Source organism: Salvelinus fontinalis, chromosome 9 (genome assembly GCF_029448725.1).
Source record: "Salvelinus fontinalis isolate EN_2023a chromosome 9, ASM2944872v1, whole genome shotgun sequence".
In the NCBI taxonomy this organism is placed as follows: domain Eukaryota; kingdom Metazoa; phylum Chordata; class Actinopteri; order Salmoniformes; family Salmonidae; genus Salvelinus; species Salvelinus fontinalis.
The window spans coordinates 21,670,096-21,731,043 of record NC_074673.1 but is presented as its reverse complement, the minus strand read 5'-3'; the positions used below and the strand labels follow the sequence as shown (position 1 = coordinate 21,731,043).

General features: G+C 41.6%; 1 protein-coding gene across 1 annotated transcript; it reads left to right on the top strand.

The window, feature by feature from the left end:
• Positions 1 to 14,157: 14,157 nt before the first annotated feature.
• On the top strand, positions 14,158 to 56,905 carry LOC129862270 (CD44 antigen-like). Its single transcript, XM_055933759.1, has 8 exons — positions 14,158 to 14,559; positions 36,064 to 36,235; positions 37,032 to 37,171; positions 37,378 to 37,476; positions 47,702 to 48,265; positions 51,572 to 51,661; positions 52,508 to 52,586; positions 54,282 to 56,905. The coding sequence occupies exons 1-8, from the start codon at positions 14,493 to 14,495 to the stop codon at positions 54,493 to 54,495; spliced, it is 1,425 nt and encodes a 474-aa protein (XP_055789734.1). The 5' UTR covers positions 14,158 to 14,492; the 3' UTR covers positions 54,496 to 56,905.
• The last annotated feature ends 4,043 nt before the right edge of the window (positions 56,906 to 60,948 follow it).

Here is a 60,948-nt window from a genome sequence, read left to right as displayed (position 1 = left end):
ACAAAGATAACTTAAGGTCAGGGCGTGACACAGGGGCCCACACTAGGTTTATACAAACCTATAATATCAGGATGCCCACGCTAGGTTTATATATACCTCTAATATCAGGAGGTCCACGCTACGTTTATATATACCTATAATATCAGGAAGCCCACGCTACGTTTATATATACCTATAATATCAGGAGGCCCACGCTACGTTTATATATACCTCTAACATCAGGAGGCCCACGCTACGTTTATATATACCTATAACATCAGGAGGCCCACGCTACGTTTATATATACCTCTAATATCAGGATGCCCACGCTACGTTTATATATACCTATAATATCAGGAATCCCACGCTACGTTTATATATACCTATAATATCAGGAAGCACACGCTACGTTTATATATACCTCTAATATCAGGAGGCCCACGCTAGGTTTATATATACCTCTAATATCAGGAGGCCCATGCTAGGTTTATATATACCTCTAATATCAGGAGGCCCACGCTACGTTTATATATACCTATAATATCAGTAGGTCCATGCTACATTTATATCAACGTATAATATCAGGGGCCCACACTAGGTTTATATAACCCTATAATATCAGTATGCCCACGCTACGTTTATATATACCTCTAATATCAGGATGCCCACGCTACGTTTATATATACCTATAATATCAGGAAGCCCACGCTACGTTTATATATACCTATAATATCAGGAAGCCCACGCTACGTTTATATATACCTCTAATATCAGGAGGCCCACGCTAGGTTTATATATACCTCTAATATCAGGAGGCCCACGCTAGGTTTATATATACCTCTAATATCAGGAGGCCCACGCTACGTTTATATATACCTATAATATCAGTAGGTCCATGCTACATTTATATCAACGTATAATATCAGGGGTCCACGCTAGGTTTATGTAAACCTATAATATCAGGGGTCCACGCTAGGTTTATATAACCCTATAATATCCAGAGGTCCACGCTAGGTTTATTTCACCCTATAATATCTGTATGCCCACGCTAGGTTTATGTAAACCTATAAAATCAGGATGCCCACGCTAGGTTTATGTAAACCTATAAAATCAGGATGCCCACGCTAGGTTTATTTAACCCTATAATATCATGAGTCCCACGCTAGGGTTATATAAACCTATAATATCAGGAGTCTCACACTAGGTTTATGTAAACCTATAATATCAGGAGGCTCACGCTAGGTTTATATAAACCTATAATATCAGGATGCCTACGCTACGTTTATATAAACCTATAATATCAGGATGCCTACGCTAGGTTTATATAAACCTATAATATCAGGATGCCTACGCTACGTTTATATAAACCTATAATATCAGGATGCTCACGCTAGGTTTATATAAACCTATAATATCAGGATGCCTACGCTACGTTTATATAAACCTATAATATCAGGATGCTCACGCTAGGTTTATATAAACCTATAATATCAGGATGCCTACGCTACGTTTATACAAACCTACAATAGCAGGATGCCTACGCTACGTTTATATAAACCTATAATATCAGGATGCCTACGCTACGTTTATACAAACCTATAATATCAGGATGCCTACGCTACGTTTATACAAACCTATAATATCAGGATGCCTACGCTACGTTTATACAAACCTATAATATCAGGATGCCTACGCTATGTTTATATAAACCTATAATATCAGGATGCCTACGCTACGTTTATACAAACCTATAATATCAGGATGCCCACGCTAGGTTTATATATACCTCTAATATCAGGAGGCCCACGCTAGGTTTATATATACCTCTAATATCAGGAGGCCCCCGCTAGGTTTATATATACCTCTAATATCAGGAGGCCCACGCTAGGTTTATATATACCTCTAATATCAGGAGGCCCACGCTACGTTTATATATACCTATAATATCAGTAGGTCCATGCTACATTTATATCAACGTATAATATCAGGGGTCCACGCTAGGTTTATGTAAACCTATAATATCAGGGGTCCACGCTAGGTTTATATAACCCTATAATATCCAGAGGTCCACGCTAGGTTTATTTCACCCTATAATATCTGTATGCCCACGCTAGGTTTATGTAAACCTATAAAATCAGGATGCCCACGCTAGGTTTATGTAAACCTATAAAATCAGGATGCCCACGCTAGGTTTATTTAACCCTATAATATCATGAGTCCCACGCTAGGTTTATATATACCTATAATATCAGGAAGCCCACGCTACGTTTATATATACCTATAATATCAGGAGGCCCACGCTACGTTTATATATACCTCTAACATCAGGAGGCCCACGCTACGTTTATATATACCTATAACATCAGGAGGCCCACGCTACGTTTATATATACCTCTAATATCAGGATGCCCACGCTACGTTTATATATACCTATAATATCAGGAATCCCACGCTACGTTTATATATACCTATAATATCAGGAAGCCCACGCTACGTTTATATATACCTCTAATATCAGGAGGCCCACGCTAGGTTTATATATACCTCTAATATCAGGAGGCCCACGCTAGGTTTATATATACCTCTAATATCAGGAGGCCCACGCTACGTTTATATATACCTATAATATCAGTAGGTCCATGCTACATTTATATCAACGTATAATATCAGGGGCCCACACTAGGTTTATATAACCCTATAATATCAGTATGCCCACGCTACGTTTATATATACCTCTAATATCAGGATGCCCACGCTACGTTTATATATACCTATAATATCAGGAAGCCCACGCTACGTTTATATATACCTATAATATCAGGAAGCCCACGCTACGTTTATATATACCTCTAATATCAGGAGGCCCACGCTAGGTTTATATATACCTCTAATATCAGGAGGCCCACGCTAGGTTTATATATACCTCTAATATCAGGAGGCCCACGCTACGTTTATATATACCTATAATATCAGTAGGTCCATGCTACATTTATATCAACGTATAATATCAGGGGTCCACGCTAGGTTTATGTAAACCTATAATATCAGGGGTCCACGCTAGGTTTATATAACCCTATAATATCCAGAGGTCCACGCTAGGTTTATTTCACCCTATAATATCTGTATGCCCACGCTAGGTTTATGTAAACCTATAAAATCAGGATGCCCACGCTAGGTTTATGTAAACCTATAACATCAGGATGCCCACGCTAGGTTTATTTAACCCTATAATATCATGAGTCCCACGCTAGGGTTATATAAACCTATAATATCAGGAGTCTCACACTAGGTTTATGTAAACCTATAATATCAGGAGGCTCACGCTAGGTTTATATAAACCTATAATATCAGGATGCCTACGCTACGTTTATATAAACCTATAATATCAGGATGCCTACGCTAGGTTTATATAAACCTATAATATCAGGATGCCTACGCTACGTTTATATAAACCTATAATATCAGGATGCTCACGCTAGGTTTATATAAACCTATAATATCAGGATGCCTACGCTACGTTTATATAAACCTATAATATCAGGATGCTCACGCTAGGTTTATATAAACCTATAATATCAGGATGCCTACGCTACGTTTATACAAACCTACAATAGCAGGATGCCTACGCTACGTTTATATAAACCTATAATATCAGGATGCCTACGCTACGTTTATACAAACCTATAATATCAGGATGCCTACGCTACGTTTATACAAACCTATAATATCAGGATGCCTACGCTACATTTATACAAACCTATAATATCAGGATGCCTACGCTATGTTTATATAAACCTATAATATCAGGATGCCTACGCTACGTTTATACAAACCTATAATATCAGGATGCCCACGCTAGGTTTATATATACCTCTAATATCAGGAGGCCCACGCTAGGTTTATATATACCTCTAATATCAGGAGGCCCACGCTAGGTTTATATATACCTCTAATATCAGGAGGCCCACGCTAGGTTTATATATACCTCTAATATCAGGAGGCCCACGCTACGTTTATATATACCTATAATATCAGTAGGTCCATGCTACATTTATATCAACGTATAATATCAGGGGTCCACGCTAGGTTTATGTAAACCTATAATATCAGGGGTCCACGCTAGGTTTATATAACCCTATAATATCCAGAGGTCCACGCTAGGTTTATTTCACCCTATAATATCTGTATGCCCACGCTAGGTTTATGTAAACCTATAAAATCAGGATGCCCACGCTAGGTTTATGTAAACCTATAAAATCAGGATGCCCACGCTAGGTTTATTTAACCCTATAATATCATGAGTCCCACGCTAGGGTTATATAAACCTATAATATCAGGAGTCTCACACTAGGTTTATGTAAACCTATAATATCAGGAGGCTCACGCTAGGTTTTTATAAACCTATAATATCAGGATGCCTACGCTACGTTTATATAAACCTATAATATCAGGATGCCTACGCTAGGTTTATATAAACCTATAATATCAGGATGCCTACGCTACGTTTATATAAACCTATAATATCAGGATGCTCACGCTAGGTTTATATAAACCTATAATATCAGGAAGCCTACGCTACGTTTATATAAACCTATAATATCAGGATGCTCACGCTAGGTTTATATAAACCTATAATATCAGGATGCCTACGCTACGTTTATACAAACCTATAATAGCAGGATGCCTACGCTACGTTTATATAAACCTATAATATCAGGATGCCTACGCTACGTTTATACAAACCTATAATATCAGGATGCCTACGCTACGTTTATACAAACCTATAATATCAGGATGCCTACGCTACGTTTATACAAACCTATAATATCAGGATGCCTACGCTACATTTATATAAACCTATAATATCAGGATGCCTACGCTACGTTTATACAAACCTATAATATCAGGATGCCCACGCTAGGTTTATATATACCTCTAATATCAGGAGGCCCACGCTAGGTTTATATATACCTCTAATATCAGGAGGCCCACGCTAGGTTTATATATACCTCTAATATCAGGAGGCCCACGCTAGGTTTATATATACCTCTAATATCAGGAGGCCCACGCTACGTTTATATATACCTATAATATCAGTAGGTCCATGCTACATTTATATCAACGTATAATATCAGGGGTCCACGCTAGGTTTATGTAAACCTATAATATCAGGGGTCCACGCTAGGTTTATATAACCCTATAATATCCAGAGGTCCACGCTAGGTTTATTTCACCCTATAATATCTGTATGCCCACGCTAGGTTTATGTAAACCTATAAAATCAGGATGCCCACGCTAGGTTTATGTAAACCTATAAAATCAGGATGCCCACGCTAGGTTTATTTAACCCTATAATATCATGAGTCCCACGCTAGGGTTATATAAACCTATAATATCAGGAGTCTCACACTAGGTTTATGTAAACCTATAATATCAGGAGGCTCACGCTAGGTTTATATAAACCTATAATATCAGGATGCCTACGCTACGTTTATATAAACCTATAATATCAGGATGCCTACGCTAGGTTTATATAAACCTATAATATCAGGATGCCTACGCTACGTTTATATAAACCTATAATATCAGGATGCTCACGCTAGGTTTATATAAACCTATAATATCAGGATGCCTACGCTACGTTTATATAAACCTATAATATCAGGATGCTCACGCTAGGTTTATATAAACCTATAATATCAGGATGCCTACGCTACGTTTATACAAACCTATAATAGCAGGATGCCTACGCTACGTTTATACAAACCTATAATATCAGGATGCCTACGCTACGTTTATATAAACCTATAATATCAGGATGCCTACGCTACGTTTATACAAACCTATAATATCAGGATGCCTACGCTACGTTTATACAAACCTATAATATCAGGATGCCCACGCTACGTTTATATAAACCTATAATATCAGGATGCCTACGCTACGTTTATACAAACCTATAATATCAGGATGCCTACGCTACGTTTATACAAACCTATAATATCAGGATGCCTACGCTACGTTTATACAAACCTATAATATCAGGATGCCCATGCTACGTTTATATAAACCTATAATATCAGGATGCCTACGCTACGTTTATACAAACCTATAATATCAGGATGCCTACGCTACGTTTATACAAACCTATAATATCAGGATGCCTACGCTACGTTTATACAAACCTATAATATCAGGATGCCTACGCTACGTTTATACAAACCTATAATATCAGGATGCCCACGCTAGGTTTATATAAACCTATAATATCAGGATGCCTACGCTACGTTTATACAAACCTATAATATCAGGAGGCTCACGCTAGGTTTATATAAACCTATAATATCAGGATGCCTACGCTACGTTTATACAAACCTATAATATCAGGATGCCTACGCTACGTTTATATAAACCTATAATATCAGGATGCCTACGCTACGTTTATACAAACCTATAATATCAGGATGCCTACGCTACGTTTATATAAACCTATAATATCAGTGGACATTAAAACCAGACAACGGAACAGTTCGTTGTCATATTGGCAGGTTTGCTAGCAACAAACTATTTAGCTAGATCCTAGCCTAGTGTTTGTTATGCAATTTCCTCGTAATTAATAGTCATTGTTGACGAGTAGGCACATTTTTCAATCTTACATACCACAGTTGCCACGGAAAACAATTTGAAAGAACGCATGTATCAGTAAAAAAACTTGTAATATTTAACATTTGCCAGAGTTGTGACCATACTTAAAGAACTAATCCAACGAGCGATATTGCCTATATTGTTTTTGTTTTCATATTGTTTGCTTAGATGTCTTTTGTGGCCAGCTCCCCCCCCCCCCCCCCCACACACACACACACACTCCTCTGGGTGAGCAGGCTTTGTGAATGATCATCATACTTGGTAAAAGGCCCATTCCCATTCACACTCACGCTCAAGTTTATTTAACCATTGTGGACAGGATTTCCTCTGCCCTCCCCTCATCCCTCACTACTTCTGCTTCATTTTATTGAATCACTCGTTCTAACAGGTACCTACTGAAACTGTATGCTGAAAATCTGTCATCGGTCAAAAACACTTCCCTTTCTATATTGGTGTGTCCCTTCTTAGTAATTTCTTTGAACAGTCCCCTCAACCATACCATTTATTTTGGATGGGAGGGGTTCTGGTTTGGTGGCACCAAAGGTACAGTGGCATTTAAGCGCTATACCACTGCACCTGTGGGCTTACCTGTCATAACTCACTAAGTATGACAAAAGCATATTGTGCACAAATATTGTTGCGATTGGTTCACCTATGCATCAAATAGAAGTGTAACAGTGTGTGACTTTCTTTGTTTTCCTCTGAGTATGTACTGTATGACCTAAAGGTGAATGACACTGGGACATTCCAGCTGGTCATACAGTAGACTCACCTGGCTGCCCGAACCGAACCGTTCCGTCACCAAAACACCAGCCAAGCCCCTCGCTCTCTCTGTTTATTGTAGAGCAAAGCCAGGCCTTTTGAAGCAGCCCAGTCATGCTCCCATGATGCTCGGCCCAGTCGGTTCATTCTGGCTCTGACCCTGCTGCGTCAACTGAGCAGGGGTGAGGTAGGGCTGACCTATCCCATTCTCTAAACACACACAGAGGTACACACACACAGAGACAGAGGGCCGCATGTACACACACACACACACACACACACCATTCTGGCTCATCCTGTAAAACATCACATCATGTTTAAGTGGTTGTAGAGAGAGGTTAACCAATCCCCACAGGAAACTGCACCACTGCAACCAACATGGTTTCATTTCCTCACCATCATCCTTAAAGCTCACATCTTTACCAGAAAGAGAAAATACAGATCAAATGATAAGTTTGCTTTGATGGTTTTTAGATATAACAGAATCCGAGCTCTTGATGGTATTTTCTAAAAAGCTGATCTCACTGAGGCTTGTCTAGGTCATGTCCTCCTTACTTATTCCCTCTAATTGATTAACTGCTACCTGTTTAATCAAACGTATTTATATAGCCCTTCTTACATCAGCTGATATATCAATGTGCTGTACAGAAACTCAGCCTAAAACCCCAAACAGCAAGCAATGCTGGTGTAGAAGCACGGGTATGAGTAGCCTGTTTTAATGACCACAAGGGGTAATATCATCTGCCGATACACTACTGACAATGTGACAGAGGTATAGTCCACTACTCCAACTCTAACTTAACTTACAGTTCATCCTCACCAGAGTCTTTGCCCTCATAGTTTAATGATTGGTGAAACCAGCTTTCTCATCCCTCTGCTCATATATGGACATCTTGCAATCGTGTCAAGCCACATTCCTCTCAATGCGCTGCTCCAAGGGAAAAAGGCACGTTGCTGGAGAAGAATGCTGAGGAAGTGCCATTAGTCGGCCAGGCCGTTACCACAAGCAGTATTGACCACGAGGGTGGGTGTGTGTGTCTGTCTGTGTGTGTGTGCGTGCGTGTGCGTGCTTGTGAGCAAACCCATGAGAGCGGTGGAAACTCTTACTGGATGTGTACTGGCTGACTCAGCCAGTACATTTTGGGGGTTTAGGCTCGCCTGCCACACACCAGTTAACCTTCTGTGCTCCTATTCTACTCATACTTATGTCATGTGGAGAGCCAGAACAGAACCAAGTTGGATTTGTTGGACTTTTGGTTCAATTATTGAGAATGCTCACACTTTCTTCTTTGTCTCTGATTGTTGATTTCTCCCTCCTATATCGCTCTCTGTGTTCTCTCTCTCTAGTTCTATTGACTGGCTGTCTGTCAACCTGTCTCTCATTATTCCTTAAGGGTTTATATCCCAGACATCAATGAAATGAAACTGACCCCTTTTAAAGAAATATTATCCTCTCAGTCAAAGGACATGTTCACTCTTGAGCAAGTTCCTGTGTACTTTTGACTAAGATAAACAGGTGAGCACAGGTGAAATGGTTTGCTGTTTGAGCATCTGAAGTATTCCATTGTGCTACGCTGTTGACATTTTGTCAGACATTTTTGTCTCTGCTACATTTGGCCATGACAGTCGCTGTCTGCCTAAGTGCTTTGAAAGACCTTAGTCGACAACAGCAAATATGACACAAAAGGCCCAGCACGCCCATGAAGGACAGGACCGTCTTTTCCGTGTGGGTCACTGTTGGGAGGATAACTCAACTAGGCTTGGTGGTCTAGAGTTCAGCCTAGCTCGCTCTCCCTCTTTGTCTCTGTTTCTGTCTCTATCTCCGATACATATTCAACACTACATGCTAGTTTATACAGATTGTATATTTAATCTTCATAATTCTTTGTCTTAGCTCCAGTCCTGGGAGTCTTTTCATGTGTGTAAGTGCACTTTCATTACCTCCAGCTCTTTTGATGAGAACACAAATGAGTGTTTTGTGTGGGCATGTGGGCGTCTCGTTATCTGCTTTTGCTTTGTACCCTGTCATTACCAGAGAAAACAAACACAAATGTGTTGCCATGCCAACAGCTGAACAGGAAATAACATGTTGAGGAAGTGTGAGGTAAAGTATGATACAGAGAAAGAAGGAGGGGTGGAGACGGATGGAGACTGCTTTAGTCACTGTGGTTCATGCTAGCTCCTCTTTATCCTACAGCACAGTATGCCTCACTCAAGTTGATCCCATCATTAATCACACTTTATTCACTCTCCCACATCATCTTCTTGTGTATTACATCCAGGGGTTGGAACCGGAATTATTTTCCAATCAATATTTTTTTTCATTCCGTTCCACTGTTCCACTAGCAAAATAAAGTTCTGAATTGGTTCGAACCCCCCAAAAAGTAACGATTGAAATCATTCCTTTCTTGTTCCTTTTTAAATCTCTGAAATCGTAATGTTTTTTAATTTAGTTCGACATTAAATGACTTCAACAATCAGTGCGGATAGAGCATCTTGCTATGGAGCGGGCAAGATTTGTTTCCATACGAGAAGGAAAGACAAGTGTAGGGTGCAAGATGCAACTGAAATTTTGTGGGTGGGGAGGGAGCGAAAGAGGGTCGAGGAAGACTCTTGGCTTGATGCAATTGAAGCACTGAGCATCTAGTGATGACATGCATTATCTGATTTATGCCCACAGAATTATACCTACGGAGGAGTGGCTTCTATGGAGGAACTTGGAATGTGTTTGAACTTCAGAGAGTTGGCTTAACGTTGGACCAGAGCTAGCTAGCTAACAAGCTTGTGTGTGCAGAGCGGCACCAGAATTAAAAACACGTCTTAAGTTTTTGTAGTTAGTAAATGCAGTTGTGAAACGTGATAACTAATAGTATTCCTAACTAGCATTGAAAAAGTAAATCCATTCATCTCAAATTAAAAATCTATCTATTGCTCGTGTTTCTTGGTCCAAGCAAGTCTCTTCTTATTATTGGTGTCCTTTAATAGTGGTTTCTTTGCAGCAATTCGACCATGAAGGCCTGATTTACGCAGTCTCCTCTGAACAGTTGATGTTGAGATGTGTCTGTTACTTGAACTCATTTATTTGGGCTGCAATCTGTGGCTGGTAACTCCTTTTCCAAAATCTGCTTTTTTCTAAACAATTGTGGAATGAACTTATCCTCTGCAGCAGAGGTAACTCTGGGTCTTCCTTTCCTATGGCAGTCCTGATGAGAGCCAGTTTCATCATCGTGCTTGATGGTTTTTGCAACTGCACTTGAAGAAACGTTCAAAGATCCGGATTGACTGAACTTCATGTCATAAAGTAATGATGGACTGTTGTTTCTTTTAGCTTATATGAGCTGTTCTTGCCATAATATGGACTTGCTCTTTTACCATATAGGGCTAACTGCTGTATACCACCCTACCTTGTCACAACACAACTGGTTGGCTCAAACACATTAGGAAAGAAATTCCACAAATTAACTTATAACAAGGCACACCTGTTAATTGAAATGCATTCCAGGTGACTACCTCATGAAGCTGGTTGAGGGAATGCCAAGAGTTTGCAAAGCTGTCATCAAGGCAAAGAGTGGCTACTTTGAAGAATCTAGAATCAAAAATGTATTTTGATTTGTTTAACACTTTTTTGGTTACTACATGATTCCATATGTGTTATTTCATAGTTTTGATAGAAAATAGTAAACATTAAGGAAAAGCCTTGAATTAGTAGGTGCAATACAACCACGACTTTACAAAGACACAGGCGCCCTTCCTAACTCAGATGCCAGAGGGGAAGGAAACCACTCAGGGATTTCACCATGAGGCCAATGGTTACAGTTACAGAGGTTAATAGCCGTCATAGGACAAAACGGAGGATGGATGAACAACATTGCAGTTACTCCAAAATACTAACCTAATTGACAGAATGAAAAGAAGGAAGCACTAAAGTTATAAAGTTATACTGCAAAAAATGTGGCAAAGGGATGAACTTTTTGTCCTGAATAGAAAGTGTTATGTTTAAGGCAAATCCAATATAACACATTACGGAGTAACTCTCTCCATATTTTCAAACATAGTGGTGGCTGCATCATGTTATGGGTATACTTGTAATCGTTAAGGACTGTGGAGTTTTTCAAGATAAAAAAGAAACTGAATGAAGCTAAGCACAGGAAAAATCCTAGAGGAAAACCTGGTTCAGTCGGCTTTCCACCAGACACTGGGAGATTATTTCACTTTTCAGCAGGACAATAACCTAAAACACAAGGCCAAATCTACACTGGAGTTCCTTACCAAGAACACACTGAATGGCCAAGTTACAGTTTTGACTTAAATCTACTTGAAAATCTATTGCAAGACCAGAAAATGGTTGCCTAGCAATGATCAACATTGTACATTCTTTTAAAACAATAATGGGCAACAGCAATCCAGGTGTGGAAAGCTCTTAGAATCTTACCCAGAAAGACTCACAGCTGTAATAGCTGCCAAAGATGCTTCTACAAAGTATTGACTCAGGGGTGTAATTGAGATAGTTCTGTATTTCACTTTCATGAAATTAGCAAAGATTTCTATTAACATGTTTTCAGTTTTCATTATGGGGTATGGTGTGTAGACGGGTGATACATAAAATCAATTTAATCCATGTTGAATTCAGGCTGTAACACAACAAAATGTGGAACAAGTCAAAGGGTATTAACACTTTCTGAAGGCACTGTATTCACTGTGTAATGCAACACCTTGAACACTTTATTTTATTGCCATATTATTGCTTTACACAGTCCTGACTGTTTTACTGTTAGCATGTCAAAACTTTAGCTTTTTACTCAGCAAATACCTAGAGGGCGATTTGCCATTCACAACACTCCCACGCTGTTTCCTCTCACTGTAACATGGCCATTCCTCTAGAGCGGTCATCGAGATGGTACAGAGAAATATGTCTGTAACTCCCACCATCATATTTTATTTGGTGTGATAAAGATAAGCCATAACAATGCTCTCTTTATCTCTCCCCTAATGAACTGAACACAGTGGTTTATTTCTCACTTGTTCGCTCTATCGCCTCACATAGATAGATGATGGATTGTATATAGGATACACGAATCATACCTCCCCTAAAATGCTAACCTCCCCTGTTATTGGTAATGGTGAGAGATTAGCATGTTTTGGGGGCATGATCTTTGTGCATCTGTAACTTTCTCACTTAACATAATTCACGATTCAGTAATGATTATCTGTAATCATGGAGGCATCCACATTAATGTAGAAGTGTTCAGAAACATATTATGTTCTTATTTACAATAAGTGACTCAAAAATGACACAATACATAATTTACCATTAATTTACCATAATCCAAAACACAACCAAAACAAACTGCAATACATCCAACAAGTTTGTGAGTCACAAGTAGTCATTGTATGCTAGGAATATGGGACCAAATACTAAACATTTTACTATGTTTAATACACTATAAGTACATTTGTACCAACACTTATGACACATTCAAATGGGTCGTCTAGATACATAATGTGCATTAATTTCTAAACAGATATGTATGAAAATACCCTCAAATAAAAGGTGACATTCTGTACTGTCGCCACATATATAACATTTGATCTCAAATCCAAAATGCTGTAGTATAGAGCCAAATGAAACCTTTTATTTTCACTGTCCAAATAAATACACAGGGGAATGTACCTCATATGAATTTAGAATCACATTTTCAAGGTGTTTCACATAACCTACTTTATATACACGTGTTTAGTTTATTATCTTGAAAGGTGCAATGGATTACTGGAAATGATCGGCTGGGCCATAAGCTGGGCCATTACAGCATTCTCTATACGTGTTTGGTTGAGAAGCAGAAAACAAGACAACTACAATAGGCCTCCACCTTTCATGTTGTTGACCTGCTTTAGGTACTTACTTGGAAATATACAAATATTTGCCAGAGTACTTTCCTTTAGAACTGAAAGGACTTGAACATGAACAAAGATTTTGTCTGATTTCTTATCTTTAGACCTGAAAGGACCTGGGTCTTTTCAGTTAGAAGCTAAATATGAATATGGTGATAATATTACTCCAATTGACAGCTTCCTTAATCATCGCATAGATGCCATCTAAATTCCATCTAACCTGAGGTCAAAGCTATTTTTGTCCCTTCACAGCTGAGACTAGAGCTGGAACAAATCTTCATGAACATCAATGTAGTTTCCCTTCATGCTTATGTAATTCATTGTTCTGTCTCATTAGGCTCTCCTTGAATTCTCATTGACCACTGGTCTATAGGACTTAGCTAGGTGAAAGCAATATGAATATGGCTGAAATACCTCCAGTTCACCTACCAGTGAAAATAGACTAGGATAGGTAGGGGCTTGAGATAAAGCCCCTGGTAAGAGTAGACGGGATCTATATTTAATCCGATGACATAGTGGCACTCAATGTATCATTGTGGTTGTTGAGATTGGAGGGGGGGGGTTAGCTTTTTTTTGGAGAGGGGAGGAAAAGGATATTCATTGAAAGCAGAGCAGGGAGAAAACAAAAGACCAGATGCGCTATCAGCAACTGTTGCTGTCATAGACAGAATGAGAGAAAGGTAGAACAGGGAGAGAAGGGGGAGAGGAAAGGGGATAGTTAACAAAACACAAGAGAGGGGCACTTTCCAAGCTAATAAAAAACTGAAGAAGCAGACAGTGACAGGAAAGAGAAAAAAGAGCGATTGAGAGAGAAAAAATGGAGAGAGGCTGCGCAAGGTAGGGTGGGAGGGAGCAAGAGAGGGAGAGGCAGAAGGGTGTGTACACACATGCACCACCCTCTTCCCCATTCTGCCTGTCACAAGGCTCAGAAACCCTCTCTCAAACAGAAAAGAAAAAAGTTGGGCAAAGTCTGTCTCAGCTCCAATAGCTACCAGACACCCACTTCCTTTAGAGGACCGGACTCTCTCTCTCTCTCTCTTTATCTCTCTCTCACACACACTCACTCACTCACACACACACACACACACACACACACACACACACATACACCCCCCCACACTCACTCCTGACAGAGAAGATAGGACAACTGGAGAGACCATACACACTTCCTACTCATCCAGTAACTCACCCAGCCATCGTCAGACGCTAAGACCAAGATGTGGACTCTACTCTTGGGGGTTACTTTTGGATTACTGGCCTCCTCCAGGTTGGAACCGGCTCAAGGTGAGGGTGTGCATCTCTCTCTGCCCAGCAGACACCTCTTTGTCTAGGGCTTTTTTCTCTGCTTTCAGCCTGGAAACCCTCTCCTTTGTTGGTAGATTTTATGGCGAGACAGTATAGTTTTTTTCATTCTCAGCACTTGATGAGCATGTATAGTGTGTGTGTGTGTGTGTGTGTGTGTGTGTGTGTGTGTGTGTGTGTGTGTGTGTGTGTGTGTGTGTGTGTGTGTGTGTGTGTGTGTGTGTGTGTGTGTGTGTGTGTGTGTGTGTGTGTGTGTGTGTGTGTGTGTGTGTGTGTGTGTGTGTGTAAGAAGAGAGTACGATAGGCTGAGGCAGTGCCTGTGGAATGGATGAGTAGACGCCAGTAGAGCAGCGTGCGATAGGCTACACTAGCACAGACAGGCTTACGTCTGGCAGTCTGAGACTCATGACAGCACAGACACAAAGGAGAAAGTCTCTCTCTCTCTCTTTCTCTCACACATACGCTCACATACACACTCACCACTGAGTGTGTTAGGGAGGAGAACAATGAGCCCATGCCGGGCAGCTGCTCATTTTTCATGCCTTCAGCCGGTTATCTTGGTATTGTATGGCCACTGTAGCCTTCAGAAAGCATCTATCTGCACTTCAATCAATGTGAGGATACGAAAGAGCTCTATTCATTGTCTGACCACAGCTGAGAGCTATGCTGCCGTGCTTTTACGCTGCATTTTCTCAGGATAATCATTAACTCCTCTACCTTTCTCTCTCTCTCTGTTTCTCTCTCGCTGTCTTTCATTTTCTTTGTCTCTCGCTCCCTCATGCTTTCAGTAAGGGCTCTTGATTGGATTTGTGTATCAGAGCGGCATCTTTCTGACAAGGGGAAGTTGGTGCTGAATCAAACAGGTCTGGGTTAGTCTCGCTCTCTTTGACTTGGCTGGGGGGGGATCTCGCTGTGCCTCTTCTCTGGCTCTGTGCCAAAGCACAGCTAGCATGCAGCTGTAAATCTGACCGGTTTAAATACAAACAAAGAGGAGCTATAGGGTAGTATGTGTGTGTGTTCACATTTCCCCTGTGTATTCCTACAAGTTTTTGCCTCTTGGTTTAACCTTAGGGAATGAAGGGTTGTATGAAGATGATAGCTGTGTGTGTGTGCATCTATGTGTGTGTTCACAGTAATTGGGTGTCTGGTGAGTTGAATCCTGGGGTAGTTACAGCTCATCCTGCCCAGTCTTTGAACCCTAAATGTGCTGCAGTCCAGACATCCATGTAAACCAATAACCCATTAACAAGGCCTCTCCCATGACCGTGGATCCAATCCTCATATGGTTCTGTAAATGACCAAAGCAATAGGACCCCGACATTTGACCTCCAGAAAATACTTGCTCTCCTAGCCCCTCTGGCTAATGCGGCCATCCAATGGATATACTTTTTCAAAAGCTGTTTTTGCTTTAGACACACTCACAAACACACACGCACAAAACGACATCCATGCATAATGCTTACGTTACAGAAATATGAGCTAGGCATTAATACGGCTGTTCCCATTGCTGGGTTGTTTGCTCAGGGCGTCTTGGCAGTTGGTCAGCTTCACTCCGCTCCTCAGAGCACGTTAGACAAGGCCTGATTGATCAGATGGCTACAGGTATGCACAGGGCCAGAGCAGGCTGTGTCCGTCCAGGCTGGACACATGCATGCACGCACACACACCTCACCGAGACCAGCCCATGCCTGTGGCTGTATTTGCTCCCCTGGCGTAACGACCCCTCCCGTACCTCTGGGTGTCCATTTCCAAGGTGAGGGGTTCCTGTGGACCAGCACTAGGGCCTCACAAAGAGGCCTTGTGCCCATGCACGCTGGGACTACCGTCACCTGCCATCTGATCTGCATGGGCACTTGTTTGGCCCCTGTCCAATACCCCTCTACCCTCCTATACCCTTCTCTACCCTTCTCTACCAACCAATCACACGTAGGCCTCACAGCCGGCCACCACTAAGTTGAGCCGTTCCTCTCCTCCTCCTCTCCCTTTCTCTCCGGTACTTTTGGTAGCCCCTTCTCTCAGTCAGATGCTGATCGGCATTTAAACTGATCTTAAACGGGGGGTACCTCATATTTCAGCACTACTGTATCTTCAAGAATGCTTTTAAACCTATTAATTATGATTTAAAGCCTCTCTGTGAGTCTCAGGTTCCCCAGTAACCAGGCTGTACCCCCGCACCCTTCCTTCTCTTCCCTGTTCATATACACTGAAGTCTTTGTAGCCAAGGGAAAGCTGTTCCAAAGGCCTCTCTTTGTAATGTATACATATCCTTACTGCATGAGGCAAGCCTGACCATCTCTAATACCCAACCAGACTACATTTTGTATCTGGGACCAATACAGCGGCTGTTACTAAGTCTATTTTCTTTTTTTCTTTTTTTTTAGCTTTCACTGCAAGTCGATAATCATGTAAGTGTTCAGAGGTTAGGATAGACACATGTAAAAGGTCATATTGTGGATTTATCCACTAAAATGTTCTCTCAATTTTGATGTAAGATTTGGGAGCCTATAAGCTAAAAGTCTTTGAAAGACATAAGGGGGGAAATGAACGGGTCACTGAGAGAGAGACAGAGAAAGGGGGGAAAGAGGGGCAGGAGTTAGCCCGGAGCTAGGCCCATCTCCCGGCTAGCTGAAGAGATCCATCAGACAATTCCTGGGCTTCAATACCTCTTTTGCCAATTGGCCTGGACCCTTTGCTGCCGACACAAAGCCCCGCCGATCCATCACAACTGGTCTGCCGACGTAACCGTCTGAGGGGGTTTCAACAGGCTCTTCCGTTTCGACGTCCCTCTGAGGCCCATCTGCTAGCCTGCTAGCACCGGCCTGCTAGCTGTCTGAATCGCTGTGCCTCCAGCTCGCCTAACTACTCACTGGATCCTATGATAACTCGGCTACACATGCGTCTCCCTAATGTCAATATGCCTTGTCTGTTGCTGTTTTGGTTAGGGATTTGTCTTATTTCACTGTATAGCCTCCAGCCCTGCTCAATATGCCTTAGCTAGCCCTTTTGTTCCATCCCCCAAACATGTTGTGACCTCACTTGGCTTAAATGGTGCCTCTAGAGACAAAACCTCTCTCATCGTCACTCAATGCCTAGGCTTACCTCCACTGTACTCACATCCTACCATGCCCGTGTCTGTACATTATGCCTAGAATCTATTCTTCCACGCCCAGAAATCTGTTCCTTTTACTATCTGTTCCAAATGCACTACACAACCAGGTCTTTAAGCCTTTAGCAGTACTCTTATCCTACTCCTCATCTGTTCCTCTGGTGATGTAGAGGTTAACCCAGGCCCTGCAGCCCCCAGCATCACTCCCATTCCCCAGGCGCTCTCATTTGTTGACTTATGTAACCATAAAAGCCTTGGTTTCATGCATGTTAACATTAGAAGCCTCCCTAAGTTTGTTTAATTCACTGCTTTAGCACACTCTGCCAACCCAGATGTCCTAGCCGTGTTTGAATCCTGGCAATTTCCAACCCAAACTATAACATTTTCCGACAAGATAGAACTGCCAAAGGGGACGGAGTTGCAATCTACTGAGGAGATAGCCTGCAGAGTTCTGTCATTCTATCCAGGTCTGTGCCCAAACAATTCTAGCTTCTACTTTTAAAAATTCACCTTTCCAGAAACAAGTCTCTCACTATTGCCGCTTGTTATAGACCCCCTTCAGGGCCCAGCTGTGCCCTGGACACCATATGTGAATTCATCGCCGTCCATCTATCTTCAGAGTTCGTACTGTTAGGTGACCTAAACTGGGACATGCTTAACACCCAGGTCCTACAATCTAAGCTAGATGCCCTCAATCTCACACAAATTATCAAGGAACCTACCAGGTACAACCCTAAATCTGTAACCATGGGCACCCTCTTAGATATCATCCTGACCAACTTGCCCTCTAAATACACCTCCGCTGTATTCAACCAGGATCTCAGCAATCACTGCCTCATTGCCTGCGTGCGTTATGGGTCCACAGTCAAACGACCACCCCTCATCACTGTCAAATGCTGCCTAAAACACTTCAGCAAGCAGGCCTTTCTATTTGACCTGGCCCAGGTATCATGGAAAGATATTGACCTCATCCCGTCAGTAGAGGATGCCTGTTTGGTCTTCAAAAGTGCTTTCCTCTCCATCTTAAATAAGCATGCCCCATTCAAAAAATGTATAACTAAGAACAGATATATGCCTTGCTTCACCCCAGACTTGACTGCCCTTGACCAGCACAAAAACATCCTTTGGCGTTCTGATTAGCATCGAATAGCTCCCGTGATATGCAACTTTTCAAGGAAGTCAGGAACCAATATACTCATTCAGTTAGGAAAGCTAAGGCTAGCTTAAATTTGCCTCCTGTAGCACTAATTCCAAAAGGTTTTGGGACACTGTAAAGTCCATGGAGAATCCCAGCTACCCACAGCACTGAGGATAGGAAACACTGTCACCACCGATATATCTGCGATAATCGATAATTTCAATAAGCATTTTTCTATGGCTGGCCATGCAAGAAGAGAGTCTCAGCACCCCCTGCAGCACCCTGTCCAAGCCCCCCCCTGCTTCTCCTTCATGCATATCCAGGCAGCTGATGTTCTGAAAGAGCTGCAAAATCTGGATCCCTACAAATCAGCTGGGCTAGACAATCTGGACCATCTCTTTCTGAAATTATCAGCTGAAATTGCTGCAACCCCTATTACTAGCCTATTCAACCTCTCTTTCATATCATCTGAGATCCCCAAAGATTGTAAAGCTGCCGGGGGAGACACTCTAGACCCAAACCGTTATAGACCTAAATCCATCCTGCCCTGTTTATCTAAAATCTTTGAAAGCCAAGTTAACAAACAGATCACCGACCATTTGGAATCCCACCGTACCTTCTCCAATATGCAATCTGGTTTCCGAGCTGGTCATGGGTGCACCTCAGCCATGCTCAAGGTCATAAACGATATCATAACCACCATCGATAAAAGACAGTACTGTGCAGCCATCTTCATCGACCTGGCAAAGGCTTTTCAACTCTGTCAATCACCGCATTCTTATCGGCAGACTCAGTAGCCTTGACTTCTCAAATGACAGCCTATCCTGGTTCACCAACTACTTCTCAGATAGAGTTTAGTGTGTCAAATCGGAGGGGCTGCTGTCCTGACCTCTGGCAGTCTCTATGGGGGTGCCACAGGGTTCAATTCTCGGGCCGACTCTTTTCTCTGTATATATCAATGATGTCGCTCTTGCTGCTGGTGATTCTCTGATCCACCTCTACGTAGACGACACCATTCTGTATACATCTGGCCCTTCTTTGGACACTGTGCTAACAAACCTCCAAACGAGCTTCAACGCCATACAACAATCCTTCTGTGGCCTCCAACTGCTTTTAAATGCTAGTAAAACTAAGTGCATGCTCTTCAAACGATTGCGACCCGCATCCCCCCGCCCGACTAGCATCACAACTCTGGACGGTTCTGACTTCGAATATGTGGACAACTACAAATACCTAGGTGTCTGGTTAGACTGTAAACTATCCTTCCAGACTCACATTAAGCATCTCCAATCCAAAATTAAATCTAAAATCGGCTTCCTATTTCGCAACGAAGCCTCCTTCACTCACGCTGCCAAACATACCCTCGTAAAACGGACAATCCTACCGATCCTTGACTTCGGCCATGTAATTTATAAAATAGCCCCCAACACTCTAGTCAGCACACTGGATGTTGTCTATCACAGTGACATCCGTTTTGTCACCAAAGCCCCATATACTACCCACCACTGCGACCTGTATGCTCTCGTTGGCTGTTCCTCACTACATATCCATCGCCAAACCCACTGGCTCCAGGTCATCTATAAGTCTTTGCTAGGTAAAGCCCCGCCTTATCTCAGCACACTAGTCACCATAGCAACACCCACCTGTAGCACGTGCTCCAGCAGGTATATTGCACTGGTCATCCCCAAAGCCAACACTTACTTTGGCCGTCTTTCCATCCAGTTCTCTGCTGCCAATGACTGGAACAAATTGCAAAAATCACTGAAGGTGGAGTCTTATATCTCCCTCTCTAACTTTAAGCATCAGCTGTCAGAGCAGTTTACCGATCACTGTACCTGTACACAGCCAATCTGTAAATAGCACACCCAACTACCTCATCCCCATATTATTACTTACCCTTATGCTCTTTTGCACCCCAGTAGCTCTATTTGCACATCATCATCTGCACATCTATCACTCCAGTGTTAATGCTAAATTGTAATTATTTCGCCTCTATGGCCTATTTATTGACTACCTCCCTACTATTCTACATTTGCACACACATTACATAGATTTTTCTATTGTGTTATTGTGACTGTACGTTTGTTTATGTGTAACTCTGTGTTGTTGTTTTTGTCGCACTGCTTTGCTTTATCTTGTCCATGTCGCAGTTGTAAATGAGAACTTGTTCTCAACTGGCCTACCTGGTTAAATAAAGGTGAAGTAAAAATAAATAAAAAGGAGAAACAGTCCTTCAAGTGACTTTGTCTGGGTGAGTTGTGTGTGAGGGGGGGATCTCATGTTTCACCTGTACCACCGGTCTTTTGGCTCTGTGGATCCTGTGACCAGCAGAGTGAGGGCTAGCCATAACAAACATGCTGGCTCTGCACTATCTTGACAGAGAGCGAGAGAGAGAGACACTTTGCAGAATTGTATGGTCAGTCTATATTTGTGGCTGTGGCGTTGTTTCTCAGAGAGAGTTTAATAAACACATACATCACAGAGAGAGAGAGAGGGGTGTGAGAGGGAGAAAGATAGTAAAAGAGAGATATGCATCTGAGAAAATCAGACATAGGTGATAAAGAGCAGGCTGTTTGGCTTTCAGGTCTGATAAGATGTAGCGAGACAGAGCACAGACTGCAAATTGACTGATGTTTTGGATTTGAGGCCAGTGTATCAGTTTGTGTGGTAGTCGTGGTGGTGGCTAGTGTATCAGTGTGTGTTGGTTTGGAGGCCAGTGTATCAATGTGTGTTGGTTTGGAAGGCAGTGTATTAGTGTGTGTTGGTTGGAGGCCAGTCTATCAGTGTGTTTTGGTTTGGAGGCCAGTGTATCAATGTGTTTTGGTTTGGAGGCCAGTGTATCAATGTGTTTTGGTTTGGAGGCCAGTGTATCACAATGTGTTGGTTTGGATTCCAGTGTATCACAATGTGTTGGTTTGGATTCCAGTGTATCAGTGTGTGTTGGTTTGGATGCCACTGTATCAGTGTGTGTTGGTTTGGATTCCAGTGTATCAGTGTGTGTTGGTTTGGAGGCCACTGTATCAGTGTATGTTGGTTTGGAGGCCAGTGTATCAATGTGTATCAGTGTGTGTGGTGTAATTTGCTGTGTATAGCTACAGGAGAGAGACGAGAGAAGAGGATGTCTTTTCCAGTCAGTGCAGCTGGAGAATTTGGCATGCACTGTGTAAAAGCTCCCCTTTCTCCCAACTAGCAGCCTCTGTATATCCAGACCCTCTGTGGTCTCTGGCCCTTTCAAGTCCATTAACTGACAATAGCATCTTTTCGAGAGTCACTGCCTTGGAATAGCAGGATCTTGGAATGACAAAGTTGTGCATGGCCACTCTCCCTGCATGCTAATGGTAACACCTCTCATTCATTGGTTACCCTCTCTTTTCAGCCCGCCAAATGCTGTGTTCACTTTGATCCACTCTGGGCAGTGTGTGTGCGGGTGCGTGTGTTTTCCTCTAATGCAGAGTTTCATGGTGAACACACAGCTACAGCTACACCCCTTGAGCCCAACCGTCACTAACGGTAAAGTAACTTCCTGCTCAACCTCCTCTCTCTGCCAGTACTATGGTATTCATTAAATTGCTGGGCCAGGCAGTTTTACTGATGCCATAAATGTTTAATGTTCATTTTCAAAATGTGATACGTCATCGGTTAACGTACCCGGTTGATAAGTGAACTACTTCAATACTATGACTCTCTTCAACTCTGTGCTGTTGTCAAAGCAGACTGCAGTCAGACAGGTAGAAGATCAAAGCAAATTGTCAGACACACAAGTGGTGAATCATTGAGACATCAAAACATAGAGCAATGTAAAATAGTGTAGGCATTGAGACCATGTTACTCTGGTACACTTACTTGTCAGCAATTTAAAAACATAAAATCTGCATGTGTCTTGTTCCTTTTATAGGGTTCTGTGTTAAAATCTTTAAGTGTGTGTCAGTCTAAGTAACATAATAAAAAAATCCCCATCAAAATCGCCAGCTGGACGGTGTTTCCCCCAACACATTGGTGAGGCTGGCTTCCAGGTTAATAAGCGAAAAGTGTATCAAGAAGCAGTGCAGCTTGGCAGGTTCATGTTTCGGAGGATGCATGGTTCTCAACCTTCGCCTCTCCCTAGTCTGTAGGGGAGTTGCAGCGATGGGACAAGACTGTAACTAGCAATTGGATATCACGAAATTAGGGAGAAAAATGGGTAAAAGTAGAAAAAAATCATAATAACAATTTGTCCGTTTAATCTAGAGATATGTTTTTTGCATGAGCTGCGTCTCAGTCCAATGCATCTGTTTGTCAGACCATGAGATATTCCGAATATCGACCACCACAAGCCCCACGGGACTAGTCTGAAGTTAGTAGCACTGATGTGCAAACTTCCGGTTGTAAAGTCCGAATGGTTTGGCCTACACACTAGTATGACCACACTAAAGATGAGACTCTCACAAACATGATGGCGTTCTCCATTTTGTGTCACGGGACTCGTCAGAAGGTAAACCATACAAAGGAATGGAAGTATAGAGATAGTTTTATGCCAACAAAAAATAAGGGGTCAAAAGTTACGGGCGGAGTTAGAAAGATGGATGTCAGAGATATTGCAATGTACTGTAAATGTCATTTTAATTCCTCTGTCTGTATATTTCAAGACATAACATATGAGGGTGCAGTGAGATACCCGACGTGTTGGATGATTCTATTCTTATAAAGTATCTTTAAAAAACATATACTCAAACTGGAATTCAAACAATCCTCAGTCGTTCACACAATGGAAAGGTCAAATGCTTTATTATCTGAAAATTTCAAGAGCCTGTGCGATGGAGAGAAACAAAACTCTGCAGGTTGAGGCCATGTGCAGAAAGTGATAAGGGTGCTGGAGATAGGGGTGGGGGCTAGTGGGTCTGGGAACATATGATGTACTGATGTTTGTGTGATGTAGTAATTTGTATGTGTATGTTTTGCATTGTTTTATAAAAGTTAAATCCAATTATATAAAATAAATCTAATAAATAAGGGGTTAAATATGTGTCCAAAAAAACTAAAATATTAAGATGGTCGACACCATCCACAGTAAAACTGTCACGTGGTTGGCGATAGTTCCTCTTATAATGAGATACACATGAAATGATAAAACAATATATTGTCTGTGTGTACTTTTGAAGTGACTCAGATGCATATCTGGTAGTCCTAAGAGCAAGAATTACTTAATTTTTTTAATAAGACAAGATAAGATGTATTACTACTAGCTCATTATCAAATGTATTGAAGACAACACAATCTGCATTGCCAACAGAGCACTTCCCTATTTTCTCTTCTATCACGTGACTTATTTCTTAAACAGCATCTAGATTTAGGCATCCTATCCCTCTGGGTACAGTTGAGCATAATTTGGAATATTGACAGATGTAGGATGCTATTTGAATTTAAGTTACTGGAAGTCATGTCGTGCCTATAGTGGGAAGAGTGCTCTGTCAGCCTTGCCGTTGATATGGTGATCTCTCTATACAATCTGTAACAAGTTGCAACAAAAAAATCATAAAATAATTGATCATGTGGTTGTCGATTCCTCAAGAATTATAAGATATGATCTAGGTTTACTGAAGAGGCCCCATGCTCTTGAGACTCCAGTGTTCATCTATTGTCTCTGGAGTAGAGTGACATCTCTGAGAGTTGTGGTGATATATAGAAGTAGAACAGATGTTAAACTGAATAAATCAGTGTGTCCATTGATGTTCAAAGCTGTGTATAGAGAGAGAGATGGAGGGAGGGAGATAGAGAGATGTAGACATTTACTGAGGCGGGCAGCTCAGCCCTGGGGACCTCTCTCTCTCATGGTCCCTCGTGTCCGTATACACTGATACTCGTGCCCTGTTGCTCTGCCAGTGCCCAACAACCTGGAGACACGAGACGCGCACCTCTTTCACAACTAATGTTTGTGCCTTGTCGCCATGGTAATCCTGTGTCAACAAGCATCATGGAGATAGAATAGCCGGGGTGTGATTTCCTGTGTGTGTGTGTGTGTGTGTGTGTGTGTTCATAATGTCCCTGCTTCTGCAGTCTGTAGATAAAAAGGCCTGACATTCTAAGAAAATGTAATGAACATTTTTTATAATATTTCTATTATATTCTGACTATCTTTACAAACTTCATCAGGAGGATAATATCTATGTTATTTCAAAGTATTCTGAAGGTCCTTCTCTGTAGGCCTCCATACTTTGACATGTCATCAACCTTTGATAGCAGCCAGGTTGTATGTCACCTTGCTGATGAGGTTATTTTCCCTTTACCCAAAGTGTTTCCCACTGCTTGTATAGTCAGAAACACAGAGAAAGAGATAACATTTGACATTTTACGATTTCGGTCTGAGACTGAGAATACATGAGAGTCTTGGAAACTGAGTCTGTCGCTCATGACACCTGCTCATCATGCCTGCTAAAGTAAAACTTTAGATAAGTGTGTGTAACTGACCACCAGTCCTGACAAGTGCAAAGGGTCACTACAGAGACAGGGCAGAGACAAGGTAACATGGTAATTCCCACTTGGCTTCCCCTAATCTGTTGTTTCTGTCTCTCATTTCTTTATGTCACAAGACTCTGGATGATTGTCACAGAATAGATTCTCACCCAGATGCAAATGTGCTGTTCAACTAGCAACTGACTGTGGAAAAGTGATTGGAAATCCACCTTAGTGTGTACATGTGAAATCTGATAACGTGTGTGTGTGTGTGTGTGTGTGCTACATCCTGTTCATTTGCTATTGAAAAAAGTGAAGTTGCCTCTTGTTTGGTTTCACTGACAGAAGATAGTTTCCCAGAACTCTCTGTTCTGTCCAATCAGTTCCTAGGCAGACCAATGCAACTGTGTACCATCCAACAGTTTGAATGTGTAACTATTAGTGATCCATCAATAATCAAACTGTCATCATAAGAGATTAAGGAAATGTACTAAATGCAGAGAGAAGTGTTGAGTTTCTCCTTTTCTCTCCTGTGGTTCCCCTAACAGATAGCATTGTTGAACTGTAAAATGAGGGACACACCACAGAGAAGTAACCGTATTGTAATTATGCTGTATATCATCTAATTTATTTAAAAGTTTTGTTGTGATTGCCGTTTGTTTTCTGGTGTTTAGGAAAGTTTGAACTGTGTTTCTGTGAGTTACAGGTGGAGTCAAGTTACAGTGCCTTCAGAAAGTATTCACACCCCTTGACTTTTTCTTATGTTGCTGCCTGAATTTAGAATGGATTAAATAGAGATGTGGTGTCACTAGCCTAAACAGAAAGTGGAATTATGTTTATTTTTTTATTATTAATAACAAATGAAAAGCTGACATTTTATGGCAAGCCTTAATACATTCAGGAGTAACATGTTTCTTAAGAAGTCACATAAGTTGTATGGGCTCACTGTGTGCAACAATAGTATTTAGCATGATTTTTGAATGACTACCTCATCTCTGTACCCCACGAATACAATTATCTGTAATGTCAAGCTGGGAACTTCAAACACAGATTCAATCAGATTCAATTCCACGTTGAAGTTATTAATTCAACTTTGGATGGTGTATGTCACGATCGTCTTCGTATTGTGAGAGAGAGGACCAAGGCGCAGCGTGATATAAATACATCTTCTTTATTTGAAGATGAATAGAACACAAACACTAATACAATACTAAACAAAAACAACCGTGAAGCTACAAACAAAAGTGCATACACAAGCTACTAGCGTCAAACATAGACAATTACCCACAACCTACCTAATGCCTATGGCTGCCTTAAATATATGGCTCCCAATCAGAAACACCGATAGACAGCTGTCTCTGATTGAGAACCATTCCAGGCAACCATAGACTTACCTAAACACCTACACTGAACCCAACCCCAAGAACTCTACAAAAACTCCCTAGACAATACAACCACCCAAGACGAGACAAACATACACAAACATCACCCATGTCACACCCTGACATAACTAAAATAATACAGAAAACAAAGATAACTAAGGCCAGGGCGTGACAGTGTATCAATACACCCAGTAACTACAAAGATACAAACGTCCTTCCTAATTCAGTTGCCAGGGAAGAGGAAGAAAACCTCTCAGAGATTTCACCATGAGGCTAATCGTTACAGTTACAGAGTTTAATAGCCGTGAAAGGACAAAACTGAGGATTGGTCAACCACATTGTAGTTTCTCAACAATTCTAACTTAAATGACAGAGTGAAAAGAAGGAAGCCTCCAACCTTGACTTCCTCTGCCTCTCAGAGACATGGCTCAATAAAAACTCTCCATATGCTGCTTTGATTGTGCCTGGCTACAATGTTTTCAGGTTAGACAGGATTGAAGGAAGAGGAGGGGGTGTGATGACTTACATTAAAGAACATATCCGATGTAAACAAATTGAGTAGTCATGTGATAATGAACTAGAATGTATTGGCCTGAACGTCCCCAAATGTCTTTTACCCTTATTGGAATGTATAGGCCACCTTCCACCAAAAGTGTTTTTTGATCAGTTTAATAACATGCTTAGGGAATGTGATTTTGGGAAAGAGGTCATCTTAATGGGAGATTTTAATAGTAATTATGAAGACAAGTCTTGTAGGAAAACCCTCAAACGGATCACTAATACCTTTGACCTTACACAGCTAGTTAAAGGGCCAACCAGGGTGACTTGTTGCTCTAAAACAGATTGATTTGGTGTTCAGTAATAAACCAGAGAGAGTGACTAAATCTTTCAATATGGTTACTGGGCTATCTGATCATAATCTGACACTTATAGCCAGAAAGCTGTCTAAGAGCAGGTTTAACCTCTCTACTGTTAGAAAGATGGATCAACTAAGAATACCTAGGAGTGAATTACACTATTTTGAAAACGCAATTAAGGGAATTAACTGGAATGATCTCTTGTCCCTTGTCCTCTTGTCCTATACAGACGTGGAAGCTGATAGTCAGGTTTTTCTACAATAAATGGTTTCCTAAAGAAAATCAAATCCAAACCTGGCCAAAGGAGCACTCTTCCTTTGCTAAAGGGAGAAATCTGGAAATTGATGAAAGAACGAGATTATGCTCTAAAAATAGCCCTAAGATCCAAATTAGAGCATGACAGACGCACGTTTACCATGTTGAGAAATAAGGTGATGAAAGAAATCAGACAGGCCAAGGCAAACTTTTTTATTAACATAATTGGTGAAGCAAAGGGAAATTATATATTGATCTGAGAGAATCTAAAAAAGTTAACAGGGACCCTAGTAACCCTAGTACCCTAGTAACACTGCAAAAAGACTAGAAATCCTGGTGAATAACAATCCAACACAGGATGCAGTCAAAATAGCAATAGCCTTCAATTCCTACTTTATTGACTCTGTCAGGGTACTGACACAGAACCCCTCCACTGGTTTCTTGGGCTCAGTGCTAGTAAATGACACTCAACCTGTCTTCATCATAAGGGAGGTTTCTGAGTCAAAGGTGAACAAGGTGATTAGCTCACTAAAGAACTCTAAAGCCAAAGATGTGTTTGGGCTGGACTCTACCTTTCTTAAAAATTACAAAGAGTCACTCATTGGCCCCATTACTAAGGTCACCAACACATCTATTGGTCTCTGGGTGTTTCCAAGGGTATGGAAGTCGGCCATAATAACGGTCATCTTTAAATCGGGAGACCCTGCTGACGTGAGTAACTACAGGCCCATTAGTATACTACCTGTGGTGTCAAAGGTTGTTCAAAAGTGTGTAGCAGAACAACTGATTGCCCACCTCAACAACAGCCCCTTCACATTACACTCCATGTAGTTTGCCTTCAGAGCGAAACACTCCACAGAAACGGCCAACTGCTTTCTTCTGGAAAAACTCCAAGATGAACAAAGGGAGCGTTGTTGGGGCTGTGTTTCTGGACCTACGGAAGGCTTTTGATACTGTTAACCTTTCTGAACCACCCATCCCGGATCCGGGAAAATTGTCATCAGCATCGCTGAATAGCATAGCGTAGCATAGCGCCACAGGTAAATAATATTACTAGAAAATGTTCATATTCATGAAATCACAAGTGCAATATTGCAAAACACAGCTTAGCCTTTTGTTAATCCACCTGTCGTCTCAGATTTTGAAATGATGCTTTACAGCAAAAGCAATACAAGCGTTTGTGTAAGTTTATCGATCGCTCTACAAAACAATAAGTACACTTAGCATCAGGTAACTTGGTCACGAAAATCAGAAAAGCAATCAAATTAATCGTTTACCTTTGATGATCTTCGGATGTTTTCACTCACGAGACTCCCAGTTAGACAATAAATGTTCCTTTTGTTCCATAAAGATATTTTTTATATCCAAATACCTCCGTTAGTTTGATGCGTTATGCCCAGGAATCCACCGGAAAGAGCGGTCAGGACAACGTAGACAAAAATTCAAAATTATATCCATAATGTCCACAGAAACATGTCAAACGTTTTTTATAATCCATCCTCAGGGTGTTTTTCAAATATCTATTCGATAATATATCAACCGGGACAGTTGGCATTTCACTAGGACCGGGAGTAACAATGGCCGCCTTTCTCTTTTGCGCACAGCTCACTCTGAGAGACCCCACCTATCCACTTACGCAATGTGGTCGTTCACGCTCATTCTTCAAAATAAAAGCCTGAAACTATGTCTAAAGGCTGTTGACACCTTAGGGAAGCCATAGAAAAAGGAGTCTGGTTGATATCCCTTTAAATGGGCAATAGGGATGCATAGGAACAGAGAGGTTTCAAAAACAGGGGCACTTCCTGATTGGATTTTCCTCAGGTTTTAGCCTGCAATATCAGTTCTGTTTAACTCACATACAAAATTTTGACAGTTTTGGAAACTTCAGAGAATTTTCTATCCTAATCTGCCAATTATATGCATATTCTAGTTTCGGGGGCTGAGAAATAGGCAGTTTCAAATGGGTACGTTTTTTAGCCAAAAACAAAAATACTGTTAAACGTTTCCCCCGATGCCTTGAGATAGAGGAAATCATACCTTGAAGGCAAAACTCAGTGTGTCAGAGTGAGCAATGAGCTGTCGCCCACTCTTAGCTATGATGTGGGCGTGCCCCAAGGGTCAATACTGGGGCCCCTCCTGTTCAGCCTGTACATTAATGATCTGCCTTCTGTCTGTACTGGGTCTGCATTTCAAATGTATGCAGATGATATATATGTGCATGCATATATATGTGCATGCAAAGAGCAAACAACAAGCTGCACAAGAACTCACTACTGTAATGGTCCAGGTTACAAAGTGGCTCAGTGACTCGTGTTTGCATCTCAATGTGAAAAAAACTGTTTGCATGTTCTTCACAAAGAGGGCAACAGATGCTACTGAGCCAGATGTCTATGTGTCAGGGGAGAAGCTCCAGGTGGTATCTGATTTTAAGTACCTTGGCATCATACTTGATTCCAACCTCTAATTTAAAAAGCATGTGAAAAAGGTTATTCAGATAACCAAATTCAGCCTAGCTAATTTCCCGATTTATACCAAATTGTTTGACTACAGCGGTAGCAAAACTGTACTTCAAATCTATGATACTCCCCCACTTAACATACTGCTTGACTAGTTGGGCCCAAACTTGCTGTATGTCTGTTTGTCTGTTTACAAACAGGCTCTCAAAGTGCTTGATAGGAAGCCCAATAGCCATCATCACTGTTACATCCTCAGAAAGCATGAGCTCCTGAGTTGGGAAAATCTTGTGCAATACACCGACGCATGTCTTGTGTTCAAGATCCTAAATGGCCTGGCTCCCCCTCCACTCAGTATGAAAACCCAAACATATGGCAGCAGATCCACAAGGTCTGCCATGAGAGGTGACTGTATAGTTCCCTTAAGGAAAAGCAACTTTAGTAAATCCGCTTTCTCTGTGAGAGCTTCCTATGTCTGGAATACACTGCCATCAGACACACATAACTGCACCACATATCACACTTTCACAAAATGCATGAAGACATGGCTCAAGGTCAATCAGATTTGTGAACATAATCCCTAGCTGTGTATTGCCGCTTTCCATGTTGTCTGTTGTCTGTAGCTTGTGAGGTGTGGAAACACTTTGTTGCTTTTATGAATTTTGTCTTGCTGCTTTTTGTCCTATGTTGCTCTGCGTGTGCTCACTGCTCAATGATTGTCTATATTGTAATTGTTTTTAATAACCTGCCCAGGGACTGCGGTTGAAAATTAGGCGGCGGGCTAAAACCGGCACTTTTACTGAAACGTTGATTAATGTGCACTGTCCCTGTAAAAATAAAATAAACTCAACTCAACTGTACAGAAAAATAAATATTCCAAAGCATGCATCCTGTCTGCAATAAGGCACTAAAAGCCAACTTTATGTCCTGAATACAAAGAGTTAGGTTTGGGGTAAAAAACACAACACATCACAGCGTCATATTTACACCTTCATATTTTCAAGCATAGTGATGGCTGCATCATGTTCTGGGTATGCTTGTCATCGCTAAGTTATACAGAATTTTCTACGATAAAAATAAATGCAATAGAGCTAAGCACAGGCTAAATCCTAGAGGAAAACCTGTCTTAGTCTGCTTTCCAACAGATATCGGGAGACAAATTCACCTTTCAGCAGGACAATAACGTAAAACACAATGGCAAATATATACTGGAATTGCTTACCAAAACGACATTTAAAAAATAATCATGGTCAAACATTGTGTATAATCCAGGTGTGCTAAGGTCTTAGAGACTTACCAAGAAAGACTCACAGCTGTCATCATTGTTAAAGGTGATTCTAACATGTATTGACTCAGGGGGTTGAATACAGTGGCTTGCAAAAGTATTCACCCCCTTGGCATATTTCCTATTTTGTTGCCTTACAACCTGGAATGAAAATTGATTTTTAGGGGGGTTGTATCATTTGATTTACTCAATATGCCTACCACTTTGAAGATGCAAAATATTTTTCATTGTGAAACAAACCAGAAATTAGAAGAAAAGAAACTGAAAACATGAGCATGCATAACTATTCACCTTGCAGCTGCAATACTTGCAGCTGCAAGTATCTTAGGGTATGTCTCTATAAGCTTGGCACGTCTAGCCACTAGGGTTTTTTGCCCATTCTTCAAGGTAAAACTGCTCCAGCTCCTTCAAGTTGGATGGGTTCCGCTGGTGTACAGGAATCTTTAAGTCATACCAGAGATTCTCAATTGGATTGAGGTCTGGGCCATTCCAAGCCATTTAAACGTTTCCCCTTAAACCATTCAAGTGTTGCTTTAGCAGTATGCTTAGGGTCATTGTCCTGCTGGAAGGTGAACCTCTGTCCCAGTCTCAAATCTCTGGAAGACTGAAACAGGTTTCCCTCAAGATTTTCCCTGTATTTTGCACCATCATTTCTTCAATTCTGACCAGTTTCCCAGTCATTGCCGATGAAAAACATCCCCACAGCATGATGCTGCCACCACCATGCTTCACTATGGGGATGGTGTTCTCGTGTTGATGGGAGGTTTTGGGTTTGAGCCAGACAAAGTGTTTTCCTTGATGGCCAAAAAGCCAAATTTTTGTCTCATCGGACCAGAGTACCTTCTTCCATATGTTTGGGGAGTCTCCCACATACCTTTTGGTGAACACCAAACATGTTCGCTTATTTTTTATTTAAGTAATGGCTTTTTTCTAGCCACTCTTCCATAAAGCCCAGCTCTATGGAGTGTATGGCTTAAAACTTCTTATGGCTGAAGGGGCAGTATTGAGTAGCTTGGATGAAAGGTGCCCATATCAAACGGCCTGCTCCTCAGTCATAGTTGCTAATATTTGCATATTATTATTAGTATTGGATAGAAAACACTCTAAAGTTTCTACAACTGTTTGAATTATGTCTGTGAAATTAACAGAACTCATATTGGCAGGCAAAATCCTGAGTTGAAATCAAAACAGGAAGTCAGAAATCTGAGCTTGTATGTATTCACCAGAGTCCTTAATGAAATCCCCTTGAGCTATTAATGATGTTGCACTGCCTAGGTGTTCCACTAGATGTCAACCATCAATAGAAATTATAATGAGACTTCTATGATGTTATGGGAGAGAATGATAGCAGAATCAGTCAGGTGTCCATCAAGCTGCCATTTTCTGATCATGCTTTTTCCTCGTGGAGTCACTTACGTTCCATTGTTCACGAAGACAAGAACTTTATTGAAGCTATATGTTAAAAACATCCTAATGATTGATTGTGTACATAGTTTGCAATGTTTCTTCGACCGGTAATATCACTTTTTGAAGTTTTTGTCCGATATAACGCTGACCAGAATTAGTGTTTGGATATGTTAACCAGACGCGCTAACAAAAGAAGGTATTTGGACATAAATAACGGATTCTTTCGAACAAAACAAACATTTATTGTGGACCTGGGATTCCTGGTTTGCTTTCTGATGTAGATCATCAAAGGTATGGGAATATTTATCATGTATTTTCGTGTTTATGTTGATGCCATCTTTGCAGCTGTGGTATTTTACTTTTGAGCGCCGTCTCAGATTATAGCGTGCGTTTCTTTTTCCGTAAAGTTTTTTTTAAATCTGACACAGCGGTTGTATTAAGGAGAGGTATATCTATAATTCCATGTGTATAACTTGTATTATCATCTATATTTATGATGAGTATTTCGTTGAAACGATGTGGCTATGCAAAGTCACTTGATGTTTTTGCATTAGTGAATCTAGTCGCCTCAATGTAAACTCAGATGTTTGGATATAAATATGAATTTAATCAAACAAAACATGCATGTATTGTGTAACATGAAGTCCTATGAATGTCATCTGATGAAAATAATCGAAGGTAAGTGATTAATTTTATCTCTATTCTGGTTTTTGTGAAGCTACCTTCAGCTGGAAAAAATGGCTGTGATTATTGTGGTTTTGTGGTGACCTAACATAATCGTTTGTAGTGCTTTCACTGAAAGGCCTATTTGAAATCAGAAACTTTGGTGGGATTAACAACAAGATTACCTTTCAAATGGTATAAGACACATGAATGTCTGAGGAATTTTAATTATGAGCTTTCTGTTTTTTGAATTTGGAGCCCTGCACTTCGACTGGCTGTTGTCATATCGGTCCCGTTAACGGGACTGCAGCCATAATTAAAGTGGTCCTATGGACAGATATTCCAATCTCCGCTGTGGAGCTTTGCAGCTCATTCAGGGTTATCTTTGGTCTCTTTGTTGCCTCTCTAATTAATGCCCTCCTTGCCTGGTCTGTGAGTTTTGGTGGGCGGCCCTCTCTTGGCAGGTATGTTGTGGTGCCATATTCCTTACATTTTTTAATAATGGATTTAATGGTACTCCGTGCGATGTTAAAGGTTTCGGATATTTTTTTGTAACCCAAACCTGATCTGTGCTTCTCCTCAACTTTGTCCCTGACCTGTTTGGAGAGCTCCTTGGTCTTCATAGTGCCGCTTGCTTGGTGTTGCCCCTTGCTTAGACTCTGGGGCCTTTCAGAACAGGTATACATATACTGTGATCATGTGACAGATCATGTGACATTTAGATTGCACACAGGTGGACTTTATTTAACTAATTATGTAACTTCTGAATGTAATTGGTTGCACCAGATCTTATTTAGGGGCTTCATATCAAAGGGGAATACATTTGCATGCACCACTTTTCCATTTTCCATATGTTTTTTTTTAACAGAGTAATTTTTTTCATTTCACTTCACCAATTTTGACTATTTTATGTATGTCCATTACATGACATCTAAATAAAAATCTATTTAAATTACAGGTTGTAAAGCAACAAAAAATCTAAATATATTTGTGTTTTACTTCCCATTAATTAAAATAACATTTTAGAATTTTTCTTCCACTTTGACAGTACAGAATATTTTGTGTAGGTCTTTGACAAAAACATTCCAATTAAATCAATTATCATCACACTGTGTAATACAACAAAATGTGGAAAAAGTCAAGAGGTATGAATACTTTCTGAAAGCACTGTGTGTTATAGCCCTGAAGCGACAATGAGCAATGACATGACAGATAATCAGAAACTTGTGCTCGTGATTTATGGTTATGTGCATTCGTGCATGTGCGTATGTGTGTGTGTGTTTACTCCAGTGAAACAAAATATTGTGAAACAGAACCATACTGAGGTTCAAACACATTATATGAGTGACATATTACATGATATCTTACAGCACTTAGACTGCATCGAAACCATTATGAAATGTAATAACTCATAGGAAAATGTACAAACATAACTAGCTTGAATACATTTGTAAGATGAATTGTATTCGTCTGTATGCTGTCTATTGTTTAGGAGCATAGTCATATGTATGCTGAGTGACACAATGGCAATCAACGACCTCAACAACTTTGTAATGGCAGTTAGGGTTATTTAAATGTGCAAAATATGTTTAATTTTACAGTAAAACAGCCTCAAAATAGGCCTCTACAAAGCCTTGTAAAACCAAGCATGAATGAACTGTAAAGAGACTATTACAGGAAACCAGTGAATCTGACTGTAGCAGCTGGCCAGTTGGTATTTATTGAAGTATAGGCTGGTCATGTGTCTGTTTATAGGAAGTGAAACTCAAGAGCACATGCATACTAATTGTATACATTATGGCAAAATCTATATGTATTGCAATGTGTTAAAATCTTAAATGTAGGCTTATACAGGTGAAAAAGATAACAAAGACAAAGCAAACAGACATTACTTTTTATATAGGGGTACTCAGGTTATGATAGTGCTGGATAAATACTAGTACGTCACAGCTACAGTGAGGTCACACCTGGTCCCATATTTGTAATTTACTGTTGAGTGATATACTAGAAGAACTAGCTACTGATTTCAGAGGTATTTTCCAAGACCCCTATTCAACAACGCTAAGTGTTAAGAAGTTTTAAAAAAGCAACATAATTACGTTAGATTTCTTTTTCTGAAGATAGGTTGTTGAAATAACATAATTACAAGGGAACTTGGCTTAACTGTTTTTAATTTTTCTTGTAAACCCAAATTTGTGATGGGAACTTTATTGTAAATGCCAACTTTATTGCTAATTCCAGGGGGAAATTAATTTGTTTCACCCTCGTTTTGTTTGTAACCAGTTGGTCTTGTTGCTATGTACATTGCTAGTGAATGCCTAGTTCTTTTCAGAACATGTTGAAAAGTAACCTTTCTTCCACGTTGTGTTCGTTCATTTTCTTTGACGAAGTCTAAATATTATACAGTTTTAAAATTCATAGTTACAAAATGGCCACCATGCAGTCACAGTGTCTCACAGGCTTATTTCCTCAATACTAACCCTCTCTCTCACATTCTCTTCCTTTCCCCAGCTATAGCAAAGTCCCGTAGCTGCAGCCATGCTGGAGTGTTCCACGTGGAGGGAGAAGCTCGCTACTCGTTGACCTTTGATCTGGCCAAAAAACTGTGTGAGAGCCTGGGCGGCACCATCGCCAGCAAGGAACAGGTCACTGAGGCCCATGCCCAAGGCCTAGAGACCTGTAGGTGAGGTCACACATCCATCTTTATGACTACAGTGTCCTCTTAGGACCCACATGATGTGGTTTATCAACGGGTAAATAATTATATGGAAATCAGCAAAAGGACTCCGTAAGACTAAGCCAATGTTCCAATATCCACACGAGCGTACCATTTAGAATCAAGCAATGTATTGGACGTGTGTGGTATGCTAGCATGTATATTAAACCGGAAGTGTAAATCTTTCATGTATTTTTTTATTTGTAGTAGACTACTTACTCATTGAATGACATATTCTAAATTAAAACCGGTAATGGTAAAGAAATTGTAATATTTTGTATCCTTTTATCCTTATCTCAAGCTAAACACTTCTAGCAGTTTTGGTTGACTTTTTTACTACTTTACTGTTTAATCACCTATTTAAATAAAGGTTCAATAAAAAATAACCTCATGTTTTAGCATGATAATGCATGGCCCCATGTCCCAGTTCGTCCATGGCCTGCATACTCAACAGACATGTAACCTACTGAACATGTTTGGGATGCTCTCAGTCGACGAGTACGACAGCGTTTTCCAGTTCCCGCTAATATCCAGCAACTTTTTACAGACAATAAAGAGGAGTGAGACAACATTCCACAGGCCACAATCAACAGCATGCGAAGGAGATGTATCGCACAGCATGAGGCAACTAGTGGTCACACCATATAGTGACTGGTTTTCTGATCCATGCCCCTACATTTAAAAAAAAGAGTTATCTGTGACCAACAGATGCGTATCTGTATTCACAGTCATGTGAAATCCAAATGCTAATATTTGATTTTAGATATGGTTGGATCAGCAATGGAAATACCACCATCCTCAGACAGAAGGCCCATGTTAACTGTGCCAACAACATGACAGGAGTCTTCTTCCACCATGACACTCCGGACCAACCCTTTGATGCCTTCTGTTTCAATGCATCAGGTGAGTTTTTCTTTTTTTCATAGTTCATAGTTCATATTGACCAGGTTTGGCATGAGAACAGAGCTCTTTGAGAGACAATCACTAAAACACTTGTACATCTTAATGATTCTTGCCATTCTTAGAACTTGAACTGTAACATATGCTGGAGACAGTAACACATTTGTGCTTCATTCCTGATCCTTGATCCCAACCTCTGATTTTGACAGATTTGTCTATGAAGAACTGTGATTTGGCAATCAATCCTGATTCAACAGGACCAGAGAGTGTTCAGGTGACAGATGGAGACCTTGCTTCTGATGCTGCAGGTCAGTCCCGTCTTTTTCATCATCTACATTATCAACACCACAATCAATAGAATCAACAAAATCATGACATGTTCCATCTCCTATGTATTTCATACAGTATGCCAATCTGCGGCTACACTATCTAATAAGTAAGCCTTGTCCGAGCCCATAGGGGAGCCTATGGATCGGGAGCCTCCTGATTCTGTAGCATATGTACACCCCCTGGACAGGACGCTAGTCTGTCACAAGGTTTTAACTATCGCTTAAGACCCGTGGATCTTTACAATACTCCCTTTTTGTTTACAAGGCCCTACTTCATAAACTTCTGTCATATCTAACTTTGCTGTTGAAGTATAGACACTTGCGTTGCCTAACAGGATTGATTAACTATTGAGGTTCTTAGGGTCTCCACCGAGGTAAGTAAATCTGCTTTTATTTTTAACATACTGTATTGCTAGATCAAAATTCTAAATACATTTCATGTTGATGTTCTGATGCCGTTCGGGCAAGTTAAAGTATTGATCTGGGAATTATTTGTGGAGGAATATGATTATATATATAAAAGAAACGTCCTCTCACTGTCAAGTGTGTTTATTTTTAGCAAACTTCAAACTTTTTAGGGATCGGCGGGACATTCATAAATCATGCAGCGTCTTGTGTCACGATCGCAGACTTTAGAGAAAAAACAAATGTCGGTACATATAAGTGTCTTATAACTTGTTAATATAACTGCACTGTCCAATTTACAGTAGCTATTACTGCGAGAAAAAAAATGCTGTGCTATTGTTTGAGGAGAGCTCCTAACAACAAAACACTTTTTTCACCGTGATACGTTGGATAAATTTACCTCTGAAGGTGAAATGTGTACTTACATTCTGAAATCTTGCTCTGATTCATCATCCAAAGGGTCCCAGAGATATCATGAAGTGTAGTTTTGTTAGATAAAATCCTTTTTCATATCCTAAAAAGCGCCATATAGCACGCACGATCGATTTTGTATTTCCACTCGTTCAATTTGCAAAGAAAGGAATCTGTGAAAATCGAACCCTAAACGTTGTTTCAACCAGTCAAATCACATTTGTATGTATTCCTCAGAGATTCTAGAACGTAACCAGACTTCACTATATCATTAGGGGTGTAGTATATCCTATAGGACACCAAATCTGGTCAGAGGCCGACGCCTTCATGGCACGCCGATGACGCAGGTGGTCTTCACTTGATCGACTCTAACTTTGTCAAATAAGCACCAATCGGGGTTTAACAAAGCTAGCTAGATACCTGTATCTGTCGCAAAATGTATTCAGAGTTATGAAGTTATGAAAACTGGTTGTTTTGCAAATGTTGAACTTATAATATGGGTACTAATACTGGAAAAGCTAAATCAAAGTCCAAGTATACAGATTTTACGATATTCTTGCAGAAAAAAATGTAATATGAATGCAAATGTCTTCTCCACGATTTGACTTCACACTAAATGTCCATGACTTCACACTAAATGTCATGTAGTTAGCTCATACTTCAAGTTATCACTCTGAAACTTTGCACATACAATGCTTCCATCTTGTGGACACTATCGGAATTACCAGAGTGATGGCTTTAACAGTGACCTTTCTCTTGCATTTCAAAGATGGCGGTAAAAAACACTGGTTGTTTTTTTCTTTGTATTTTCTTCTACCAGATCTACTGTGTTATATTATCCTACATTCAAATTCAACCTTTCTAAGTGTTTCCTTTCAAATGGTACCAAGAATATGCATATCCTTGCTTCAGGGCCTCAGCTACAGGCAGTTAGATTTGGGTATGTCATTTATGCGAAAATTGAAATCAAATCAAATCCAATTTATTTATATAGCCTTTCTTATATCAGCTGATATCTCAAAGTGCTGTACAGAAACCCAGCCTAAAACCCCAAACAGTAAGCAATGCAGGTGTAGAAGCACAGTGGCTAGGAAAAACTCCCTAGAAAGGCCAAAACCTTAAGAAGTTTTAAGACATTGAGGTCAGTCAATGCGGACATTTCAAGAACTTCAAGTGCTTCAAGTGCAGTCGAAAAAACAATCAAGCACTATGATGAAACTGGCTCAAATGAAGACCGCCACAGGAAAAGAAGACCCAGAGTTATCTCTGCTGCAGAGGATAAGTTAATTTGAGTTAACTGCACCTGAGATTGCAGCCCAAATAAATGCTTCACAGAGTTCAAGTAACAGACACAACTCAACATCAACTGTTCAGAAGAGAATGTGTGAATCAGGCCTCAATGTTCGAATTGCTGCAAAGAAACCACTACTTTAAAAAATATGTATTTAACCTTTTAATCTTTATTTAACTAGGCAAATCAGTTAACTTCTTAGAACTAGGGGACGACATTTTCACTTTTGGATGAATTGGTGCCCAAATTGAACGGCCTCCTACTCTGTCCAAGACCATATGATATGCATATTATTATTACTATTGGATAGAAAACACTCTGAAGTTTCTAAAACTGTTTGAATTATATCTGTGAGTAAAACAGAACTCATATGGCAGGCAAACTTCCAAACAGGAAGTAAAAATTCTGAAATGGGTAGCTGTGAAAGTCATCGCCTATTCAATTTTCCTATATTTATGGTTCTGTATGCACTTCATACGCCTTCCACTAGATGTCAACAGGCAGTAGAACGTGGAATGAAGCGTCTAGCTTGATGTGGGACCGTATGAGAGCCATTGGAGTGACTGGACAGGCATATTGCCAGTTCTTGGCCACGCACACTGCGCATGTGATGTCCTTCCTTGCTATCGGTTATATAGATATGAAGAAATGCTCCGTTTGGGACGTTATTGGATATATATGAGAAAAACATCCTGAAGATTGATTCTCAACTGAGTTTGACCAGTTTATTCGATTTGTAATATCACTTTTTAAAGTTTTTGTTCATTAGCGTAAAATTGGATGGACACGTGAACTACACATGCTAGCCAAAGTTGCTAATTCGACAGAAGTAATGGACGTTATAAAACAAAACAACGATTTATTGTGGAACTAGGATTCCTGGCACTGCATTCTGATGAAAGATCATGAAAGGTAAGGGAATATTTATGTATTAATATTTATTTCGTATTTCTGTTGACTCCAACATGGCGGAGAATGGCTGAGCGCCGTCTCAGATTATTGCATGCTGTGCTTTTTACTAAAGTTATTTTTTTAATCTAACACAGCGGTTGCATTAAGAACCAGTGCATCTTTAATTAAATGTTAAACATGTATCTTTATCAAAGTTTTGTGATGAGTATTTCTGTATTTCACGTGGCTCTCTGTAAATACTCTCGCTATTTTGGAGCCATTTCTGAATGGCGCCAATGTAAAACCACGATTTCTGGCTATAAATATGTACATTATTGAACAAAACATAAATGTATTGTATAACATGATGTCATATGACTGTCATCTGATGAAGTTAATCAAAGGTTACTGATTCATTTTATCTCTATTTGTGGGTTTTGTGAAAGCTATCTTTGCTGTGAAAAAATGGCTGTGTTTTTTTGGATATGGTGTTGAGCTAACATATATGTTGTGTTTTCGCTGTAAAACATTTTAAAAATCGGACATGTTGGCTGGATTCACAAGATGTTTATCTTTCATTTCCTGTATTGGACTTGTGATTTCATGAAAGTATATTATATTATATCCCTGTGGCGCTAGGCTAGGCTATGCTAGTCAGTGTTTCTGATGACAATGATCCCGGATCCGGGATGGGTGGTTCAGAGTTAAGAACAAATTCTGATTTACAATGACGGCCTACACCGGCCAAACACAGACGACGCCTTATGGGTGCCTACTAAAGAACACCAATAAGGAGAGACTTGCTTGGGCCAAGAAACACAAGCAATGGACATTGGATCGGTGGAAATCTGTCCATTGGTCTGGAGTCCAAACTAAATATTTTTGTTTCTTTGTGACACACAGGGTAGGTGAACAGATGATCTCTGCAAGTGTTGTTCCCACCGTGAAGCATGGAGGAGGAGGTGTGATGATGTGGGGATGCTTTGCTTGTGACAGCGTTAGTGATTTATTTAGAATTCAAGGCACACTTAACCAGTCTACCACAGCATTCAGGCGATACTCCATCACATCTGGTTTGGGCTTAGTGGGACTGTCATGTGTTTTTTAACAGGACAATGACCCAACGCCTCCATCCAGTGTAAAGGCTATTTCCAGGTGACGTTGATTGAGAGAATGCCAAGAGTGTGCAAAGCTGTCATCAAGGCAAAGGGTGGCTACTTTGAAGAATCTAAAATATATTTTGATTTGTTTAACACTTTTTTGGTTACAACATGATTCCATATGTGTTATTTCATAGTTTTGATGTCTTTACTGTTATTCTACAATGTACAAAATAGTATGAATAAAGAAAAACCCTTGAATGAGTAGTTGTGTCCAAACCTTTGACTGGTGCTGTATATATATCAAATCAAAACAAATTGTATTGGTCACATGTGCCGAATACGACACCTTACCATGAATTGCTTACTTACAAGCCCTTAAGCCCTTATTAACTAACAATGCAGTTTTAAGAAAAATAATAGTTAAGAAAAGTTTAAAAAACTAGGGTAAAAATAAAAGAGCAACAATAAAATAACAATAACGATGCTGTCACGCCCTGGCCTTAGTATTCTTTGTTTTCTTTATTATTTTAGTTAGGTCAGAGTGTGACATGGGCAATGTATGTGTTTTTGGATTGTCTAGGGGTTTGTATGTTAAATGGGTCAGGTGTTTGTATGTCTATGGCTGCCTAGATTGGTTCTCAATTAGAGGCAGCTGTGGTTCATTGTCTCTGATTGAGAGCCATATTTAAGGCAGCCATAGGCATTGGGTTTTGTGGGTAATTGTCTATGTAGAACGTTTGTAGCTTTTGTATTGCACTTACGTTTGTAGCTTCACGGTCGTTTGTTGTTTTGTTTAGTTTTGTTATAAGTGTTCGTTTCGTGTTTCACTCGTCTCAAATAAAAGAGATGTATTTTTCACATGCTGCGCCTTGGTCCACTCATTATCCTCAAGACGATCGTGACAGAATTACCCACCAAACCGGGACCAAGCAGCGTGTTAAGCAGCAGCAGGAGCAGCGCATAAAGGATTCTTGGACTTAGGAGGAGATACTGGAAGGTACGGGACCTTGGGCTCAACCGGGAGAATATCGCCTCCCTCGTGAAGAGCTGGAGGCAGCTAAAGCCGAGAGGAGGCGATATGAGGAGGCAGCACGGAAGCAAGGCTGGAAGCCCGAGAGTCAAACCCAAAAATGTCTTGGGTGGGGGCTACAAGGGAGTGTGGCGAAGTCAGGTAGGAGACCTGCGCCAACTCCCCGAGCTTACCGTGGAGCGCGAAAGTACGGGCAGACACCGTGTTATGCGGTAGAGCGCACGGTGTCTCCTGTACGTGTGCATAGCCCGGTGCGGGTTGTTCCACCTCCCCGCACTGGCAGGGCTAGATTGAGTATTGAGCCGGATGTCATGAAGCCGGCCCAACGCATCTGGCCTCCAGTGCGTCTCCTCGGGCCGGCATACATGGCACCAGCCTTACGCATGGTGTCCCCAGTTCGCCTACACAACCCAGTGCGGGTTATTCCACCTCCCCGCACTGGTCGGGCTACGGGGAGCATACAACCAGGTAAGGTTGGGCAGGTTCAGTGCTCAAGGGAGCCAGTACGCCTGCACGGTCCGTTATTTCTCGCGCCACCTCCCCGCCCCAGCCCAGTACCACAAGTGCCTACACAACGCTCCAGGCTTCCAGTGTGTCTCCAGAGCCCTGTTCCTCCTCCACGCACTCGCCCTATGGTGCGTGTCTCCAGCCCGGTACCACCAGTTCCGGCACCACGCACCAAGCCTCCTGTACGTCTCTAGAATCATGTGTGCCCTGTTCCTGCTCCCCGCACTAGCCTTGAGGTGCGTGTCTCCAGTCCGGTACCACCAGTTCCGGCACCATGCACCAGGCCTACTGTGCGCCTCAGCAGGTCAGAGTTGGCCGTCTGCCCAACGCCGCATGCACTGCTCGTCTGCCCAGCACCGTCTGAGCTGCCTGCCTGCCCAGCGCCGTCTGAGCCATCCGTCTGCCCAGCGCCATCTGAGCCATCCGTCTGCCTAGCGCCATCTGAGCCATCCGTCTGCCCAGCGCCATCTGAGCCATCTGTCTGCCCAGCGCCATCTGAGCCATCCGTCTGCCCAGCACCATCTGAGCCATCCGTCTGCCCAGCGCCATCTGAGCCATCCGTCTGCCCAGCGCCATCTGAGCCATCCATCCGTCCCGTGCCGTCAGAGCCGTTCGTCAGTCAGGAGCCGTCAGAGCCGCCAGTCAGCCAGGATCTGCCAGAGCCGCCAACCAGCCAAGATCTTCCAGAGCCGCCAGTCAGCCAGGATATACCAGAGCTGCCAGTCAGCCAGGATCTGCCAGAGCCGCCAGTCAGCCAGGATCTGCCAGAGCCGCCAATCAGCCAGGATCTGCCAGAGCCGCCAGCCAGCCATGAGCAGCCAGAGTCACCAGCCAGCCATGAGCAGCCAGAGTCGCCAGCCAGCCATGAGCAGCCAGAGTCGCCAGCCAGCCATGAGCAGCCAGAGTCGCCAGCCAGCCATGAGCAGCCAGAGTCGCCAGCCAGCCATGAGCAGCCAGAGTCGCCAGCCAGCCATGAGCAGCCAGAGTCGCCAGCCAGCCAGGATCTTCCAGAGCCGCCAGTCAGCCAGGATCTACCAGAGACACCAAAGCTGGTATTGACAATGGTGGAGTGGGGGTCACGCCCCGCACCCGAGCCGCTGCCATAGGAAGGCCCACCCCGGACCCTCCCCTTCTGTGTTAGGTTTTGCGGCCGGTGTCCACACCTTTGGGGGGGGGGGGGGGGGGGGGTGTACTGTCACGCCCTGGCCTTAGTATTCTTTGTTTTCTTTATTATTCTAGTTAGGTCAGGGTGTGACATGGGGAATGTATGTGTTTTTGGATTGTCTAGGGGTTTGTATGTTAAATGGGTCAGTGTCTTGTCTAGGTGTTTGTATGTCTATGGCTGCCTAGATTGGTTCTCAATTAGAGGCAGCTGTGGTTCATTGTCTCTGATTGAGAGCCATATTTAAGGCAGCCATAGGCATTGGGTTTTGTGGGTAATTGTCTATGTAGAACGTTTGTAGCTTTTGCTATTACACTTACGTTTGTATGTCTATGGCTGCCTAGATTGGTTCTCAATTAGAGGCAGCTGTGGTTCATTGTCTCTGATTGAGAGCCATATTTAAGGCAGCCATAGGCATTGGGTTTTGTGGGTAATTGTCTATGTAGAACGTTTGTAGCTTTTGCTATTACACTTACGTTTGTAGCTTCACAGTCATTTGTTGTTTTGTTTCGTTTTGTTATAACCTGTCTAGCCCAGGCGTTCTGCTAGCGGAACTCCTCCCACATTCCACTGAAAATTTTTTTGAAATATTTAACTTTCACACATTAACAAGTCCAATACAGCAAATGAAAGATACACATCTTGTGAATCCAGTCAACATGTCCGATTTTTTAAATGTTCGACAGCGAAAACAGCACGTATATTTATGTTAGCTCACCACCAAATACAAAGAAGGACAGACATTTGATCCACCTGTCGTGTCAGATTTTGAAAATATGCTTTACAGCGAAAGCAATCCAAGCGTTTGTGTGAGTTTATCGATCACTAGACAAAACATTAAGAACACGTAGCAGCAATGTAGATTGGTAACGAAAGCCAGAAAAGCAATAAAATGAATCGCTTACCATTGATGATCTTCGGATGTTTGCACTCACGATACTCCCAGTTACACAATAAATGTTCCTTTTGTTCGATAAAGATAATTTTTATATCAAAAAACTCCATTTGTTTGGCTTGTGTTCAGTATTCCACAGCCTTAGGCAGGTCATTAAGTCTTGACGAAAATTCCAAATAGTATCCGTAAAGTTCGTAGAAACATGTCAAACGTTTTTAATAATCAATCCTCAGGTTGTTTTTAACATCAATAATCGAGAATATTTCAACCGGACTGTAAACTATTCAATACACGAGAGAAATAAAATGTCGAGCAACCAGTGTAGCGTGCATGAACTAATGGAAGGACATCCATCTATCCACTGACGCGTTTTGATAAATCTCGCTCATTTTTCAGAATAAAAGCTTGAAACTATGTCTAAAGACTGTTCACACCCTGAGGAAGCCATTGGAAAATGAATCTGGTTGATATCCCTTTAAATGGACGAAAGGCAGGCAAGGGAACAGTGATTTTTCAAAATAAGAGTCACTTCCGTGTTGGATTTCCTCAGGTTTTCGCCTGCAAAATCAGTTCTGTTATACTCACAGAAAATATTTTGACAGTTTTGGAAACGTTAGAGTGTTTTCTATCCTACTCTGTCAATTATATGCATCTTCTAGCATCTGGACCTGAGAAATAGGCAGCTTACATTGGGAACGTTATTTTTCCAAACATAAAAATTCTGCCCCCTAGCTTCAAGAGGTTTTAATATTGGCCAAATTATAATCATACCTGACTTTCGAAGGAATATTAAAGAAATATATGGGACGTGACCTGTAGGTCCTTATGCCACATTTAACTTTAAAAAACTCCCTCCAGAGGCCAACTATGCATTGGGAAGATCTAAAGGCAAGTATGTTTGTGACAGCCCTTTCACAGACTGTCCTTCACAACCAGACAACCAACCATTCCACTACTGGAGTATCCCCAGCATCATTCAGGCTGGATAATATTCCAGTTAGTCAAAGGGTCTCTTTGGTATGCAAGCAAACTGCAGAAATGGAAACTGATCACTCCACAGCCCCAATACCCTGCCAGATACAGGAAGGATACTACCCTTGTCGCTGTAGCTTGCTCAGAATGACCAGTTAGCTGTGCAAGCTGGTCAGGCCTGGGAACTACAACCACCACTGGCTACTTTGTCTCCTTACCCATTGAAGGACACACTCATGTTTATGTGGCCTACCCCCTCCACCCGGGCATTATTCTACACTGTTTGAGTTCAAGGGGCATGTCACAATATCTATCAATTTAACCACTTTTGCAGTCAAATTGTTTTCCTCAGCCATCCATTTCATATATGGGAGACATTAAAGATATGGAAAAACATGGTTGTGTTTTGTTATACCTCGGGGGGCCTTGCCACTAGCCTATTCCTCTCAATGGTGAATAAGGTGTTGTGAGGCAGAGATGCACAGAGTGACCCAAGATTATCTGATTGTCCCCAGTGGAAAACAGGTCTAATTTGGATGAAAACAACATGGCTGACATTAGCTAGCAACCTGCCCATGGTTATTGCAGATAACTGCACAACAGAGTCACTCTGAATGTGCTTTACAACCACCTGAAATTGACTGAATTTGGGTCTGTCAATTAGCAAATATTTATTCAACTGCCGACTGTCCTCCAAAAGTAGCTTAATATCTCTTACACATCCAGGGCAGCAGATATCCTAGTCGTTAGGGCGTTGGGAAAAATCTGTCAAAGTAACTTGAGCAACCCTACTTGCTCCAGGGTCGCTGTTGATAATGGCAGAGCCTTGCTGTGATTGCTGAGGGTGTCTCAGGGGGAGTGGGATATGCAGAAAACAAATTTACAATTCACATATGCGTATTAATATACACTTGCACATGTGTGAAATAGGACAAATATACTGCTACCACAGTCTTAATAAAAGGGTGATAGATATGTATTGCTATCTTAACAGACATCTTTTATATGATATGATTTATTGGTAATTCGATCTTCCATGTTCTCATTTCCTACAGAAACAGTACAGTAAATGCATGTGGAAATGACTTTGTAACTCGTTGTAATGACCAGTAAACAGATCATTACAATCTGGTACACAACAGATGATGTCATAGGTTACATAATGGATGTCAAAAGATAGGCGTGAGATCGCTTATCACCGTGATGATATCCACAATCATCTATCTGACAGGCTATTCATCTCCAGGTCAATTACAGGGCTGTCTCTAGTCTCCACAAGCTTCCTTCACTTCTCCATTCCTTTATGGTAATCACTGATCTATACAGTAGGTGATTGGACAGATGAAAGCATGTCTACCCCCCATTGCTTTCACACATCCAACTTTGACAGATTTGGAATAAGCTCTTGGAATGAGGGGATGTGTTTTGTGAATAATAGTTTTATATAGTTATAATTTTATATACAGTAGTTATAGTTTTATAATAGTTTTAATATCAGAACTGGGCTCATGCATCTTTCTGGTCTGTTTTCCCACAGGTGAAGCCACAGAGCAGCCTAAGACAGAGGAGGTCCCAGAGGAGAAGACAGACATCCAGACATATGCCCCAGCAGTGGTGGAGGACCAGGACCAGGTACAGCCAGAGGCCACAGAGGGAACCCCAGAGGACAGAGCCCAGCCTGAGGACAGAGCCAGCACAGAGCCTGACACAGTGGACACCACCTATGCACCTGAGAAACAGGGAGCCGAGAGCCCCACTGAGTTAGTTGAGGAAGTGGACCCGACCCAACCTGCATCCACTGAGGCTAGCCCAGAGGAACCAACATCAGGAGCTGAGGGTTGGGCCTCAGAGGGGGCAGCCACAGAGAGCCCTGTCGGGGCGGAAGAGCAGACTGAGGGTGATGAGACCCAGTCAGCCGGCCACAATGGGGTGCTGGCCACTGAGATGGAGGACACCACCGGGTCTGGGATGCTACCGACTGGCGCTGAGGAGGGGGCCTCTTCTATTGCACCACCTGTTCGACAGCCAGGAGAACCACAGGGCTCAGCCAGCGAGGAGGATGTGCAGGAGATAGTGCCAGAGCAGAAGGAGGGGGCAGAGGGTAAGGAATTACTCTGTTTGTTACATTCATAACATCACATGCAGAAGAGTGTTTTTTGCTTTGCTTTGTCATTCAGTTTGGTATCATGAACATGATTATAATGACAATGTATTTAATTTAAATAGCACACTTTAAAATACAAATGCATCTCAAGTAAATCATATATCATGTCAGAACAGAGAAACATAAGAGGTACAAAACAAGTGCCTGGCATTACCCTGCAACAATCATACTTTATATATATGATTTCTGTGACAGAATGAATGAAAAGCTTTCCCTGAGCCTGAAAATAGCAGTTGTGATACTCAAGGGCAGAAAGTCCCCCTGTACGTTTTGGTCCTAATGCAGATGCCAATCATTCTGCTGCTGCTGCAAAATGTTGAACCAGCAACCTTTGTACAGTCAGTGTGGTATGTATAAATGTTTACATGAGGTGTTCCTCTTTAGACCCCTGGTTACACCCCAGAGAGAGGAAATTGGTGGAATGTGGTTAGGAAGCCTAAACTAAAGATACATTCTGTGTTTATCTCAAATAGCCTTTTTTTGCTTCCACACAAAGATGTATTTAGCTACGTTTTTGTAAGCAAAAATATAAGCACCACCAAAAAAATTGGCACATCTCTATCATGAAACGTTTAATACTATGACATACATCTATAATGACAGAAATTGTTTTAAAAGTTTTACAAAATGTTTAAAGATGTATCAACTGATGGATGTGTACATCTTCAGTCATATAATTAATCAAAGCCATTTAATAGCTGGCAGAGTCTAGCCAGAATCACGACAACACATATCTATATAACATCACTGCCCTCTGGCTATACTGTACTGCTGTTTCCAAGGCGACTCAAAAATCTGTGCTTTCAAGGTGATTAATTGAATCATATCAATCTCTAAATATACATCTCTGTGTTTGTCATTCTCCTCAACACTTTTGTCAAGACATATTATCATGCAATCTCTAATACTGTCTTCTCTGACTGTAATAACTAGCACCATCTTTACCTGTTTTTATCTTTACATAAAAAGTAAGTATCCTTTACATTTTCTTGAAAGTGCTTAGTCTGAGAACTCAGAGAAGGATTCTTGGAACAGATAGCCTACCACCCACACACAGTCCGACTCTGGGAAGTTAAAGAACTAACCTCGCCCCCTGGTGTTGGGGTGTGAAATAGATTGTGGATTAAAACGCCAATTTCCACTCTTGTTTGTAATGTATTATCCGTGTGCATTTAAAGTTATATAAGAAGACATCTGGCACTAGGTATAAAAGCTATATCCAACTTTATATAATAATATTCAAGCGCAAGGAATCATTTGCATAGTCAGCTCTGGTTGCTGAAATAAGAATCTAAAAAACAAATGATAAAGTTGTAGTTTGATGACACTTTCATATAAAATAAGCACTCAGATTGACCACCATTCATGAAGAAATATTCCATGGAGGCTAGAAAGTTTGTCTTTCTCTGTGTGTCCTCTCCTCTGTGGAGTTTGTTTGAAGAAGGCTCCCCCTCTTGTGACCGGATGAGGGAGAGTGTGAAAGAGAGGAGCACTAGTACACCACTGGCTGTGCCTCAGCATGACTCTTCCTCTCAACTCCCCATCTGTACTGGCTCAAATTCTCAATACAAGAACTCTATATAAACAATCTCTGCATCCAATGATTTAATGTAATACACAGACCCTTTCAATACAGTAGCTAATATTTGGGTCCAATGCTCCTATAGCGTATTCCTATGGGGCATCAACTTGTATATTGAAGCACTGAATCATTCAGTCAAATCTATCTTAATAATCGTGTGTTTGTGCACTACTGTGCACCACTGAGATACACCTTAGCCCTGAATAGTGAATAGTGTAAGCAAGAGGACCCCCAAGTTGTGTTATGATATAACAACTGCTGGCCCACAGCCTTTTATTATTCATTACATTATAATTGGATTCTTATTCATTAGATGTATTTCTGTATTTTGATTATTTAATGCAGGGGTGTGAAACTCATTCCACGGAGGGCAGAGTGTCTGCAGGTTTTTCTTTTTCTTTCAGTTAAGACCTACTGTAAACAACCAGGTGAGGGGAGTTCCTTACCAATTAGCGACCATAATTCATCAATCAAGTACAAGGGTGAGCGAAAACCTGCAGACACTCGGCACTCCTTGGAATGAGTTTGACACCTGTGATCCAATGAGACAGTTTGGAAGTAGAGGGGGAGACGAAGAGGGATACGACAGGAGACACAGTAGGAAGTGTGGACGTAGGGATAGGACAGGAGACACAGTAGGAAGTGTGGACGTAGGGATAGGACAGGAGACACAGTAGGAAGTGTGGACGTAGGGATAGGACAGGAGACACAGTAGGAAGTGTGGACGTAGGGATAGGACAGGAGACACAGTAGGACGTGTGGACGTAGGGATAGGACAGGAGACACTGTAGGAAGTGTGGACGTAGGGATAGGACAGGAGACACAGTAGAATGTGTGGACGTAGGGATAGGACAGGAGACACAGTAGGACGTGTGGACGTAGGGATAGGACAGGAGACACAGTAGGACGTGTGGACGTAGGGATAGGACAGGAGACACAGTAGGACGTGTGGACGTAGGGATAGGACAGGAGATACAGTAGGACGTGTGGACGTAGGGATAGGACAGGAGACACAGTAGGACGTGTGGACGTAGGGATCGATCTGGTAGAGGATGTATTGCTATGGGGGGAATGACACCCCAAAATGTGCACTACTTTCTACCAGAGCCCTGTGTGAGAAATAGGGTGGCATTGATTTACCCTATGAGATACTAATCAGATAAACTGTTCTGTTCTGTGCTAAGGTTATGGGGAGTTTACAATATTGTTCTCATTATAACACTTGGCACAATGTCACTTTAATAATAGCAATAACTCATCAATTGCTTTGCAATTAAATGTTGTGATTCGCTCTCAGGTGCCAACTCTGCCCCAACGAGACACTTCCACATTCTTTAGTAGGTTCAGTTCATTCCACAGCTATGACATCAGCCCTGTTGTAGCACATGATTCCTGGTCATCACATGATAGTGTTCTACATCATCACATGATATTGCACTAAATCACAGTCTGTCAGTGCTCATGCCCAGGCCGTCTGTCTGATTGACAAGATGGACACAGGTTAACTAAGCACTTTTATTGTGGTCCACTGCACTCTGTGTGTGTTATCTGGGTGGACGTGTATGGCATCTGATGACACCAGTTAACATCTATGTGTAATTCATTTGTGAGGCATCAGAGATGTTTCTTTAACACTGTATCTCATTGTTCTCCCCATGTAGTCCCAGATCAGCCCATTCCCAGGGGGAGGATGAATCCAGGTGAGGGAGTAGCCCCTCCTCCAGCCGGGCACGAGAATAGTAGCACACCCGGTGAGTGGCCCACTACCCCTAATATCTCTGCCAGTAGTATTAATACTATTATTGTACATATCATGAGTGGTTAGTTCAATAATGGCCATGTAATTATCATGTATTATATGGTTTAATGCAGCGATTCTCAGTTGGTGGGTCGTAAACCAAATTTGGGTCGCGGGAGATTTGTGTGGGTCGCGGGAGGTTTTGTGTGGGTCGCGGGAGGTTTTGTGTGGGTCGCGGGAGGTTTTGTGTGGGTCACGGGTGTCTGAGTTTTTTTTATGAAAAGAAAATCCAGTCTGACCTTGAAATGACTTAAACCATGTGTGTGTAGAAACCATGACTGTGTGTAGAAATGATAATGAACTTACATGTTTAAACAATTTATCTTCAATCACAGTATTTTCAGTATAGAGCTATTAGCAGCGCTATGGTTGATTGTGTGGTCTTAAATCAGTGAGTTCATTAACAGTCAACATCAAGAATATGGGCAAAATGTATTTATTGACAATGAAAGAGGTGGGAATGTTGTTCCCTTGTCGTACAGTTGGTACATTTAATATCAATATAGCATTACAAATATTTTTCCAGATTTTATTTTGCCGATTCCTTTTAGCAATGTGAATATTGGGTCATGACTGAGACCACCTGGTTAAATTTGGGTCCCTAGGCAAAAAGAGTGGAGAACCACTGGTTTAATGGATTCATAATGTATTAATAATTGAGCAAACAATTTCATTTATATAGCACTTTTCAAAGCACTTTGCATTGTAAAGGGGCATATGCCACACCTCCAAGTGAGAGACATTATAGACATTAATTATTAATGTTATTCAACCTCTCTCATTTCTTTCCTCTGTGCAGATTGGCTGATTATTGTGGGAGTGGTTGTGGCAGTGGGCGCTCTTCTCCTCGTGTGTGCTGCTGTGGCCAAGCGGAAGAGGTAGGTCTCATTTCACCAATTGGAATTCTGATCGAAAATTAACTGTGTGCATTACTCCCTCTCTCTGTCTGTTATGTGGTGACAGTATCCTAATGTGTTCACTGCTCCCTCTCTCTGTCTGTTATGTGGTGACAGTATCCTAATGTGTTCACTGCTCACTCTCTCTGTCTGTTAGGTGGTGACAGTATCCTAATGTGTTCACTGCTCCCTCTCTCTGTCTGTTAGCTGGTGACAGTATCCTAATGTGTTCACTGCTCCCTCTCTCTGTCTGTTAGGTGGTGACAGTATCCTAATGTGTTCACTGCTCCCTCTCTCTGTCTGTTAGGTGGTGACAGTATCCTAATGTGTTCACTGCTCCCTCTCTCTGTCTGTTAGCTGGTGACAGTATCCTAATGTGTTCACTGCTCCCTCTCTCTGTCTGTTAGGTGGTGACAGTATCCTAATGTGTTCACTGCTTCCTCTCTCTGTCTGTTAGCTGGTGACAGTATCCTAATGTGTTCACTGCTCCCTCTCTCTGTCTGTTAGGTGGTGACAGTATCCTAATGTGTTCACTGCTCCCTCTCTCTGTCTGTTAGCTGGTGACAGTATCCTAATGTGTTCACTGCTCCCTCTCTCTGTCTGTTAGGTGGTGACAGTATCCTAATGTGTTCACTGCTCCCTCTCTCTGTCTGTTAGGTGGTGACAGTATCCTAATGTGTTCACTGCTTCCTTTCTCTGTCTGTTAGGTGGTGACAGTATCCTAATGTGTTCACTGCTCCCTCTCTCTGTCTGTTAGGTGGTGACAGTATCCTAATGTGTTCACTGCTTCCTCTCTCTGTCTGTTAGGTGGTGACAGTATCCTAATGTGTTCACTGCTTCCTCTCTCTGTCTGTTAGCTGGTGACAGTATCCTAATGTGTTCACTGCTTCCTCTCTCTGTCTGTTAGGTGGTGGCAGTATCCTAATGTGTTCACTGCTTCCTCTCTATGTCTGTTAGCTGGTGGCAGTATCCTAATGTGCTCACTGCTTCCTCTCTCTGTCTGTTAGGTGGTGACAGTATCCTAATGTGTTCACTGCTTCCTCTCTCTGTCTGTTAGCTGGTGACAGTATCCTAATGTGTTCACTGCTTCCTCTCTCTGTCTGTTAGGTGGTGACAGTATCCTAATGTGTTCACTGCTTCCTCTCTCTGTCTGTTAGGTGGTGACAGTATCCTAATATGTTCACTGCTTCCTCTCTCTGTCTGTTAGGTGGTGACAGTATCCTAATGTGTTCACTGCTTCCTCTCTCTGTCTGTTAGGTGGTGACAGTATCCTAATGTGTGCACTGCTTCCTCTCTCTGTCTGTTAGCTGATGACAGTATCCTAATGTGTCCACTTCTACCTTTCTCTGTCTGTTAGGTGGTGACAGTATCCTAATGCTAATGTGTTCACTGCTTCCTTTCTCTGTCTGTAGGCTGGTGACAGTATTCTAATGTGTTGACTGCCCTCTCTCTCTCTCTCTCTCTCTCTCTCTCTCTCTCTGTCTGTTAGCTGGTGACAGTATTCTAATGTGTTGACTGCTCTCTCTCTCTCTCTCTCTCTCTCTCTCTCTCTCTCTCTCTCTCTCTCTCTCTCTCTCTCTCTCTCTCTCTCTCTCTCTCTCTCTCTCTCTCTCTCTCTCTCTCTCTCTCTCTCTCTCTCTCTCTCTCTCTCTCTCTCTCTCTCTCTCTGTCTGTTAGCTGGTGCGGTCAGCAGCAGACCCTGATGATCACCAACAAGGATGGTAGTGACGGGAATGGGGCGGCGGCGTCCGTGGCTAGCTCCCGCGCCCAGGAGAGAGAGCAGGAGATGGTGACCCTGATGAACAAAGAGAAGATCCAGGAAAACGGCAACACAGAGGAGTTCACCGTTATCACACTGGATGAGTCCCCAGAGAAAGGACAGCTGGCATGAGAGAGGAGAGGAGGAGGACAAGGAGGAGAAGAGAGAGGGGGACAGAAGGATAGAGAAAGATGAGTAGCTATGGGAGTGCTGACACTGGGGCAGGACTAGAGAAGGTCTGGCTGAGGGTGGAGATGGACACTTTGGCCTGCTACCAAGCAGACAGACACATTGAACATGCCAGCTGGGGTTGGGTGGGGGATTTGTAAATGTAAGGGATGGTTAATACTCTATTGATTCTGTTGTTGTATTCTGCAGAGAATGGCTCGTTTGTCTCACCTTGTTACTAATGTGCAACATCGGAAACTGGCCAAGTCCTTTGCCTGTCTCTCAGATGGGCTAGCTAGACTGTTAAAGCCAAGATGAGCAGAATGCTACTTTCTACCCTGTTATGTCAGGTATGTGGTTAGGATTGGACAGTTTCCAGTCCTATGGTTTGGACTGTCTCTACAGCAGGGGTGTCAACCAAGGCTTCATACACACATGCTGATATTCACCCCTGCCTTTCAATCAGGTTGAAATTTTACCCTGCAGACCCTGTGACACTGGGGGACTGGAGGTTGACATCCCTGCTCTATGCCGGGATCTGAGTGGAGATGTTGAAGGGGTGTGTGTGTGTGTGTGTGTGTGTGTGTGTGTGTGTGTGTGTGTGTGTGTGTGTGTGTGTGTGTGTGTGTGTGTGTGTGTGTGTGTGTGTGTGTGTGTGTGTGTGTGTGTGTGTGTGTGTGTGTGTGTGTGTATGCACAGTATGTACTGTATGTGTGTATGTATGTGTGTGTGTGTGTGTATGCACAGTATGTACTGTATGTGTGTATGTATGTGTGAGGGGAGAGAGGAAGGGTGTTGATAAAGGCACAGGTGTGTGGGTGGGAGTTTTTAAAGGTGGGGGGTGGGGGTCTTGGTTTGCCCACCAAGACCAGTCGGAGGTTGAGGTTAAGGTTAAGGTTGAGGGGAAGGACATTGTTGATAGTGTGTCACTTGAAGCTTTTGAGGCATTGAGTTGGAAAAACAGGCGTGCAGAAATGTGAAAACTAAACAGACGTCATCAAATCATTTTGCTGGATGTTCATGGGATTAATATTGTTTATTTTGGATGGGTAAATGTGGGACGTTGTGGCCCACTGATGTCTATGCTCTTTATCATTCCCCTGTTTTCTTTCAATATCAACCTTCTGTATATTTCAATTGTTTCCTGTGGATTGGGATTTGTTTTTTACAAGAAAACACAACGAGATGTTAGTATTTTAATTTATGCAGTTTGGCTTTTTCTTGCTATTTTTGCTTCTGTATATAATGTACACGTACTTTCCAAATGCCTCAGCAACAGTTGTCATTCATCTTTTTTTGCATGCAATGCCCTTTAATGAAGAAATAAAAGCTGTCATATTTGAGAATTATTTAATCAAATTCAGAACCTATGGTCTTCAATTGTGATAGAACATTTGCAATAGTCAGAGTAGATATTGTATAAATCAACTTCATGTATAGTATTCAAGACTGTGCATTTTAAATACCTTTTTTTATGATGTCTATTAACATGGTCTGTATAAATAATACATTCATGTTGAGTAGCGTACAGGATTGTATGGAATATCAACAGCTTTCGGAGAATAGATGCAATGGTCAGATGTGGATGTTGGAGTACACGTATCACATCACCATATAAGTCACCTCATGCTATATTGACAGAAATGTGCCATTTACAATGACCTAGCACTGTGTAGTAATGCATTACACTGTGATGGAACCTAATAACTGTTGTTAACGGCCAACATGAAAATCAATGTACAATCCTGAGGAGTGACCGCGTCCCTCACTGACAAAATAATTGATCTGGCTGGACACACTGACAACAACACATGATCTGGACACAGATATTACAGTAATGGGCAGAAGAGAAGAGCTCCAAGCACAACTTTGGATTCTACTTCGCTGGGCTCCTTTGTAACAAAGCAGCAGAGGCCATCTTATTTCTGTGGCTTTCCCTGTTATGTGCATCAGAGAGAGGGAGGTTGATGAATTCATGTGTCTCTGGCTAGGAGCTCTGTGTCTCCATACTGATCCAGGTTCCAATGTGCCCATTGCTCCACACCTCCATGTGATTACATAATAATCTGTCTCTTTCTTTTATAGGCAAATCACTTTTATCTGTGATTGTCTGTGGATATTATGAATCCTCCCATATCAGTTCGACATTTGTCATGCCTTTTGAGTAAGCGACAGGACAAATGTGTGTCCCAGCTCTTTTGTGTGGCTTTTTGCCTCTGTTTTTATTCCTCTCCGATCTTGCTCTCATTTGATTCACTTTGAGGAAAATTAGAAATTGTATTAGAGTAGGAGTGTGTAATGATGAATTAATAAAACATTGTTAATGAGAAAATATGTGTAAAGTCATGGATGAAATAAATGTGTATAGAGGAAATGTTTGATTGTGGTGTTCATTCAGCGGGCAGTAGGGAGGGAAGGAGGGAAGGGAGAGAAAAGGGGTTGTCGGGAGAAGGAGAAAGTATGGTTGCCATGGTATCCCAGTCATGATGCTAGAGTATGTTTTTACCCAGGCAAGACAGAGAGACAGTAAGACAAAGACAGCCATTTTGAAAGCTGGAAAGGCCATGTCCTTGCATGTGTCTGTGATGACATCTTGAAAGGTTAAACCAGTCTCATATAGCTACTTCAGCGAAGTCCTCTAATATTCTAAAATAGTATCAGTGCCTTGAGAAATGATGAACACCCTTTGACTTTTCCACGTTTTGTTGTGTTACAAATGTGGGATTGTGGAAAGTGGAAGAAACATTTTATATTTTAATTTATTAATGGAAAATAAAACACAAATATATGTTGATTAGATATGTATTCAACCCCCTGAGTCAATACACGTTAGAATCACCTTTGGCAGCAATTACAACTTTGAGTCTTTCTGGGTAAGTCTTTAAGAGCACGCCTGGATTGAACAAATATTTGCCCATTATTCTTTTTTTTAAATCATCAAGCTCTGTCAAATTGATTGTTGATCATTGCTGGACAGCCATTTTCAAGTCTTGCCATAGATTTTCAAGACGATTTAAATCTAAACTGTAACTACACCACTCAGGAACATTCAATGTCGTCTAGGTAAGCAACTACAGGGTAGATTTGGCCTCGCGTTTTAGGTTATTGTTGAAAAGCAGACTGAACCAGATTTTCTCCTGGGATTTTACCTGTGCTTAGCTATATTCCATTTATTTTAGTTGTAAAAGAACTCCCTAGGCCTTGCCGATGACAAGCATACCCATAACAGGATGCAGCCACCACCATTATTTTTTTTGCAGTATTGCTTTAGTGCCTTATTATAAACAGGATGCATGTATTCTGTACAGGCTTCCTTCTTTTCACTTTGTCATTTATGTTGTTGATCCATCCTCAGTTAATTCCTATCTCAGCCATTAAACTCTGTAACTGTTTTAAGCTCATGGTGAAATCACTGAGCGGTTTCCTTCCTATCAGGCAGCTGATTTAGGAAGGGCATCTGTATCACTGCAATGGCTGGGTGTATTGATATACTGTAGTGTAAAATTAATAACTGCACCATGTTGAAGGGGATATTCAACGTAATTGCGAACCATAGGAAAACCTTACTGGTCTTTGTGGTTGAACCTGTGCTTGAAAAACACTGCTCGACTTAGGGACCTTACAGATAATTGTATGTGTGGGGTACAGATATGGGATAGTCATTTAAAAATCATGTCAAACATTAGGGTGGCTTGGGGTGAAATGTCCCCCAGGGTTAAGCCACATTGTCACCAATAGTTTAGTTTTAACAGTTTCCCTGGATGCCAGTAGTCTTGCTCGAATCAAAGTGTCATCTGTCTCATCTCAACTTTTTAAGTAACTCCAGCAAAATATGTTTTAAGATACATTGATCTAATATTTTGTCCTTTAGCAAAAGTTACAGTATATATGCATAATCAAATGAAGTTAGATCTATACTTATTGACTCAAGACATTTCAGCTTTTAATTTAGAATTTGTTTGTAAATATTTTTAAAAACATAATTCCACCGTGACATTATTGGGTATTGCGTGTAGATCAGCGACACAAATCGATTTTAAACACAACACAACAAATTGTGGAAAAAGTTAAGGGGTGTGAATACTTTCTGAAGGCACGTAGGTATATTTTGGTAACACTTTACAGTTGACATTACATGTCATGACACCTATTATAACTAGCTTCGTGTAAAGTCTTACTGTATGTACCTGTTGTAAGGTTTGTTGAATGCCTTAAGTGCGGCTCCAGTAAAGTGTTTCATTGTTTCTTATAAAAGAGGGAAAAACTGCATCCTGATGTTAGATGTCCATACACAAGCCTGGCCCTCAGTTTTCTGTGAAAGTTCTATAACTCCTGAGATCACCTTACCAGAAGAACCACACCTTACAAGAAAGAAAGATGAAAGTACGTTTGCTTTTTATTTTATTCTTAGTCAGAATGACAGTGATATGCAGTGTGTTTAAATCTTCTCCTTCCGTAGGCTATAATACTGCTATGATCATCATAAATAAAACAGTGTTCTTTTTCTATAATTCAAGGATGGGGTGTATGAGACTTCCTGCAAGCACTGTTCCTTATTTTAGCATACTTCACTGTCCCTTTGTGAAAATCAGGACGTTGGACTGGTTTCTGGTACTCCAGAAGCTTCTCTTCCATCTCCTTACTATTATCCTCCGCAGAAAAGAAAAATTAACAAGAATGACAACTACGCTGAAGCTTTATTGTCTTCTTCTGTGCACGATTATTAGCTGTGATTCATCAACATTTGCATTTCTCATACTTGCCGACATTTACTGGTGACATAAACTACAGTATATTTAGCTCCTTAGAGTAGACAGTCCATGCCTGAGCAAAAGAAGGAGCATTCTTGGTGCCATACCAACCAAAGGGCTGATATAAATAGTAATGCGCTGTAGATCTGGATCTCCTCTTGGTTTCCTCACAGCATGTGTATCTACCATCCTGGTAACTCTTCTCGTGGTTGATAATGGTCTCAAACTCATGCTCCAGACAGTTGGCATTGACCTGGGCCACCTCCTCTCGAAAGTGTCCCTTGTTGTCCTCGTCTACAATGCAATGGAACCCCCCAGCAATGTTCCATAGATCTCAAGGACCTCCACAGTAAGGAGCTCAGTGGTGATGTCCTCTGTTCCCAGCAGGTGGGACACCTCGTGGATGAGGGTGCCTAGTTTAGAATCCTGGCACAGGTCATCTGGTGCTGACCAGAATTCCTTGCACAATAGACCAAGTTGCTCCCGTCTTCGGGACAGACGTAGGCAAAGGTCTCACTCTCCCGAGGGTCTGAGTCCTCTCTGAAGCTCATCTCCTACATCATCTGCAGAAGGTCCCTGAGGAGGATCTCCGTTGGGATGCAGCAGAACTGGTAGGAGTCCAAAGGCTCTGAGCAGCTGTAGCCAAAGCTGACTGGAAAGCCATAGAAGTGCTTCTCCAAAGCATCCTCCAGTATCTCTATGGTTGCCCTCCTAGCCTGCTCAGAAACCATAAACTTCTCTCCACTCAGCTCTGTGAGGTAGGAAGACTTCTGCAGGGCAGAGAATACTAACATTTCTGCCATGGTGTTAATATTAAAGTACAGCTTGTCTGTAAGTCTGAACTATCCTGCTCAGGTTTACCAGGTTCTGTCTATCCAATCTTTCAACTCCTCATTGAGGATCAGCCTTTTATACACACACACACTTTCCCTTTAGGGGAGTTGTGAGACGTTAGCAAAAGCGAAAGTACACATGGCTGGAATTCCCGTCACGTTGTGCAACACACACATACCGACAGTACACAAGAGTAAGGATTTTCTCTAAGTAGTTTGGAAACTGATCATTTGGTTCTCACCTGCAATCTGTAATTCCTTCATCATATGCTTTAAACTATAAGTATTGTGTGTGTCATGATATTGGTTTGTCTTCTGTTGTTTGCACTGCGATTTTATGGTTAAGCAATAACACCCGAGGAGGTGAGGTATTTGGTCAATATACCACATCTAAGGGCTGTTCTTCTGCACAATGCAATGCGGAGTGCCTGGACACAGCCCTTAGCTGTGGTATGTTGCCCATATATCACAAACCCCATGTACCTTATTGCTATTATAAACTGTTTATCAACGGAATTAGAGCAGTAAAAATAAGTCTACCAAAATGTACTATTGTGTACCTTAGTAGCGCTTCCCTTCCTCTTCTTTATACCAGTAAAAATAAATGTTTTGTCATACCCGTGGAATACAGTCTGATATACCATAGCTGTCAGCCAATCAGCATTCAGTGCTCGAACCACCCAGTTTATAATTAAACTTAACATTGTGCATGTGTGAGGCAGGTGTGTCCTATCCTTATAGAGAAGTGTCTGGATCTCTTTACCCCAGGTGTGCGCACCTATTTTTCAGTTGATATTATTATTCATCTATATTTCCTTTTCTGTTACTCCTCC

Coding starts and splice junctions, on each gene's coding strand:
- LOC129862270 (XM_055933759.1), top strand. CDS start 14,493: ATGTGGACTCTACTCTTGGGGGTTACTTTTGGATTACTGGCCTCCTCC. Junction 48,266..51,571: donor GCAGAAGGAGGGGGCAGAGG/GTAAGGAATTAC, acceptor CTCCCCATGTAG/TCCCAGATCAGCCCATTCCC. Junction 52,587..54,281: donor GCTGTGGCCAAGCGGAAGAG/GTAGGTCTCATT, acceptor TCTGTCTGTTAG/CTGGTGCGGTCAGCAGCAGA.